At 41.8% G+C, this 60,948-nt stretch overlaps 4 protein-coding genes across 6 annotated transcripts; all 4 read right to left on the bottom strand.

The window, feature by feature from the left end:
- Window positions 1–517: 517 nt before the first annotated feature.
- tbrg4 (transforming growth factor beta regulator 4) lies at window positions 518–7,853 on the bottom strand. The gene is made up of 11 exons (XM_052066089.1): window positions 7,644–7,853; window positions 6,527–7,014; window positions 6,140–6,460; window positions 4,448–4,622; window positions 4,060–4,217; window positions 3,816–3,926; window positions 3,443–3,587; window positions 3,123–3,356; window positions 1,968–2,079; window positions 1,740–1,854; window positions 518–1,066 (listed from the first exon to the last, which is right to left on the bottom strand). The coding sequence occupies exons 2-11, from the start codon at window positions 6,929–6,931 to the stop codon at window positions 965–967; spliced, it is 1,878 nt and encodes a 625-aa protein (XP_051922049.1). The 5' UTR covers window positions 6,932–7,014; window positions 7,644–7,853; the 3' UTR covers window positions 518–964.
- Window positions 7,854–8,360: 507 nt separating this feature from the next.
- slc45a4b (solute carrier family 45 member 4b) lies at window positions 8,361–26,884 on the bottom strand. 3 transcript variants are annotated; one of them, XM_052066077.1, is made up of 18 exons: window positions 26,694–26,884; window positions 24,997–25,296; window positions 24,090–24,355; window positions 19,360–19,548; window positions 19,091–19,270; window positions 18,134–18,792; window positions 17,887–18,042; window positions 16,975–17,223; window positions 16,724–16,843; window positions 16,051–16,150; window positions 15,876–15,956; window positions 15,648–15,778; window positions 14,773–14,841; window positions 12,164–14,339; window positions 11,142–11,276; window positions 10,950–11,068; window positions 9,007–9,144; window positions 8,361–8,923 (listed from the first exon to the last, which is right to left on the bottom strand). In XM_052066077.1, exons 3-14 carry the CDS (start codon window positions 24,316–24,318, stop codon window positions 14,046–14,048), a joined length of 2,457 nt encoding a protein of 818 aa, XP_051922037.1. In that variant the 5' UTR covers window positions 24,319–24,355; window positions 24,997–25,296; window positions 26,694–26,884; the 3' UTR covers window positions 8,361–8,923; window positions 9,007–9,144; window positions 10,950–11,068; window positions 11,142–11,276; window positions 12,164–14,045. The 3 variants fall into 3 exon arrangements, with proteins under 3 accessions (XP_051922037.1, XP_051922039.1, XP_051922038.1); XM_052066079.1 differs by having other exon boundaries at window positions 17,887–18,039; XM_052066078.1 differs by lacking the exon at window positions 26,694–26,884 and adding an exon at window positions 26,456–26,629.
- Window positions 26,885–28,372: 1,488 nt separating this feature from the next.
- Window positions 28,373–35,915, bottom strand: gpr20 (G protein-coupled receptor 20). Its single transcript, XM_052066148.1, has 8 exons — window positions 35,241–35,915; window positions 34,389–34,507; window positions 31,687–32,262; window positions 31,338–31,604; window positions 30,874–31,118; window positions 29,850–29,934; window positions 29,646–29,771; window positions 28,373–28,721 (listed from the first exon to the last, which is right to left on the bottom strand). Exons 3-8 carry the CDS (start codon window positions 31,897–31,899, stop codon window positions 28,536–28,538), a joined length of 1,122 nt encoding a protein of 373 aa, XP_051922108.1. The 5' UTR covers window positions 31,900–32,262; window positions 34,389–34,507; window positions 35,241–35,915; the 3' UTR covers window positions 28,373–28,535.
- Window positions 35,916–36,099: 184 nt separating this feature from the next.
- Window positions 36,100–48,916, bottom strand: LOC127601088 (diacylglycerol O-acyltransferase 1-like). The gene is made up of 17 exons (XM_052066099.1): window positions 48,472–48,916; window positions 47,898–47,985; window positions 45,387–45,427; window positions 44,834–44,919; window positions 43,627–43,679; window positions 43,195–43,300; window positions 40,183–40,311; window positions 39,977–40,045; window positions 39,761–39,864; window positions 39,526–39,564; window positions 39,380–39,421; window positions 39,254–39,298; window positions 39,005–39,117; window positions 38,684–38,749; window positions 37,848–37,935; window positions 37,670–37,732; window positions 36,100–37,257 (listed from the first exon to the last, which is right to left on the bottom strand). The coding sequence occupies exons 1-17, from the start codon at window positions 48,711–48,713 to the stop codon at window positions 37,108–37,110; spliced, it is 1,524 nt and encodes a 507-aa protein (XP_051922059.1). The 5' UTR covers window positions 48,714–48,916; the 3' UTR covers window positions 36,100–37,107.
- Window positions 48,917–60,948: the final 12,032 nt, after the last annotated feature.

Below are 60,948 nucleotides of genomic sequence, written 5' to 3'. Positions count from 1 at the left end.
CATGTTCACCCCGGTGCGTCTGTGGGTTTTCTCCAGGTACTCTGGTTTCCTCCCACATTCCAAAAGTATGCACAGCAGGTGAATGGAATATTGTGTGCAATTGTGAGCACGAGTGGTTGTTCGTCTGTGCGCCCTGCGATTGGCAACCAGTTCGGGGTGTACCCCGCCTACTGCCCGAAGACAGTTGGGATGGGCTCCAGCACACGCCGCGACCCTTGTGAGGATGAGCAGATCAGAAAATGGATGGATGGATGTTCCTTATATAATCCTTCATGACATGAGTCGGCAACATTTGGTGCTATCCAAATAACGATTTTTTGGCCTTGGCATTGGGTTTAGACTGTACAGTATCAACTCCAGATTATTTTTAATGGGCTGGTGGTTCTCAGTCTCACTGGATCAGAACATGTAGAAGAACAGAGCATTTAGAGACTTGTACAGTGTACACAAGAGGCTCGGATTATCATGTGGATTCAAACTTCCTCTGTCTGTCCACATCCCACGACGACAGAAACAATTAGCAATAAAAGATTTTTATTCCATCACATGAAGACTCACACAAATATTTTAAACTATGACCATCAACTGAATGCTTCCTTATCGCAACATCCTGGCCAAATGTTCTGTATCGATTGAGTATTCCTCACAGATGTTGCAACTTGAAACTGACCGTATCAAGATGCGAAGCCCTCCGCTGTTGGGTTTCTGACTCAAGAACGCTTGCTCATTGTTTCCATGGAAACAGGGAAAGCCCCATGCGTTGTCATGGGAACAATAGCCATTATATATGATCTATATTTCTTGTTTTTCGGCGCAACAGCACTCCTCTGCAATGCTGCACTAGTCTGTATGAGCATGCGTCAGTGTGTGTGTGTGTGTGTTTACTGTATTCCCTGTGATCCAATTTGTATATGAAAAGCTTGTGATTTAATTGATTTTGCAATTGTGATCAAGACGAGCCAGTTCACTTGGCCATGTCCTCGGCCACAGCCTTGCCCATCTTGTCCTTTAAATAGGCCAACCTCTGATGCTCCGTCTTCAACTCCAACCACTCGTAATAAGGAACCTAGAACAGCAACGCACAATGACGCAATATTTTTTTATGGCGCCACAGAAAGGGTCCCACTGGAGGGAAAGTACGATGATCATCATAGAACCAAAACTTAACAAGTTGCAATAGAAGACATGTCTTTTTCTGGCGAAAGCCACCAGAAGTTGCCCTCAATAATGATGAAGAATGAAAGTCACCGCAAAGTTCCCTCTTCTCGTTTGCTAGCGCATCAATTGTTAACTCATTCAGTACCAGCCAATTCTTGACCAAGTCTGAAAAGACGTTTAAAAACGTCTTTGGGAGAGAATGACTTAACGGTGGGTACACGGTTAAGGGTAAAGTATGAGCCTTAATGGAGACTTCTTCTTACTTTTTCTTTTCTGATTGATATAAAAATGATGATGATTAGTAGATATAAACACATAACGGGGTAGGACTAGATAAGTTTTTTTTACTTCATCCTACTCCCTTGAACATAATAACTGTGTTGAATGAAGACTGATTTCTTTCTTTTTACTTTTTTATCTACCTTATTTTCTGTCAAATTATTACTGTATATGTTTTATGTTCAATAAACAAACAAACAAACATGATGGTACAGAGATGGGTGCGTCATTTGCCAGCGGCCGATGCCATCGTGTCCGCCATTGTCAGTCTGTCGTCATTTCAAGCCGATCAAATCTCTTACCTCCACGACGATGAAGCCGGCAAGTTGCAAGTGTCGCTTCATCATGGCGAATCGTCCCAGAAGGTCTTTACTCTTGGAGACAAAGTTGGGGAATTCCCACGCTACAAAAGCCATTCTGAAGCACAACGCCAAGAGCACAATGACTTCAGAAAGGAAGGACTACCGGTACAAGAATAAATTGAATGCAAAAGGAGAACCTCTTTTATGCTTTTGTTTTTTCGAACTCACCGTCGTGCCCCTTCAGGTAAAGGGTGCTTTCCGCCTCCATCTGGAAGATGAGGAGCTCTCAGCTGGGATAAGTCAATGGGCTTGTTGTCGCTATCTACTACCACTTCACCCTCTGAAGAGCAAAAAGACAACAGTGGACTTGTAAAACATGAAAGATTCCATCCGGTTCACGCAACATCTTGCTGGAATCCAGCCCAAATCTGCTATGTCCAAATGTGATACATTTAACAACCCCCCCCCTACAGACACACACACAAATCAATGTTATTTTTTTACAAATTACTGACCAATATAAAGTGTTCAAATTCACTTCCTTTCTTTGATGCTGCAATGTTAAAGGCTCAACAACATGCTTTTTTTCCCTTTAAGTGAAATAATTTAAAGCAAATAATTGCTCAAATTGGTAAAACAAGAATTATGTTTTTTTTTGGGGGTTGCGGGGGGGTTAAGGATGAATCCCTCGGTTCTTCATTTTGAGCAAGGGCGTCAAACTAATTTTTGCCACTCTGGTGTGTGCCCACGGAGAGGCGCTACGACAGTGAAACCACAAAATTATGACTTGTACACAACAAACTACCGGTAATTTAGAAATCAGTCAACTACTATATTTTCCTGACCATAAGACACGCATCAAAGTTTTACATTTTCCCCCAAAATGGACACGGATCCTAATAATGCGGGTCGCCTTACGTATGCACCAAGTCCCAAAATCTGTGAATGCTGTTGTATGACGATGACGGGCCCGCTTGACAGACTGAGGTTGTGCCGACGTGATTTAGAGGAAAGGCGGACCTAACTGAAGACAGCATTCTTCAGGGAAGGGTGGGCGTGAAAAAAGACGCAAAAGGCACGCCACCCCACCCCCACTAGGCCCATATGTGCATTGTGCAAAACAACATCCCAAAAATGGCACCTACGAAGAGACACGCTTACGAAGCACAGTTTAAACGGCAATCTATCAGTTACGCCGAGGACCTTGGGAATCGAGGAGCCACGAGAGGATCCAAGATCAACTACTGGTAATCATTGGTGCTTGGTGCTTATGTTGTATGAAAACGGCGCCATCTATCCACCCGGTGACCATGCGTTCAATCAATATAGTGCGCATGCTTTCTAGATGATAAATGTAATCATCCATCTCCACGGCCCTCTTACCAATAGTCCATCCATACACAGTGCTGACCCCGATGCGATGCATGCCATTCCTCCGCTCCAAAGTGCCCAAAGTCTCTCTCAGGCTGCTCTGCAGTGGGGTTATGGGGGAGGTACTAGCCGGGATGGGCAAAGCATCCGTGCAGGATGGGGATGATTCGGGATGCTCCAAGTTCAGTGTGGCGGCGACATGGAGGAGCTTTTGCTTGTAGTTCTCCCCTCGAATTGGACTGCCATCTGCAGAGGGGGGAAGTACAAATGAAACATCGTAAAACGTGACAGAAATGATTTGGTACTGCTCACTTTGGAGATGTGCTTCTCACCTGACAGCCGAGCAACATGTTCCGGCTGGAGGAGCGGGTTGAGATAGTGTGGCCTGGACTGCTGTAGCACGCACAGGGACCATGCAACATCTGTCCGAAGGAAAGGCTCTAGTCCTGAGAGGGAGTCCTCCAGCACGGGATGAACCTGAACACAACACAAAAAAACGGCGTCGAACACAACCTCGCGCAGGATGTACTGTACAGTATCATAATAGAGCGACGTTTTTCATCTTGAGGCAGTTGCAAAACGTATACGTGTAATCAAGGGCTTTCATTCGTAGTTGGCTCACACACATTCAAGTTACTGACGCACTTTATAAGGTTAGCCCTAGAGTAGAGTGGTACCAAATAGGTGCAAGAACATCACAAGTACCTTTTCAAAGAACTCGTCTCCTTTGCTAGGCTGAAAGTTGAGTCTGGCAAACGTCATGAGCATGTTACACAGCTGCAAGGTGCTGTATTTCTCACTGTGTTCCACATAGTGCTGGAGAAAAAAAAAAGTTACAGACAAAAAGAAAGTTAGGACTCAGAAAGAAAGTTATCGTATTCAGGCAGGAGGGAACATCTTAATGACTACAAGAGTTCTGTCTATGAGGTGTGACGTGCAAAGGACTGACCTCCGCAAAGGCCTCAAAGAGGGGGATGTGAAGCCATTTTAGGAAGGCCATTGATTTTGCAAAGCGCGTGACGTCGGCGGAGGTCAGTACAGAGACTCTGGGCATCAACTCGGACGCCATTCGCTGGAACACTTGGGATTGGTGGAAACTCAGCTTGCCTAGAAAAGCACAAAGATGGCTTCGCTGGTGAGTGAGCCACCATTCCTTGCGAGTAGAAAAAGCCAAACTTCTAGATAATAGAATGATTAGACTTTGAAAAATCAAATCCAAGAGTAGTATTAAACACTTGGTCTACTACAAAACCAATAATAAACCCTTTAGTAAATGATTCATTGTTGTACAGGCAGACTTTTTGTATTGGAGCTTTGAACGCCCAGAGTGCAATTACCGTATGCAAAGGCCATATCGAGTATGAGCGGAGTGGTGAATTCTGCCGACGGTCTCTGGAGGAGATGGTAGGACAGAGCCCTGAGGAGAGGCACGGACCTGCGGCCCAGCGCAGCTAAAGACACGCACACTTTGCGAATCTCTTCTGCTGAAAAGACTTCAGCAAGCTCCAAAGCCTTCAAGCGGGACATGGAAGAATGGTTAGCAGGGTAAGTATTGGATTTTTACCATATACAGTGATCCCTTGCCACTTCGCACAGTTTTGCAGCTTCTGTGTTTCACCTTTTTTTTCCTCTCCAATACTCATTTAAAAAATAATGCAGCCATACCGGCACCTACATTGCAGAAAGACGCGCTGTTTCATGTTGATGCGATGAGATACAAGGTTTCCCTGCATGCCTAAATAGCTGCGCTCCAACCCCTTGCCGCCATCAAAGCAATGTGTCCTGGCTGTGTGGGAGCGTGTAAACCCACTCGTCGGAGACGGCACCATCAACAGAGACACATTGATTCCATGGCGGCGGCAGGGGGTTGGTCAGACTTTAAACCTATTTCAACTAAAAAGAAGACAAGATCACTATCATAGCACTACCCATCATCATGTTTTTCTCCAGTTTAATGACTTCAGCTACACTGTCATCACCTCCAGCAGAAGAGACTCAAGTGAACCAAATAACTTTAATGTAGGGGCATTCATTTACTGAACTGCACTTTTAGACCTGCCATCAGGGGGTAGTGTAATACATCATCGCAAGAAGAGAATTAAAAATGACAATAATACAGATTAGATAACTCAGTATTGTAACAACCTTGTTGTGTTTGTCCCTCATGCAACAAATCATTTTACTCTTAAATGCCCCATGCTGCACACAACAGCACTTTCTGTTTAAGCTCGAATACAAATGATAACTTGAGAGATGCCATATCAGTTGGGCTGTGCTGTGACAGGTGGTATCAGAAGTCATTCTACAGCTAATTACAGCAATTCAGTGGCAACTTTTGGGATTTCAAGTCACGTCAAGCACAGTCATACCTCGGTTTTCGACCATAATCCGTTCCAGAAGGCTGTTCGAAAAACAAATTTTTTTCGAAAACCGAAACCGAAACCTCGTACAGCGTTGCATTATGAGCAGACGTGTTCAATAAAGTTTTTTTTTTTGAGAAAACAGCGTGGTTTCAGGTTTCGAACAGCCTTCTTGAATGGATGAAAACTGTACAACTTTATTGTCAAATTTTTTCATTGAAAATTGTATTTCTTCAGAATGTTTTGGGGGTTTGTTTTTTCAACGACACCTCGAGTTATGGCATCTTTTAGAATGGAGACCGTTAGGTAGTTGAGAAAACTTGGTACTTGATAGCTTATTGATTCTGAATGACCATGTGCGGGATTCCTCCCAAATTCCAAAAACATCCCAGCTGAGTGAAATGAAGACGCTAATGTATACAGAAATGTTTCTCTAAATATGCCCAGTGATTGGCTGACAAACAGTCCTGTGTTCACTTGAGCCCAACTCTCCCCCAAATTCAGTTGGAATCATTTTATGTTATGTAATAACAACGGATTAGAACTTTGGTTTCTTGTTTCTAACGCAAGAGAATACGACACATGTAATGCCAGGGTTTACTTTGTGTATTAAAACCACCAAGTTTAGCATTTACAGCAAAAGTGATGACAGAACTCATTTTGTCATACCTTGTCCTCTAGTCTCTCCATTAGGACAGGTGACACGTGTTGTCCTTTGGAAATGAGCGCACTGACTGTTTTGGCATCAGCGATTTCAGTCCAGCGCAGTTCCAGCTGTTTTAGAGCAGCGGTCACAATGGCCACATCCTGCGGTACTTTCCTCCCGGTCCCCCACTCTGCCAGGAAGCCCAGGTTTTTGTAGCTTAACCGGCGGATTCGCCACAGGATCTCCGTTTGGATAGACACCAACACCGAATCCGTAGCGGGAACGCCCATCACCCAGAAAGCCCGCAAGACGGACACAAGAGTGCCGTTCCACACTGTTGATATCTGGAAGATACATAATTGAGTCATTTGTCTTCACGGCTTTGACATCTGGGCACTTGGCTTTCTCACCTGCTGAGTTATAGTAGCCATCAGATCCTGCAATCTTGAGTCCTTGGCATGCTGTTGCTCAAACCTGCCCTGCGTCTTCTGCATCATCCTCGTCCAAGCCAACAGAGTAGAAGCTGCTTGATTACCATTTCCTCCGTGCTGTTCCCAGGCTTGCAGGATGTCCTCAGGCACTGCAGCCTTTTCCACCATCTCATCCAGCTGGGTGCGAGTCGGCGTGTTTGAAAACACATCGTCCTTTGCCAGCACCCGCCTCTCACACATTGACCTCACTGAAGTCCACGACTGGCACCGATTCTTCTGCAGATGAGCCAGGCTGGCCGCTGACATAGGCAAGCAGGCAGCCGCGGTTTGAGGGGAGGCCCTGCATAGCAGGCGGGCATATCTGCCCAAAAAACGAGTGGCCATCGGGCTCCAGAGGCGGGGCCGCAGCAGAAAGATGAGAATGAGCTTCACTTGTCAGTAGACCAGTGCACCATTCCACAGTTGTCCTAAAATGACATTGGACAATATGTTTGAGTTAAAACAATACCGATCAACGGCAAGTTTTAATCAGAGATGGCTTTATGTGTCCCTAATTTAATTAATTGTGTCCCTATTTTGATGCACAAATACGAAATTTTGAATAGAAACGCCGTGGTAGTTTTGATGTAATAAAATAATAAGTTCTTTCAGTACAAATATTAAAGTTAATAAAATAGGGAACGTATTTCGTGTGCATGTTGTCACGAGTTCAGCATATAATTGACAGTAAAATATATTTAACTACACTTCCAAACTACATTAGTTTGTACTCTTTGTACTTAAGTACAGTCAGATCTTCTACTTTTACCTTCGTTTTTTTTTTTTACACAGTTTTATAATTATTTACAGAGTGCGAGTACTACTGGCACCTCTGACACTCACACAGGTCATGCCATCATGATTCCTCAGTATGTCACGAGCATGGTTAGAAAACGGTAGATGGTGAAAGGCAAACACTGATTATTTTCATTAACGATTGGTTGTCTAATAGCCGTGCAGCAAGCGTCAACTGTCCCCATCCAACACGAAGTCTCGCAGACGGGACGGGCAAATTCGGCAGTGGTTGTTGGGCTGCCAAGAAATGTGAAATGCTGACCTTGTCGAGGAGCTTAAAGACGTCTAAATCAGCAGTTTCTTCCCCTCTCACAGGTTTCTTTGCAAACAGCAGCAGGCCGGCATGAGCCGAAGCACAAATTGTTGTCACAAACAATGCGCATCTCACACACAGATAATATTAAATACTTTTGGATGTGGTGCTTCACATGGATATTCAGGAAGTCGCCAGTCGCATGAAATGTACGTCACTAACGTCGCGTAACGTGAGTGACGTCAAAGCAGTGTCTCCGTTTTTTAAATATTTGTTTTTATTTTAAGGAATTACTTCTCAAATATTTTACATTAGGCATTTAACTGAAAAATGAACTTTAAAAAAAGCCGACTATTGGTATTCTTCCGTGCCGCATATTGCTGGTGGAAAAAAACACGGTCGAGACGACCGCCATCTGTAGGATTGGAGCGTCCGCTCGTTTGAGTAGCCGAAACTGCAATTCAGTTAAAAAAAAAAATTGAATTCGTTCCGAGATTTTTCTTCTATAAATATATAACATGTTCTTACTCCAACATAAACACACATAAGCAGAAGAATATGGAGTCTATGATCAAAGTGTATGGACAGAGAAAGTAACAGAATATGCTACATTTGCTTATGAATTGTTTTAATATTTGTTTTCATGATTTATGAGTTGATTATGAAGGTTATGAATTGGCACTCGCAAAAAAAAAACTGAGCATGCATATAAAGTAAACCAACAGTTGCAAAATTCTGTCATTTATTCATCTGTAATTCGATCAGGAAATACCTTGGAATCTTTGAAAGAGGAATTTTTGAAGGAATTAGCACAATATTTGGAAGGAAAAAAAGTGAGTGTTCCAAAAAGCATCGACACATTTTCACTTCAAAAGACCAAATTAGAGTTCTTGTATATTGTACCTTCCATTGACCATTTATAGTCAAACACATTTTGGGGTAGTTTCAACTTTATCATTCAACATATAGAATGGAGCGCTTGAATTGTCATCAGCAAAGGGGACAAAAAAATCTAAGCTGTTGTGTCTGCTGCATCCTCAAATTTCTCACTCATTCCCTTCATTCTACAGTTTGTGTCCTACTCTACTTTCCATATGGCTATTTTAGCATCATGCTGCGAAGATCCACTCAGGACGTAGCGGTCCTCAGCAGAGCAGAGTGTCTTGATGCTGTCTGAATGGGCCTGCAGCTCCTTTGCCACTCTCTGGATGCACCGCCATTAACTGGCCTCTCAGCTGACCATCACAATGACCTCCCACACCGCTCTCTGCACAGCAGCCGGCCCAGATCTTAAGTGTAGGACGAAGAACGTCACTGAAAATAGTTCTCATCGTTACAGTCAGTCAAATGTGACAAAACAAAAAAGGCTCACCTGGTCCTTGACTCGGATCATGCAGCTGACCCCAGAGCAGCCTGTCAGGGAGATCCTCTTGAAAGCAGCTTTATGGCCATCAGCGTGCCACACATAGAGCTCACCGGAGTCTGCCAATCCTGTCCAGAGCTCACCTCGCTGGAACACACACACAGAAGAACACTGGCAAGTCAAAGTTTAACCAGCCTAAGGCAATGTTTCCCTTCCCTTCTCAAGCCAAGGCAATACATTTTAAAATGGAGACATCATGGAGCATGAATGGCAATGTCTGGTGTTTAAAAAAATGTCACAAATGTTTTAGGTACTGTAATGATCATCCATCCATTTTCCGATCCGCTTTATCTTCACAAGGGTCGGGGTGGGTGCTGGAGCTCGAACCCACGACCTCATTTTGCAGAGTTTGATTTACGAGTTAATTTTTATTGCCATTCTCTTTGCAGCGGTTTTGCTCCATATAGTTGACTTCAGTCTCAGGTACTGATTTACTACCTAATGACCCAGCAGAAGAATCAATCGTCACAGATGGCCAACAACATTTTGCATACTGCAATGACACGAATGGCTAATTTATTCAATCTATATCTAAAAAGCACAATAAAACAAAAATTGAGTCATTCTTCACAAATCTAAATGCTGTTTCTTTTATTGATTTGTTTGTTCCTGCTTCTATTAGGAATGTGTGTGCAAGATTGATAGATGTGTGCATTTTATTTCATGAAATCATGACCGTGGATGGTATGATAATCAACTATTTCTCTGCCATGCTTGTGATGTTGTGACAGTCATGATTTTGAATGAAAGTAACGGTAAGAATTAAAATGTTCTTTATATAAAACAGATCAGTCATAGTTTGCATTCAGAACAATCATCCATCCATCTATTCATTTTCCGATCCGCTTTATCCTCACAAGGGTCGCGGGGGAGGGGGGGGGGGTGCTGGAGCCTATCCCAGCCGTCTTCGGGCAGTAGGCGGGGGACACCCTGAACCGGTTGCCAGCCAATCGCATGGCACACAGAGACGAACAAACATCCGCACTCACACTCACACCTAGGGACAATTTTTGGGGTGTTCAATCAGCCTGCCATGCATGTTTTTGGAATGTGGGAGGAAACTGGAGTACCCGGAGAAAACCTACGCAGGCACGAGGAGAACATGTAAACTCCACACAATGATGCCGGAGCTAGAATTGAACCTCTACACTGTGAGGTCAACGCGCTCACCACTCGCCCACCGGGCTGCACCAGAACAATCATTCATTTTCTTTTTTATTTATGCAGTTAATTTAAAAACAAGTCTGTAGTTGGGGAGGGGAGGGGGTCACAAAGTGAAGTGGTGTGGCCTTGGCCACCCATGGCCTTGGTCGCTCCACACAGGAAAACTGTTAACTGAGATTTTTAACCGAAACCTCAAAACTGAGGGCAAAATAACAGTGATAATAATAATTATTATAATAATCAATTATGCTCACAGGGGCGGCCCGGTAGCCAAGTGGTTAGCACGTCGGCTTCACAGTGCAGAGGTACCGGGTTCGATTCCAGCTCCGGCCTCCCTGTGTGGAGTTTGCATGCTCTCCCCGGGCCTGCGTGGGTTTTCTCCGGGTGCTCCGGTTTCCTCCCACATTCCAAAAACATGCGTGGCAGGCTGATTGAACACTCTAAATTGTCCCTAGGTGTGAGTGTGAGTGCGAATGGTTGTTTGTTTCTGTGTGCCCTGCGATTGGCTGGCAACCGATTCAGGGTGTCCCCCGCCTACTGCCCGGAGACGGCTGGGATGGGCTCCAGCACCCCCCGCGACCCTAGTGAGGATCAAGCGGTACGGAAGATGAATGAATGAATTATGCTCACAATTTGAATAAACGATTCACAGTGAATTCAATTTTTCATTTCATTACTCTGACATTAGTGTTTGTTGTACATCTCCAACAAATATGAGGATGGTTCACCTCTGGGATGACAATCAAGTCGGTGAATCTACTTGTTGGGCCTCGAAGGTGCCCCGGCAGCGCCAGCCTTCTTTGTGGCATTCCGCTATTTTTTAGCTCCACAATGGTGTCGCCGCAGCCTATGAAACAAGCCAACACAAATGATTAGGAATCTTTGTCTCATGTGCATACAGGGATGTCATATGCACTTACAGCACCACAGTGTATCGCCATGGATCTGTATTGAGGAGATGCTTGCAGCTAATGTGAAACTGTCGCTTCAACTTCAGGTTGGATGAATCCCACTGCAGTATTGTCCCATCATTGCTGCATGAGTACATGTCAGAACTGGAGGGAAAGAGCATTAACATTGTTGACTCAATAAAGGCTTTTTGATTAAAGCACAATTAACCTGCCATTGCTCTTGCAAGTAGGGTCATTTCTGTTTGTGTTTGTTTTGTTTCAGCTCCACCTGTGGTGAAGGGCGTTTCCCTCTGGCCGGCGCACCTGTTCCCTGTTCTCATTGGCCTTGTATTTAAGGACTCCGAATTCTGGCACTGTTCGCTGCATTATTAACCTCGTTTGCTGTGCATGCTTACGTGTTGTTTTCTAGACCTCTCGATATTGTGAGTTATTCTTACTCCTTTAGTTCATCGTTTTGTAAGCAGAGTAATTGTTTAGTCATTTGATTTTGTTTGCCGTGTAAATTGAACACTTTTTTGGTATTCTTGGTGTTCCATTACCTTGCGTTTGTGTTCATTCCTAATTTTTTCCTGGATTCTTGCGACCGGTGTTTTCTGTTTTGGGCTTTGTCGCTTTGCGTTTTTTATTCATTCGTTCATCTTCCGTACCGCTTGACCCTCACTAGGGTCGCGGGGGATGCTGGAGCCCATCCTAGCCGTCTCCGGGCAGTAGGCGGGGGACACCCTGAATCGGTTCCAGCTCCGGCCTCCCTGTGTGGAGTTTGCGTTTTTTATTTATTTTTTAAATGAACTTTTTTGTTATTGCATTTTGTCTGCGTCTCCATTTCTGGGTTCCTAAACACTATTCGGTTCGTTTCGAACCTGACAAGTAGGCGGAATTTCTTTTGACAAAAATTACGGTATTACAAGAAAAAAAAATGGAGGAAATGTCAAGGACCATTTTCTGCCCACATCAACCGTTTGAGTACTGTTACACACAAAATATTACAAATGACTTTTAATAATGTCAAGTAAGCATCTGGACATGTCTACCTGCTGTGTTGTTCTCCAACATCCAGTGCAAGTCCAGTAACCTCGTACCTGTGCTTGGTTAGCTGTTTGTTGCAGGACAGGTTGTGAGCATTGATAATGTAGATGTTACAGTGTTGACAGGTTTAGTAAAGTCATGCATTTACATACATAAACAGACATACATAAACAGATTACGCACCTAAACTTACATGAACCTACTTCCATGCATGTGCATCTAAGTATAGGTGTAAAAACAATACATACATTTTTATAGGCGGTCTGGTGGAGTTTGCATGTTTGGCCCGTGCCAGTGTGGGTTTTCTCTGGGTGCTCGGGTTTCCTGAATCAAGCATTCAGCTACTAGTTGGAATTAAATACGCAGCCGTCTGTATTATTACTGGCGTGAAGAACTTGCACCATTTCACAAATGTTGTCATCATTTCACTTGCTACCCGTAAGAACTGTAATTGATTTTCACATCCTACGACTGGTGTAGTTACATGACCTTGTACCTAAATACATAATTTGGTTATGCATGTGTTGTATTTTGTTGATTGTATTATCATTTTTAAACATTGTAAAACCCACAGTTAGCCTTGCATGTGAAGTGAGCTTCACAAAGAAAAAGTAATTGACATCCTGGCCTAAACCCCTTATACCGTATATCATTCCAAAAAGTCAAACCAACAAAGGGCTCAATATGTGTGCAGATGGAAGGTGTTGTCAATGAATGACAGGCAACTGTAGGTGGATTTAGCGGTCTCTTCAAAGTATTTGCTTTGGAAACAGTTAGAACCTTGTATAAAAAATTTTTTTAAAAATCTGTACAGCAGCAAAACCACCCCAAACATTGGTGATTAACTTTCAACCCAGAACGGAACAAAATAAGGGTTCAATTCTTAAAAGGTCTTAACATATAGATAAAATTCAAACATTTTCCACACACAGAACTACACAAACTCAAAAACACCCCGTTTCAGGCTTCCATATGACACCAGTAGAATAACAAACCAAAGTCCTTTGGTTACTTAGTTTTGTAAATATTAATCTGCATCATGTCCTGAGGCTTGCCGAGTAAATTGTTGCACAACCCAAATTATAACCAACTGCATTCACTCTCCTGCACTTAAAGGCACTTACAGTAACTCATCGGACTGCATAGTAGAATTACAACTCCTGAATAGCATTGCATATTTCATGGTGTTTATAACCTAGGCTCTTGAGGATGTGAGCGAGGAAATTGAAATGTACCTGTGGTTGAAAACTTGGCGCAACTGGCATAATGTATCATTTCACAATGCAATTCAATGCCAATGTGGTCACAGCATAAGAGAGCACAGTGCTCTCATCACCAAACAAAAATACAGGCTCTAACTAATGGCGCCGAAGCCGCTTATATGAATGTTTACCTTGTGATCACAGTGAATAAAGCACATCAGTCTGTGCGTGTGTAAAGCACATCAGAAAAACCTGCTGATAATTGAAATCTAGAGGTTTGCCATTTCCTTAACCTGACCGGAACACAAATTTACATCTCTCCTTAGCCGACAGCATCGTGATAATCTGTGAAACAGCTGGAAGGCATTACATAATTCTGCAGGATCACCAGCTCAGGAATGAGACAAAGTGCTGTGTGTGACTTCTCATTTTGAGCTTTCCGGAAAACATCTCGTAAAACTTTCTTCCAACCTAGTTTGGTCCATCTAGTCCACTTTAGCCCGTTTGGGCTGAGGTAATAAAGGGACGTGCAGAAAACTCCTCACACAAAGGAGACATATCTGTGCAAATCCAACCCCACAATATTCCTGTGGTTATTATTATTATTTGGTATTTTTTGCCACACATTTCCATCTCTGCCTAGTCTCATCTCATTCCTCCTTCAACATTTAAGAATCGTTTGTGCTCATGCGACTGGGTGCTTCTCAGAATTCTTAAGGCCTTCTCTGTCAGCCAGCTTCTGCAAAGCCAATGTCTCGCCACCATCTTCATGGTGGCCCAGCTCATCTGACAAACAGGGCAACTCCTGATCGCTGGAATCCTTGTCCGAATCCTCGTCAGGATAAATAACGAGGAAACAGGCGGCAAGGAAGCCGAGGAAGGAGCTGCCAGAGGCCACCATCGGAATGACTCGCACGCTGCCGACGGCCTTGATGACCGCTCCCAGCGCTGATGCGACCAGAATCTGGCTTATATAGACCTGGAAATATACAAAGATTATATGGATTTAAGCATCCATTCATTTTCTAGCATTTGTCCTCGTTGGGGTCGTGGGTGAACTGCAGCAGAGCTGTTTTTTGGTGACAGGTGGACTACACCCTGGACAGGTCACCTGGGCGCATATAGATGACGAACCATTCACACTCACAATTACACCTATGGACAATTTAGAGTCTTCAATTAACCACCATGGGAGAAAGATGGAGTACCTGCAAAAAAGTCAATTTTACTCCGCACAAGATTCAAGATTTGCAACCCGGAAACTTAGAACTGTGAGGCAGTTGTGCTAACCACGAGTAAACCGCGTTAGAGCAGGTAGAGCTAATTGATATTTCAAATGATTTTTCACATGCTATAAGTTTTTTTTGTTTCGTTTTGGGAAAAACAAAGATGGGTTGGGTAAATTAACTCACTTGGCATGATAGGATAGCACAGTCAATGCCAAAACCTCTTCTAGAGTTGCCAGGACTGTGGTGGACGAACTGTGGGAACCAAAGATAGCAGAGAATGCAACTTCAATACCAATTCAGTTTTTCAGCTCATTAATTCAGTGGTGCCTTGAGATACAAGTTCTATTCAATTGTGGATCACACACTAACTCGAAATACCTATAAGTTAAATCATCTTTCCCATTGAAATGAATGGAAATGTCATGAATCCATCCGTTCTAGTATCTCTAAAAAAAACTCAACATTTTTATACTTGAATTGAAAGTTCCTCTTTCAATTCAGATGCTCATGCTGGTGCGCAGACAGACTGGTCATTGAGACTTCTCATTTCCTCTCAGCTATCAGTACGGCACAAAAATTTGTTGTAAATGATTAAGCCTGTGTGTATTGTTATAATAACTTGCCTAAATGTTTTGTCGCGAGATATCAGTGACAGAGATATCAGTGACTGAAAGAAGATCAACACCAGCACAGTGTGACTAGAGTTTCCCATTTTATGTTAGCATTCAGGTCGTGGAGGCTGTGGTTGTCACATGGAATTCTCTTTGTATTATGTTTAGTTTGATGGTCACCTAACACTTGACTTTAATAAACAGCTTGAAGCCTCCTTTCGAACAATATTTACTAATTATATCCGCCAAATGTTGTGAAGGGAGTTGAGTCACCTTCCATCATGCAGTGCCAGATGCCAAATTTGAACTTGCAAAGCACAAAAAAAAAAAAAAGAAGAAAGAAACGGCCATTCATTGGTTTGTATTTTGAAAAAGTTGGGTCACTCATACCTCAAGGCACCTTTATACATCAATGTTCATTACTCTGTTTGCAGATTGCATCAGTACCTCTTTAATTTCATGATACTGTCCTAATAAGGCATAAGGACAGTAGGACATGCTCATAGAGATGATGCCCATGCTGCTGATCATTACCATGGCAACGTACACATTTGGAAAGATAGCCATCACCGCGGTTCCTAAGGTTAGAAAGGCACAATAGTAAACAGATACATGAAATATCTAGGAGATTCTAGCGTATTGCTGCTGTTCATTGTGCCATGCATGTATTCTCACCTATTGCAAAACCCAGAGTCCCCATAATGTAGATGACCTTGATGCTCAGGTCAAAGTTATCCAGGTACTTCTGAAGGATAGCTGGTTTAAAAAAAAAAAAAGAGAATGGGGGGTTGTACCGTGAAATGAGTCAGTAAGTCTCTTGAAATGCTCATTTGGACTTGTGCATTTATACCTGAGCAGACAGCAGCAGTTGCCGCATTGACTACAAGCCCCCAACACCCCATTTGGACTCCACTGTTATAATTCAGAAACTCTGTGGAATTGGATGGTGCCTGGGGGGGGGGGGGGGGGGGGATGAGGACATATTCATTGCACAATAGCTTTACATAATCCTATTATGTATTAGAAATACATGCATTTAGAGTAGAGTATTTGAGTGCCACATTTCCATCAAGAAAAAAAAAAAAAGACATCGTCCCCTGCGCTTGTTTCTATTCAACAAGCTGGTCATATATTGAGGTAATATTTTTTTCATTTTTCTCCAAAGCCCAGTTGTTTGAGCACCATTGGCTGAAGCTATTTGCCATCATTTATAAGGCTATCATTATTCTATTAGGTCGAGCAGTTTTCTTTTAGTTTGTTTTTTATCTTAGCTTTTGGAAATTGAAATGAATCTGCATCCTGTGCCTGATGAGTGTTTTGTCAGAGGGACTCACCGGTACACTTGATTATCAAAATATATTTTTTTTCTGATTGAATTGTCTGTTTTTTTAATGAAGGCAAGAGTCTTGCATCAGACCTAATTAGATTGTGCATATGTACCTAAAGCCAAAGCCATTTACACACTGCATCAGAAGAGTAGCAAGAGTGTGTACGTGTCTGTGTGTGTGTGTGTGTGTCCGTACCTTGGGGTCACCATGGAAGATGACTTGTCCCATGAAATCTGTGTAGAAGACGGCTTGAGCTATGTAGGAGAACCATGTGACTAGGTGGCATACACACAGCCTCATCAGTTGCTTTGGCATCTGCGCAGTACATAACCAGAAGAGACCAGGAAGTATTGTCATTTCGCAAAAACAGGACGTTCATACGCAAACAGACCAAATGAATGTGTTTGCGATTTGTGCTTCAAAAAAAGATTGCAATTATCTTTCACCTTCAGCATTGACAACCACAGCAGTCGTACGGTTGTGCCCCTGCTGGGCCTGCCATCGCTGCTGGAACCTTCTGAAGATAGACTGCTTTCAGACAACTGAAACTCCCTGCTGTCTGTATGTAGCTGCAGATCACTCAGATCATTCAGACTGCGGGAAGTGGTGATTGGCGGAGGGCTTGAGGTGGTTGTCCGTCGCAGTCTGTGACGCTGCGATCCCACTCGTCCATAATACGAGAATGTGAAAGAGGGCTGAAGAAAGAGAAAATGAATTTTTTTTTACATGCAGTGTTTTGGTTTTTTTTTAAGTGCAGTATTCCATTATTCATTGCAAGGGTTATGCTCCTATAAGTGAAATCCGTGAAGTAAAGGTTGATTTATTTCATGTTTTTTTCGTTGATTATGTATGGAATTTTTTTTTTGCTTATAGGATGTTTTTTGCTTAAATGCTTCTTTGTCTATAAAAACGTATTTTTTTAATTTAATACGTTTTGTTATGTCCTGTGTGGAGTTTGCATGTTCTCCCCGGGCCTGCGTGGGTTTCCTCCGGGTACTCCAGTTTCCTCCCACATTCCAAAAACATGCATGGCAGGCTGATTGAACGCTCCAATTTATCGCTAGGTGTCAGTGTGAGTACGCATGGTTGTTCGTCTCTGTGTGCCCTGCGATTGATTGGCCGGTTCAGGGTGCCGCCCGTGAGGATCCTTGTGAGGATAAAGCGGTTTGGAAAATGGATGGATGGATGCATGTTGTCATTATTATACTGTATCTTTTTCCATTTAGAGTACTGGATTTTATGGGGTTGGGGGCGTGATAAGCTGACAAAAATAATCAGTGAAACAGAGAAGCCACTTGGTAGCGAGGGAACACAGTATTCATCATTTTTCATACAAGACATTCAAAAACGTGCTTTACTTGTCGGTAGAATGTATGCTTGCGTGGCCGTGGAGAAGCCGTGGCACTGAGGAGCCGAGTGCCGGCTTTGGTGGAGGTATGGTTTTTGTTTGCATTGCAGTGCTCGGTGGGGGACAAGCCAGCATTGACGCCAACACCATTAGCCAGCTTGGTCTGCTTAACGGGAGAGAAACAAAAGCAATAGTCACGAACAAAATGCCTCCCCCCCATTTCAGCAAACATATCAGGAGCGCTACTTATCCTTTACCTTTGATTTAATATTTGAGCCCTCAGAGACAGGACTAACTTCAGGAGGAACATTAATCTGACCATTAAGATCAGGTAAAGCAGAATCTCCAGATTCCACAACTGTGGTTTCATCTGTTAATTTGGGTGGTCCACTAGGATTTAAAACCCCAATACTCTGGTTTGAAGGCTTGAAAACATCTTCTAGACCTTTCTGGATTCCGGGTAAAGCCTGATGTACCTCTGGCAAGAAAAGGTGCACCTGCAGGTCAAGGTCAGGATCCAGCTTGATTTTCATGTCTGGCATGGCTAAGACTGAATCGCTTTTACTCCGCATTCGCTCCATAGCCACAAAGTCCATTAACTTGGCCTCAGAATCTGATCGGTCGTTCTCTCGGCACAGGGGGTCCTCTTCTGCGATGACTTCAAGGAGCGGTGGTGTATGACTAACCAGTCGGTAAGTTGATTGACTGGTAGAATCCCTTCTTCCTGTGATATTAAGTTGCTGGGATGCCACGAATTGCTTCTCGGGGATACTGAACATATGCAGTATGACGGAGATAAAGAAGATGATGGCCGCAAAAAGGAAGAGCACTTGCTGCTGTGACTTAAATGCTTGGCCCAGAGCTGTGCCAGTCCAGTCGAGACCACCTAGCATGTAACCCAAAGCGCCACCTAGTCCTGCAGAGGATACACAAACACACAACAAAATGGCATCATTGTTTGGATGCCAAATCATGTTCTATGTGCCTGTTCCACTAGATTGGACATTGCCATGACTGGACTGCATTCATAACATTCTTATGCCATTTCACAAGCTACCGTTCATAATGTTGATGATACTATTAACCGATGACTCCCTGTAATTCTTGCCTACTTGTCCATGACTCGTTACAGGTCCACAAGTTTAGTGAGTTGAGGATTCATGAGCGTAATCTATTCAGAAGCACAATCTGTGAAGTCATGCTGAAATCGCTACCTGCCGAAAAGGCGTGGATATTTAGGGCCATATCTTGCTCCTCTGTGTCCGCAACATCAAGAAGGTAAGCTCTGATGGGTCCATCGCATGCATCGGCACAGAAGTCCAGCACCACCACTCCCAAAACTGTGAGGATGATGCCCATTGGCTGACTACTGGGACGGTCACCAATGGAAAGGCCTGCAACATATTTGCATTCTTTTTTTTAATCCTTCGGTGTGAGTCATCCGCAGGGAATGGGATTTTTTAGAAATTAACTTTGACCTCACCAATTAAGGATCCGTTTAAGAACAAGGCCATACCGAGCAGTACACCAACACACAAAGCCAGTATGAAAGGCCTCCTCCGACCCCAGCGCAGCGTACAGCGATCGCTGGCCGAGCCCATCACAGGTGTGAGGATGAGACCAAAGATAGGACTGAGGAACCATGTTAGACTGTAATATTGTTCAGGCAGGCCTTGGAAAAACAGACACAAAATAGTCAATTCATTGAATAAATTGCTATTCAAGGGGAGGTCACAGGATACTCAACAGTTCACTTTGACAAAAGAACTTTATAACTTTAATGTCAAATGCACGGCAGAACCAGTCAAGAGTTGTGAGCGTTTGTAAAATGAATTTCCATGAAATGCTTCTTTATAAGGCAGCTTTGTGCTGCCTTTTTGGAACGAATGCTCTTAAATTACACCATTCATATAGTTGTCATGCACTGATTTACATTTCATTTTTCGCTTTGGCAGTGCGCAAACACTTTGTGATGTGTTGGTTTTTTTTTTTTTTTTGGTCTCCCTGTATTTCCTACAACTTGGTTTCTAAATAGCGAAGGGCATACCAGTTGATGCATAAATGACGGTATCTTGCACAGAAATACCAACCAGTCAGCCAAAATGACATTTTCACGTGAACTTGTGCAGCATACACATTTTGTTCCATTAAAAAAAAAAAAAACACACACATTCATGTTAGGGCGGCCCGGTACAGTGGTTAGCACGTCGGCTTCACAGTGCAGAGGTACCGGGTTCGACTCCGGCTCCGGCCTCCCTGTGTGGAGTTTGCATGTTCTTCCCGGGCCTGCGTGGGTTTTCTCCGGGTGCCCCGGTTTCCTCCCACATTCCAAAAACATGCATGGCAGGCTGATTGGATGCTCTAAATTGTCCCTAGGTGTGAGTGTGGGCGTGGATGGTTGTTCGTCTCTGTGTGCCCTGCGATTGGCTGGCAACTGATTCAGGTTGTCCCCCGCCTACTGCCTGAAGACGGCTGGGATAGGCTCCAGCGACCCTAGTGAGGATCAAGCGGTTCGGAAAATGGATGGCTGGACATTCATGTTAGCCTGGTTTGCAAAACAACAGATTTTCCCATGCCCTGTAGAGAAGCAGAGCTTTGTTTTTGTCTCCATTGGATTCCGAGCCAGTCAGCTGGCTAGTTCTCACGGGAAGAACATGTTACCCACCCCGCCGTCCGCTGCCGAGGTCTTCAATACCCTCTTAAGTCAACACAATTGCGGCGGCTGCACTTGCAAAGCATGAAAGGGGGCGAGCAAAGACGGTCATGCAGTTTGTGATACATACATTCAGCTGTTTATATCATATATATAAAATATACATATATATATTTCAATTCTGGGTTTTTCAGTTATTTGACAATATTTTTAATAGCAAAATAAAAAAACTAACTTTTTTTTAAGCAAGGAATATTCTTTCAATCCAAGGTTCAGATGCAACATTGGGCTGCAGCTAATTATTGAAAAGAAATGAAAGCAAACGAGGCATTGTGGACACAACATGGCATCACCCAACACAAGTTCATCTTGCCAAAACTGACGAACCACTTTAAACCGTAAAAATGACCAAGGTGAATTTACTAATAGACAACACGCACAGAAAATAAAAGTTGCTGGAAAGGGAAAGGATGTCACGTTGCGAGGTGAACCCCAAAAAGCAGGCAGGAGAGAGGAGAAGGGTGTATTTGAAGAAGTGTATTGTTAAAATTTAAGTAGCAAACAAAAATCATGGCTGAAACAAACCTGATTGCAGCAAACAAACATGACAGGAGTCCTTTTATACAACTAATTACCAAATGACCCACAGGTGTGCAGCTGGCGGGGAGCCCTACAGTGCCACCTGTTGGTCCCTAAACCGAACAAAGGAGTGACATTCCCCATGACGGTGAAGTGAAAGCGCCATCACTGTTGCTACTGAAATGCAGTCACAGCGCTTGAGAGCGGGAAATGCTAAAATTTAAACAGGCGAGTTCTGTTCATGTTTGCCATGTATCGGGCTTGGCTTTTTAAGCTTCTTTCAGTTGTTTACGAGTTAATAATTTTGTCAACTGTGTTGACTGGTCTGCTGATTCGTCCTCTCTTGACGACTTTCAACAAAATGGAACACAGTGCTTGGCTGCAACCGGCAGAGGTGCTGGTGATTAACTCTTGACGATTTTGCTCTCATAATTCATTTTGACATTAACTATGGTTAGTTGAGACACAAAATATATCGAAGAGTAACAGTCGATTACTTAAGGGCTAATTTTCTCCAAAGTAAAAGACCAATGAAATCCATACTTCTGACCAGTTTACAAATGCATTGTTTACCGCTGGGAAGTTGTATAGCCACACAGTGTTGAAGGCAAATTGCACAACTGTATGATAGGCCCAAGAAAAAGAGGACAAAATGAAAACTAGCTGCATGTGCATTTTCAACGGATGGGAAACAGCACCGCAAAGCCGGATGCTTAGATAACGTAAAAGCCTCCATAACACCCTGAATAGGGTTTTCAAACTAATCTTTCTCTCAATATTGCAAAGGCGGAGAAAGACGGTGAAGCTGAAATGTGCTGTGTTGGACATTCTTGACATACCAGGAAAAAGTGCCTTTGTTCCGTTTGCCATTGACATTGCCGATAGCTATTGCTGGGCATGCAGGTTACGTGACACTATGGTGCAACACATCCGCTATGCCAGTCCAGTTCCCAAACAGTTCTCCCATAATTGCTGCAGGGATTTTTTGTTTTTATTGGTATGCTGAGTGTGGCATTTCTAAAAGCATTCCTGCAATAATTAATCATGCGACAAATGTTTACGCTTGCTGAATTGACAGTGAGGCCAATTTATGACTTTTACAAAGCTACCTGAAATGCAGCGGAAACAGAGGCTCTCACATGAGATGAAGCAAAAGTAAATACAATACCTGCAGTTAAATGACAGGCGGTCAGAGTGCTTGGTTAACATTATAACGAGGGCTCCGATTTTGTTGTAATGGTCAAAAACAATATTGAGACAGTATAAAGATGCTGTCGCGCTGACTTGTTACCGATCACATTCTTTCATGAATCCTAGGCTGAGGCTTTTAGAATGTAGTTGATAACACAAATGTTGGATAAAGACAAGACAATAAAAGTACAGTATAAGACAAGACAAATTCGAGAGGGGAAAAAGACGAAAAACAGGAAACTCTGGTTAAATGCCGCATCAATTTTCCCACTTTAGAGGCTAGTGACGACAATCAGATCACAAGGCAAATGTTGATATAATAATTTGAGCGCACCCTAAATTATATATATATATATATATATAGAGAGAGAGAGAGAAAGAGAAAAAGAGAGAGAGAGAGAGAGAGAGAGAGAGAGAGAAAGAGAGATCAATAAACACACAATGGCAAATGTGCATGGGCGGGGTTGACTGGGAGGATTATTTGAAAGGATACTTGTTTCTAAAAAGACTTGTGTGTGACAGTCCTGAAAATTATCCCAAAATACAAAGCGGGTGGCGGCATGGTGTCGACTGGTTAGCACATCTGCCTCACAGTGCAGATGTTCCTTGTTTGATTTCAGCACTGGCCTTCTTGTGTGGAGTTTACATGTTCTCCCTGTCCATGTCTGCAATAGTTTGCTCCAAGTACTCCGGTTTCCTCCCGCATTCCAAAAACATAAAATGAACACTCTAAATTGTCCCTTGGTATAAAAGTGAGGGTGAATGGTTCTTTGTCGAAGTGTGCCCTGCGATTGGCTGGCAGCCAGTTCAGGATCTTCACCGCCTGCATTCAGAAGACGGCTGGAATGGGTTCCAGCATGCCCGGGGACCGTGAGGATAAGCGGTTCAGATAAATGGGTAGATGGATAACAGAGGGGAATTTTACTACGACACTGACCAGCCACAATATTAAACCACTAATGTAAAATTATAACATATATTATAATATAAGGATCATATTATATATGTTGCCATTATAAAATATAATACAACTAACATCCCCCAATACTCATGGTGTGGCAATTGCATCTTCACACATTTGTGGATTTTTTTTTTCAATTTAAAAAACTATTATTTTCATATTTCCTCCAGGATACAGGTATCTTTCTCCGCAGTTCTCTCATTTTTCGTAGAAAACAGCCAATATTCATCAGCGATTTCTTATGTTAAAAAAAGAAGTGGTTTTTATTTTCACCTCGCCAATGCATTTCAATGGGACGTCAATGCTACCCGCACTTTGACGATTTTGAGGCAAGCCCGGTCTTCTCCTCCGCGAAGAGCAGGGGTCGACTCTTAACTTTCAGTTTTGATTGACACAGTCGGAGTATGTTATGTCCTAAAATGGTCGACTCTCTCATAGGACTAAGTCAGGTCCCCAACATATTAGGTACAGAACATTATGATGCAATTCAGTCATGCGTTGTTATTGACAAGATCAATTATGATGTCACTTATCATCTTTGCTGCTATTATATTGGGTTCCATTGTCACATTGTGTAAGTGGTCACGGGTGCTCATAATGTGTACGTGGGCCTAAAATGTACAGCTTCCAGCCTTAAGCTAAATTCAGCGCAAACCTGACTTTGTACTCAAGTAACTTTAGTACAAACAACTTGACGGTCTCAAAGTGTTAACGTTTGATTTTCAAAACTGGAATCATGAAACTACTTTATTGCCATAGGCCAAGCAATTCATTTAACAAGACTGGCAACTGCAGGGCTTCAAATGAGAGTTTTGACTTGTTTTCTTACCTATCTGCAGCAACACTGGTGTGACCAGGGCAGTTTCCAGAGCATAGCAGAATTCTCGACCAAACATTACTGCTCCGTGCATTACCCAGCGGTGCGTGGGGATCTGCATGCCTCTGCTTTGGCCCGATGCGTCCTCTGCATCCTCTGTCTCACTTTCGCGATCTTCTTCCATCGGCCTCCTCTTGTCATCAAGGTCTGAGGCTGCCAGTTCTCCCATCAATGCTTTCATATGTGCTTCTTTGTCCCGTTATATTGTGGCTGTAGCTCTACGAGAGATACAATCAACATCCATGAGTTCGTTTTCAATTTTCACAAGCAAAGGGAGTGTTTAGTCTTTTGCGTAAACCCCTCTGTAATATTCACATCACTCCTGTCATCAAATTTTCCCCAGTGTGGGACAGATTAAGGATATCTTAAAACCTTGAACTGCCTCGCCACTTCATACAGCAAAGTCGTTTCAAAGCATTCACAACCACCTACTGAGTCCTCTGCAGTGCAGCCCCTGTGCACATCACAGAATTAATGTGCATTTACTTCTCTTTTTGCTGTCCTAACTTTTCCGTTTGAGGGCCGCACACAGCCAAATGCAAGGATGAAAAGGCCACTTCAAAATTCTTTAACCTTTTGAAACACGCTTATCTTTATTCGCTACAGTGCTTTGAAGATGAATTGTGTTATTCCTTGAATCATAAATGGTTCGTTTGTACCTTTGAATATACAGAAGAGGTCAACCACATTCCCTTCTAACTTTGCCCACCTTCACGTTTTTTACCTCGCTTTGCGGCCCATCTCAAATGTCACTTTTAGAATTGTTTTTTTTGGGGGGGGGGGGGGCATGTCGCAGGCCGCTGAAAAATGGATGGCGGGCCACCGCTGGTCTAACACCATGAATAAATTAACCACTTACCTGAAAATGGCCAATGATGAAAATCTTAACCCATCCATCCTGTTTTCTAAAGGATTTGATAACTAAAAAGGATCCTGTCGCTCAGCAGGGAAGCAAGTGTTTCTCAGTAGGATACAAACTGGAAGGGGTGTTATGGGTAGAGGTTTGGAGTTACTTTGTAACTGTGGTTACAGTGACAGCGTGGGGTAGTGGAAGCTTTTGGATTGTGCAAGATTTGAGCGTCCTTGTCAGCGGAGGTTGTCAGCAGCAAAGGCCACTTGGAGCCAAAACGTGTGGCAGTTCCTCGAGAAATACGGCAACCTGCAGAAAAATGGATTTAAATCCAGTATTGCACAGCCCATATGAGATTTGATTTGAGATTATCTTCCACGTGCACAACGTTGCATTTTTCTGCAGCCACACTGACACGTGGGCCATCAAAGGCAAGATTACATATCAGATTTATCCGAATAAACAATCAACCTTTGAGCAAATATGATGCAGTGAAAGAGAATCTCATGTTTAGATCCCCACTAGAAATGACACTCTTGTGTGTGACTGCTCAATGATACAGTTTGTCTGTCTGAGAAAGAAATCAATTCATGCAACTACAGTGTAATAATTTAGCTATCCCAAGACAACTACACAAATATGCCCCTGAGGAGCTTTGAAAATTGGGGTGATGACAAGCAATACGATGATGCGAAGATCTTCTGATGAAGCCACAACATTTCTCATTCTTAGTGTCAACATTTTAAAAGGGCTGGAAATATATAGCTCAACATAATTGGCATAACATAGCATAGTTTTAGAAATAGTTTGAAATGTCCTTGGAAATAAAGCTAACTCAATACGACTTTTAACTGGTTTGCATGATTTGTTTGGCCCAGTTTTGTGATTAGGCATTGAGGCACTTGTTTGTAGTTAACCGAGCCCTTGCCATTTACGTGAGTGAATAACAAACGGTAAAGATTAACAAGTAATTGTCTCAAAATCCGCTGGTAAGCAATGTGACCGCCGTCACGACTACTTGCCTCACTTTGTGCTCTGGATAATCGGTTCGTTTAATATCCTTGTTGAGCAGACGTCTGACACCCACTCGGCAATCATTACTTTTTTTCTGCTACAGTTCTAACCTTAGGTTTTCCTGAGCAACTTATTCGGCAAAAATAAATGCTCCATGAAATATGGCGAACAAATTAAGAGCTCTCCCCCATGAGAAGCAATCACAGCAATCTATCTGACTGTATGCCCAAAGCGATGACACCAAGTCTGAATAAGACATGACTTTGATGATGCACTCTTTGGCAAAAGGCCATTGGCGATTTATTCAAGGCTGAAACTAAAAAAAAAACTTGGCTCAGATGCAGCAATTAAGATTTTACACGCTTGCATCAAGCATTAATGTCGAAAGAGCAATGTATTCGCTGACAGACTCTTCTGTTTACCTGTAAGCACCGTGAAAATGAATGTTTCCCACCTAGGAATGAATGGTATTAGTGGAGATTGCTGAGCCAGTCGGGACATGTTTTTAGAAGGTTGCTCCCCTTCCTTTAATCTCCCGTGTGCATTTAATACGTCATGTGTCAAGTCCAGCTGCGCCAGTTACTACTATTTCATTGCTTGGCTAGCGTTATACTTGAAGCGCTAACGTGCTGTTCAACGGTGACTGCATTTTGCATTTGTAAAGAAATAATAGTAAAGATTCAGAAACAGACCTGAAAATGTTACTCCATAAACAACCCGCTTCTTCGTCGCAAAGCGTCTTCGATACCGCGGACAGCGAAGCTCTCTGTTTGGGCTAGCGAGGTTGGCTAACCTTTGGAACCCTAATAAGTACGCTTTTAACGCGCCACTTGCAACTACAGTACCCCCCCTTCAACCTCACCGGTTTCCACAGTAACAAAGAGAGGCGTGGCCAGGATAGCAACCCACAGGATAGTGGGTTGCGTCATCACACGTGCATTTCCGGAAGGTGACGACAAAATGTAACGTAGCACGAATCAAATGTACATAAATTAATGCAATGCCTTTTTGTTTTCATGAAGAACATTACATTTGTTTTCAATTTGGTATTCTTCGGGCATGAAGCAATTATAACTATTTCTGCTTGAGTCCAATATTTTTGAATGTATATATATATTTTTTCAAATCCCCCCAAGCATTACGTCCTCGGTTTATAAATGCAGAATATGATTGTCGTTATTCTAATTTGCATCTCTTCAATAAAGACGTTGAAAAAATCTACATAAATGATCTGAAAAGACTGGCCATACTATAATGACTGAGGATAAATACAACACTTGTTTTGTATTTAAAGATACCGAAATTTGCAATATTGTTCGTGTTCTTTCATTCTGTTGGAAAATGTTAATGTTTTATGGTATTTTAATTAATATTTAGTGTTACATTGAATCTTTCAAATTTGTAGACAACAAAAAAAGGTAAAAAGATTTTTGTCTTATAGTGTACTTTTATTGTTTATTTGAAGTCTGTTAATAAAATGTCAATTTTTCAATTTTCTGAACCATTTTATCCTCACAGGGTCGCGGGCATGGTGGACCGTCTCAAAGCTGACTCTCTGACAGGTGGTTTATTAAAGTGCTGCGCACTGTACAATACATTAAAAGGTGAACTGAATTGTTCTCCCAGCATTGCTGGCGCCTACAAAGGTTATCATTGTTCCTTGACTTTGTTTTTCTCTTCTGAGGTAATCCAAGCCATAAAAATATTTATACATTCATCCAACTACAAAAAGCTGTAGTCACCACCTCTTTTTTTTTAATTACTGTCTTTCATCCCTTTAAACCAGGCATGTCCAAAGTCCGGCCCGCGGGCCAAATCCGGCCCGCGGTCGAATTTCATCCGGCCCTCGGCCCCTGTCATAAAATCAGTGTACCAAAGCTCGTGCTGGCCCTTCTGTCAAATTTTACAAGTCAAAGCGGCCCCCGAGCCAAAAAGTTTGCCCACCCCTGCTTTAAACTCTTCCATTAAGATGCTTTGTGAATGGCATCATTTGATTGATTTGACCATACAAGTCAGGCGGCCCGGTAGTCCAGTGGTTAGCACGTCGGCCTCACAGTGCAGAGGTACCGGGTTCGATTCCAGCTCCGGCCTCCCTGTGTGGAGTTTGCATGTTCTCCCCGGGCCTGCGTGGGTTTCCTCCGGGTGCTCCGGTTTCCTACCACATTCCAAAAACATGTATGGCAGGCTGATTGAACACTCTAAATTGTCCATAAGTGTGAGTGTGAGCGTGGATGGTTGTTCGTCTCTGTGTGCCCTGTGATTGGCTGGCAACCAATTCAGGGTGTCCCCCCCGCCTGCTGCCCGAAGACAGCTGGGATAGGCTCCAGCACCCCCCGCGACCCTAGTGAGGATCAACAGCTCGGAAGACCATACAAGTCCTTGTGCCGCTTTATTTCCTTCTGCAATGCAAAATGTCAGTCCAGAAGTGAGTCTTCAACATTCCCGTGATTAATTGTGATTGTTATATCAATTCTGTTCATTGATGTCCAATTGGTGTCCGTCCCACAGTTGATGCTGCAAATTCCACAAGTGAGTTACAATTTGTGAATCCTCTGAGTGCTTTTCTGTGGTGATGGGGGAATCATGCTCATCATGATCACATTACTAGGGATGGCCGTGGCAGCCTCCCCTCCTGAGGCCTTGGAACTGTGCTGCATGCTGATGATATCACCGCTGCTTTGCTCTGCCTCTGCACGCCGGAAAATATTCCTCATAGTTGCCTGTGCAGGAAAATAACAGTCTGTTATGACTGAATGACAGAATAAAGAGTGCCTATTTTTTAAACCTGTCCTGTTCAGCTTCATAGTGATGCAAAAAGGTGGATCACACACACACTCATGCCTAGGGACAATTTAGAGTGCCTCATTAACAGTGTATCCGGAGAAAATCCACACTGGCACCCGGAGAACATGCAAACTCCACACAGGAAGGTCGGAGCCGGAATCGAAACCTGCACCTGCGCACTGTGAGACAGATTTGCTAACCACTAGGCCACTGTGCAGCCCTCTATTCTATTCTGTTCTGTTCAAATTTTTTTCTTATCATTCTAATCTTGCTTTTTCCTTATGTCAAAACCTGGCATTTGAACAGGTGTGTAGAATTTTTATATCTACTGTCATAATACTATTTTACAAAAGGTCAGTTGTGAAAATAGTTGATTTTTCAATAGTCATTGTGACAAATACCACTAATTTCAATGATATGTAAAGGAAATATGTTCTATCCCATCAATATAATTTTTTAAATGTCATTCTAGGTCAAGCCATGTTTTGCCGCCATCTTTTTGCCACGGATGCCCGAAGGAGAAACACTTATCGAACGTAATTCCTCAACATCATGACTACAGCATAGGTAATACATACCATGCACTGCTCCGTCCTTTGACCGAGAACTATAAGTTTTTTAGAATGACATATTACTTGCACCTTTGCTGGGGAACTTGGCGCTAGGCTTGCGATCTGTGGTCTGGCACAAGAGTGCGTGTCCTTCAAAATGCGCTCACGTTGAGCGTAGGTCATTGCATTATATTAGTTTACCACTAGATGCCACTAAATTCCATACACTGTGGCGTTCAAGTGCTTTTGATTTTAGGGAATCGTTTTTGTACAGTGCAGTATTGTATATTGAACAAAATGCAATCCTACCTGGAAGTTGTTAGTCACAAAGCAGTATACCACAGGATCCATGCAGCTATTCAGACTGCTGAGTGTGACGGTCAAATGGTAGACGATCTCGTGGTGAGGCATATCAGGGTAGAAATACACCACCACCTATATGCCGGATGCATAACGCAATATCACTGCTTGGCAATTGCAATTGATAAGAGCGTGCCAGCTCTTCCCACCCACCTGTCGTACGTGGAACGGTGTGAAGCATACGGTGAAGATGATTAAGACTGTGGTCAGTAGCTGGACCGCCCTCCTGCGTCTCTTCCTGCACGGATAAACAAGGACTAACGATCTACTCTTGCACTATTCCGCTCACTTTTCTGTAATTTCCTTCGGATATGACTTGGATTGGAAGATCTTATTGCATTGTAAGCTTAGTCTTTAGACAAGGTCCTCCCTCGACTGGTCGATCACAAGCTGTCCGCTTGTAGACAAATGTGTTGGTGTCCAGTTAACCTTAAATTCATGCTTTGGGGAAAGTGGGCGGAATACAGATTGAAACACAGAACCTTTTGGCTATAAGGCAAGACATTCATACAAGTCATACATTGTGCTGACAGTTTCTCTAAGACAACGGAACTGGTGTTTTCAGTCACATCTTACACACTTGAGCTAAGCTTCTCAACAAGAATCACCCTGATGTATCGTTTTTTTTGGTTTTGTTTTGTTTCAGTGGGTTTATACAAATGAATGAGCTGTCTTAGATCTACCGGTAGATATGCATCTACCTAATGGGCACCCCTGATTTAGTCAGATACCTATATCTTCCAGCTGGACATGCAACGGGCATGACACCATTTGCCAGCTCCAACCCAGATTTTAATGCAGTAATGCTGACTATGAGGCCTAAGCACTGGCATGGTACATGCTTTAGAAATGTGATCTGCCCTGCATATTTGTTCTGAAGCTAAATGCCCTTTCTAGATATTTCTTATGTGTGATGTTGACAGCAAAAGTGCCTATCATTGACCTCAATTCTCAAGACCATTTTTAATTGAAAAGTATTTGCTCAGCCACTGTGGCATTGCCATCTACTGGCCTGGCATGTATATTACAGCATTGTTTTAAAAATTTGCAGGGCCGTGTTATCGCTATGTGATTTTCTTTTTAATTAAATGGAAAAAAATGCAAACGCACACTAAATATGCCAACACTTAATAAAAACCAATAAAAAATAACCATTCATTCATAATGTTGGTTGTACCTGCTTTGCTGCATCAAGCGATGATCGGCAAGCGCCCATACAATCCGCAGTGTGAACACAACGATGACGACAAGGGGTAGAAAAAACTCAGTGAGGGTGAGGAAGAGGAGCTTGGAGAGGCAGCAGCCAGTATGTTGGAAAGCCATAGACAGGAAGGAGTAGGTGACCACAATGGCGAACAGCCACACAGAGATACACACACATTTGGCCACACCGGAATTGCGCCACCGGCGAGATGCTTCCACCTGTAAGGACATGAAAATTACAGTCATCAACATCATAAAACATATTTTTGATGTTGATTTAAAAAAATTGCAAGGCAGAGTCAAAATCAGTGAAAAATTTTTTTATAAATATAAAATGTACAAATAGAAATAGTAACTTTCTGTCAAATATCTCATGGTTCAGACTTGACATCATGAAGAGGATGATTCCCCAACGACAAGTATTGCCACCAGACTTGCCTGCACGATGGCGAGGTAGCGGTCGACGCATATGCAGGTGAGGAAAAGGATGCTGCAATACATGTTGACAAAGTAGCTGAAGATGTGTAAGTAAGAGCAGGTGAGGCAAGCTCCTCCACTGTAGTAAAGCAGGATGCGGGTCGGCAGTGAGAGATTGACCAGCAGGTCTGTCACGGCCAGATTGATGGTGTAGATCACAGAGGTGCTCTTCTGCTTGGTGCGGAAACAGAACACGTAAAGAGCCAACGTGTTGAGCACCATGCCCACCTGAAATAGGAGGCGGGCTTGTCATCATGAGAGTGAGCAAATATGCAAAATGCTTCATTGAAAAAAAACAGGAGTCACATACCAGGAAAATGAGAGAGTTTATGATCATGAGCGCTATCCAAAGTCCATAGAAGTCATTGTAAAGTCCCTCGTCCAAGTGAGCTAATTGTTGAAGGTATGCTTCCATGCCACTTGTGTTGCTGACACTGGACACGTCTGCATGGCTGCCGAGGGAAGTGTTGATAATAGCCCAGGATGCCGTGCTGTTTGCACTCTCAGTGCTCATGATGGACATGGATGATGATGATGATGATTATTAAGGTTGCTCCTCACATGGTGGGATGCCTCCGAGTGGCGCCAGGGGGGAACGCCGGCTCTTGGGCCCCCCAGATGCGGCTAAATGCCCACCAGCCGGCGGGGAAGGAGGTGGGGTCTCACCGGAAGGTGAGGCACCCAGCGCTCACCCCACTGGAACGGAAGGGAGTGGGAGTAGCCGCCCCACAACTCTCCTTAAATAATAATCAGGCGAGGGCCCTTCTGAACCTCACGAGGCGCCAGTGTGAGTTGTACCGGGTGTGGGACCCGGCAGGGGAGGCAAGTCCCAAATGGGGGCCGATTGCTCAGGAGGAGGATTAAGGTTGTTGATGGTGGTGAGCACCTGAAGGACGATGACAATCGTGCAAATCACATACATGAGTTCAAAAATACATGCATACAGTATGAGAACGGTTGTCTTACATTCATTTTGCACATGTATCAAACAAAACATAACTGAATGTGTTTGTGGCGTGAATCTTTGTCTGTCACGGCGTCTCGAGATGGGCCCCGCGACCGACTTGTGACCAATGTTATTACAGTTACTGAAAACTAACGAAATAAGTCAAACTAAAACAGAAAGAAACATTTTCCTTAAAGATTGAAACAAAAACAATATCCATCCATCCATTTTCTGAACCGCTTAATCCTCACTAGGGTCGCGGGGGGTGCTGGAGCCTATCCCAGCCGTCTTCGGGCAGTAGGCGGGGGACACCCTGGATCAGTTGCCAGCCAATCGCAGGGCACACAGAGACGAACAACCATCCACGCTCACATTCACACCTAGGGACAATTTAGAGCGTCCAATCAGCCTGCCATGCATGTTTTTGGAATGTGGGAGGAAACCGGAGCACCCGGAGAAAACCCACGCAGGCCCGGGGAGAACATGCAAACTCCACACAGGGAGGCCGGAGCTGGAATCGAACCCGGTACCTCTGCACTGTGAAGCCGACGTGCTAACCACTGGACTACCGGGCCGCACACAAAAACAATAGTTCTTATAAAAAAAATGCTAACTGAAACCGCATTTCTTAATTATGATACGAACTAAAGGTAACTATAATTATAGCAAACATGACCTAGGTTTCGTCAAATCATTTTATATATATTTTATAACATTTGGAGTTGATTTCAAATGTGATTACTGTTCAGTCATACTGGAAAAAGGAACAGTCATTCGGGAATTGTAGTTCACTTGATTGCACAATCCTTTCAATTATTATTATTATTTTTTTTAAAATCTTGCATTTGACAAATTCGCCATGCATGAATAAAAAAACCTACGGTAAAACGAATACTAACTCAACTAAAATGAAGCAACAAAAGAATCTAATGAACCCCTTCTAAAAAATTGTTCCGAGGTGCGAGTATGAGCGTGAATGGTTGTTAGAATATAATATATTATAATATAGCATTTGTTAAAACCTACAATGTGTTTCCACATCTGCTTCATTTTCTGTTTCAGTGAGCATCAAACGGTTTCACTCCACATCTGTTTTGTTATTATTTTATCACTTTTTTGGCATGTTATTTTTGTGATGCTCCCCCTCAAGGAGAATGTTAGAATTTTAAGTAAAACCTTGATTCAACCTTTAATTAAGGGGTGAGGATAGCCACGGTTGGTGGCAGAGACAAATAGTCATTTTTAATTCAATGGGAAAATTGACTTCTACTACAAACAGCTTGGAAGTCAACCAGCATCACAGAACAAACTGTGAGTGAATTTGGAGGTTTGATTGTAATCGATCATTGGAGCTCTTATTTCCCTTGACAGATCATGAAAATACAGTGTAAACATTGCCAGTTTCACTATTAGACACCCTCTCTAAATATACAATCCCATTTTTATTTTTTTTTTGCAAACATGTTTGTGTGGCCTTCTAATGGACTCTACATTTATTTAGCGCATATTTCCAAACAATATATCAATGCAAACTGTCAGCATGTTGCGATAAATACATCATACACAGTGGTGATGCAATGGCTGCAAAGAGACATAGAGAAGAGTCCGGAGCGCTCCCAGGCACATCACAAATAAATTCCAGCAGCGTGAGAGTCTCTATAAACTTGTGCGTGTGTGTGTGTGGGTTGTGTTGTGTGAGCCTCAGAGGGCTATAGCAAGGGAGTGATGCAACAAATATCTACTAAGTCCAGCATCATCTTATTGCATTTTAGAGAGCCCCTCAAGGCAATTGACACCTTTTGTTTCCGCAATAACTTTGATTTAAGTGTCATAACTGCTCTGGTTGCAGGATGGGAATACAACCCTGTAGATTTGCCTCAACGGCGTACATTTCTGTAAAAACTCAAATCATTTTTGTATTTCAAAGGGAGGATTGTACTGTAAGATTAAAAGCAGTAAACAGGTAGTTTATGCTCAGTGCAAGCATCTTTTTTTTTTTCTTTAGGCAACCCAGATCAGGTCTAAAGCGATCATACAAGAATAGAGAGGATCTTCTTTAAACGTACCTTGAGAGAAAACACAATGAGCCCAGCAGGAGACCGAGTCGATCAGATGGGCTCAAATCCTTGATGCAGTGAAGTTTTCCAAGCAGGGCTTTGCAGTCATTGTTTCTGTTCAACTTGCCCTACAAGTTCAGACAAAATATCATCATCATCATCATCTTGTGTCCCTGCAGCTTCTTTCCTACTGCTGCTCCATGCGCAGCTTCCTCTTTATATTCACCAAAGCCTTCTTTTGTGTGCCATCCTGCCTCTCAGTGTCTCAAGTTTGTCTTTCTCCGCCTATTAACGTGCCTCTTAAGTTCCCATCTGCCCCTTCAGTGTCTTCCAACATCCCTCCCTCCCTTTCCCTGACTTTAAATATCCCGTTTGGTCCTCAGACAGGAAGTCCGAGTATTTGTTTACCTTTTGATCAGACAAGCATGTTCATGTGAACTGTATGCTAATATCACAAGTTACGTAAACATATGGGCAAATGGTAAACTAGGTGGGAGCATTTCAGCTTCTTAGTTCTGAGGTTAGAGGTTCAAATCTGGGTTCCTGCCTTGCTTCAGCCAGGGGCGGCAATAGCCAATCCTGGTCACTCCTTGGCCACCCCACATTGAGGGGAAAATGTTGATACCTGTGATCGTCTCGTCATTTCCACCAAACAAAAACAAATTTACACTTAATGGGGATATGAATTTTATTTAAATAAATAAATATATAAAAATACTGTCATAAGAGTAGAACGGTCGATTCTTGCAATCAATGACAATCAAATTACTTTCCCACCATAGCAAGAAAACAACAAAACTTCACATATTTGCCTCACGTGTATAGATTTACAAATACCTTGCATCAAAAGTCTTTTTATACCTCACGCCCAGGCCTCTGCTACATCCCATGTGACAGAATGAGACAGGTTTGTGTCTCCTGATTTCCTGTCGAGAGGATCATCATCACTCACAGCTTGGCAACGTTCCTTGGAAACATCCGGAATAACGGATGTCTGGACAAGGAGCCATGGATCAACCTGTTACTGAGAAACGACACAAAGAAAAGACGCAGGACACAGGCGACAGAAAAGAAGTGAAGGGTGACGCCCCCCCCCCCCACAAAAAAAATTGTGAAAGCAAGTGAATGCAGTCAAAAATTGAGCGGGGGTGTTTATCTGTATTTGAACACATTATGACAGAAATGACAGGAGGATCAGAGAATGATGTGTTTTGTTGCGGGGGGTGTGAGGGTCAACAATGACATTCCACAGTGTGAGTCAAGCAAGGAGAACTGAAAGACTGTTCCTGTCAGGAATTAGCAGATGATGGATGCCAGACGGTAAAGTTTCTGCACCGTTTACGTCTCTGCCTCTGTTCTCATGATGCATGATGTGATGCTTTTGTCAGGGATGAGGGGCTGATAGATGGAGGGGTCTGTCCTTCACTAGGCTCCTTTTGCAGCATGTTGATTTTTTTTTTTTACCCCCAAATTTGATGGAATGTTCAGATGTTGGTGAAAGGACCGCATGCACGCAAAACTGTCTGTTGTCTTTTATATATATATATATATATATATATATATATATATATATATATATATATAAAATGTACATTTATTTATTATTGTACAGGCAACGGCATACATTATATGAATTATTATCTCTTTGCCTCATATAACCCAACTCTCTTTTACAGTACAGCACATGCATATATCTAACAAATCACACATGTACAGACACTTTGTGATTGCTGCAGGCTTTCTATTGAATTCAACGTCAGAGTGAAGAAAAGCAGACTCAGACTTGTCCTCATGTCGTGATGATGATGAGAACACGGAACATTTGTACAAACTTGAGGTTAGCAGCGAATTCAAAAGGGTGGTTCGTTTGGAGGAGGTCTACATCCACGTGTTTGTCAACCCACTATTCAACACAATTTACTGTACATTATTAGAGTCTAATTCTTCATCAAAAACTTGAAATACAAATATGTATTCAAATAAAAGAAACCAAAGAAAGCTGAGTCATTAAAAAAATATCTACTGACACCACAGCAACAGGATTTTTTTTGCACGAACATTATTGAAAATATAACAGGAAATACAAACTACCATAAAACAATCTCACCGCATACTTTTTTTTGCGCTCATTTCACAGTAACATTTTGACAAAACCTGATAATGAGTCCACTATTATGTTTATGAAGGCACTTCAAACATAGTCAGCATGAACATTTTCCATTATTCACTTTTTTTACAAATGCATCACAGGAAAGGAAAAGAACAGGGAAGAACACATGAGGCTGAAGTTTTTTTCAGAAGTCCGTTCTTACGGAAATGTATAGACGGAAGTGCATTAACGGAAATAAAAACGGGTTTCATAGCAAAATATGGTGTTTTGGTGCAGCATGTTCAGTTTCAGGTGTGCAGTAAATGGAAAAACAGTTTTCATTTTCGATGCACCATTTTCAAGTAAGTTAAAGTGAGAACAAATTGCGCAAGGACACTGGCAAACAAAAAAGTCACCTGAAGATAATTTTGACATACCAAGGAAAAGAGAGAAAAAAGAAAATTTCTAAATATTTATCAAGAGTGACATTATAAAAACTCGAAAAGCTCATATTTGCAAAAAAATAGTTGGTCTCCAACATTAAAGTTAATGTAAGGCTTATGGCTGCCATGGCAAAATAGACTCGAGTGTCTGCTTGCATGTTGAAGACTCAGAGAGAGACAAAGAATCAACTTCAGATCAGTGGGTCTCTTGTCGGTAATGCAAGACGTAGTAGTCGTGGACGTACATCAGGATGGCAAAAGGTTGACCAATTATGAGTGAAATCCACACTGCAGCGTTGCCGTAGTTACCACGCAGGTGATGGCCAACAAACCAGGCTAACGGAAGCTAATGAAAAATAAAGACATCAACATTGATGTTTACTAGGAGTGCGAGAGAAGAAATTGTATTGTAATTCCATTCGAGATCAAACATGTGCTGCTATGCTCAAAAGGTGGACAGGGAACCATATTTGGCGATGAAACTTTAAGTTGAAGCCAATGTAACATTTCTCCAAGACAACCAATAAGGAAAGAAAATGGCAAATTATTATTAAACATAATGTCATTTGCTGTTATGAGTACTGCTATGCAAGTATATTTTTATTTTACAATTATGATTATATGCACAACTAAATTCAACATTAAGCAATCATTACTTTTTACTTTTTTTAAACTATTTGTAACAACATCACAAAACAATAGCACAGTTAGAATTTTAATACATACATTCACAGCATTCAGATTCCAAATCACCTTACCTGAGCCATCATGCCCATGAAAGCCCACAGTCGGAACATCTTCAGAGGAACACTCACCAGATACTAACACACAGATAGGGGGTGGGGGCACCAACAGATGGCATTGAACACTTGAAACTTTACATCTGCTTCTACAGGTTTGCATGAGCAGAGGGTTAGTTCATGGGCTCTTCTGTACCTCGTGAAAGAACGCCGACAAGAAGAAGACTGCTGACTGGCTGACTATCTGACTAAAACCTCTCCTCAGCAACGGTTTGTAAAAGTGCCTGCAACATGAACACGTCTTGGAGCTTGACATTTCAAGACATACATTGATGGAATCACAGAGTCACTCTACTTGCCACCGAATATTCCATTGATGTTTCGCTATGGATAATACCAAAACACAGCTATCAAGCAGTAGTCTATATCTGTAGCTAGTGGTGCTTTGATATACAAGTTTAATTCATTTTTGACCATGTTTGTGATGCAAAACACGTATTTCAAATCATCCTTGGCCACCTGGGGGCCCTATAATACAGACATATTGGTACTCGTGGTTTTCTGAGAGGATCTCGAATAACGTATTGATTGATACTTGATCTCTGAATGTGCAATAGGAAGAGACGGTTGCCTGTTTAACGTCAGTGTGTGAACAATATTGAAAAAGGAAGGCAAGAAAAGATCAAAATATGGCGTTTGCAGTAGGTTACTGGATGTACTGTAAATGTTATACTCATTCAAATAAGTCATGGTTAATTACGGTATCTTCAATAACTGACATGAAATACCGCTACTCATTAAAAGCTGCAAAAGACGACTTTGCTTTGGATAACGATGCCGCATTTTCTCTGCTGTTTGTTTTTTCTTTTTTTTCATGTGTTGTACTTGTGACTTGCACTTTCTTTCAAGTCATTTTCCAAACACATCATAGTGTCATGTACAGTCTGCTTGCATCAAACTAAATGCTCCCCTGAGTTTTCTTCAAGGAATTTCACTGTGCCGTCTCCAAGTTTAAGTGTGTGAATAACTCACCGGAGACACCACTTGTGAACGGGGATGTTCCAGTTCTGCCAGAAATATGTCACCGACTCAGAGTTCCTGAAAGATGAGTCGGGGAAAAAAAGGATACTGAGGCTTTACAGAACCTAAATAATGGATCAGTGGGTATGACACTTTCATTAATATGATGGAAAAAAAACTTTATCAGACACTTTTAATACCCTCTGATACCCCCGAGGCTTTTCAAAATGATCAACTGTCACTCACCACATTCACAGCCATGAATTACAGTAACCGGTCCACTGAAAACCTCATGAAAATGAAATATGCAAACGACAACAGCAAAATATTTACCACCAGTCTTTGTAGAACTGTCGGTCTCCGAAGCGCAGAAGCTCTGCTGTGAAGTTCAAAGAAGAGTGGAAGAACCAGTAGAAAAACATCAACCAAAGCAAGTGGTTGGGAACCTATAGAGAGACAGGGATCCATATAAACACGAGAAGGCGGTACCGCATGAAATAATATTTCAAAAATAATAATATCTTGCCATCTGTTATCAGCCCGCTCTATCACCTAGCCCATGTTGATATGTTTTTTACTCACAGCCAATCTTAGAAGTCTCTCAGTCATCCGAGATAGATCCATGTCCTCCAATTCAAGTGAGGAAAGAGAAAAAACTGTTACACATTCAAAACAATTCTGTAACTGCCTGTCATGTTCGATTCTCACCTCCAGCGGCTTCATAGAGCTTTCAATGATGGGAATCATCCACTAGAGGAGAGAGGTAAAAAATGTGTAAGGATATTCTCAAATATGCACCATCATTTCATCTTCAAAAGAGACACTGAAGTGATTTCAGAAAAAAAAACTTGTACCTGTTGAGTTAGACCCACTAACATCTGGATGAGGAAGACCTGGAGGTATACACACACAGTTAAAATGTCAATGTGTTAGTACTCCAACAGTTTGAAAACTATTCCCAAGAACAGTAGAGACTTTAAATTGTTAATTATTTTCCCTCGAATAAGTAATTCATGTCCTAATGTGGATGCTGGCTAATTTGACTTTTAAAAAAACAATCAGTAATAGATGGATTAAATATCTTCTTACCATCTCAAAAAGTCTCCTCAGGAGGAAACTCATGCGGATCTTAGGAGAGCGAGGAAAGTTGAGCTCGTAGCATAGAGTCGGAGCAAAGGCAAAGTAGTAAAGGTCTACAGACACCAAAAGAGAAATTACATGTGACACTTTGATTTTTTTTTCTTTTTTACAGAAGTAATCAATCACAGAAAAAAAATACTGATCACACAAACAAAATAAAAGTACTTCTCATCGTAAGGTTGCCAGGGTAACAAACTTTATGGTCATCTACGTTGAAGTACTTGGATGATGGACCTATGGACAAAACAACAATACATGAAGGTCTGCCACAGATCAATTTCAAACCAGTAATGCTGTGGTAACACATGCTTGCCTATAGATGTCACTGGAAGCACGCGAGCAAAGGCCATTGGCAAGTTTGTGTCACTTACAAGACAGAGACCTAGCCAGTTTCTTGGCCTTCATGGTGCTCAGCTGCCGACACCACATGTTGACGTCCTTGTAGGAGTAGAGCTTTAGGAAGAGAATGGTGTAGGTACCGAGTGCAAAGGCACCTCCAACTGAAAGGGGAGAAAAGGAGGATGGCATGTCAACATCCAATGTGTGAATGGCACAATGATGAGATATTGAAGCAAGAGCGGTAGTTTGCCGGCAGAGGGTCACACTCACACATTTTATCGCACTAATATAATTGAACACGTGCGGTAGGCACACACATGAAGACTGCTGTGCCAGCAGAGTAAGGTGCAGGTCAGAACGCCTGGCGTCAAATCACAGCCGATCCTATTCGGATGCCATCTGTCGCTCTGGCTAACGTAGCCACCAGACAAGCTACCGGTGATCATAGTCGCACACGCAGTGATGACATCAACTTTCCATCCAACACATAAAACTGCCATTAAGTTCACAAACTATTTCTCTGATGTCTCCTTCTCTAAAAACAATTAATACATTAATATAAAAACAACAAAATGTCAATGGGAAACTTTGGAGTTACAGTAAGTCAATTTACTGTATATCTTGTTGCTCTCCAATGTTCAAACTTGTTGCGCTCATGGAATGTTAACAAAAATGTCCACCCTCTCAGCAAGCTGACATATTTTGCTGTTGTCAGGTACATGTATATTGTCTAATCGAAAGTGTGGCAGCTTGATCAAAATTGATTTCGAAGACCATAACATCTTCATACAATGACTCTGAAGTTCAACGGAAAATGAACATTTTGGTGGAGAATTTGGGACGTCTCAAAGGCACCGAAGAGTGACACCCCGAGGATTAAACATTTTCTCATATTTACAATGACGTGCTTTGTCCAAATACTTCAGCGCTGTAGGAAATTGAGGTACTCTACAAAAAAATGGCTGCAATTACAAAAAAAAGAATATATTGCCAAGCTCCCCTTTTCTGGACCATAATATGCTGTAAGTCTTTCCAGAACACAAAGACAAATGGTAATTTAAGGTCAAAAGAAACATAAGAAATATTGAAGCGTATGTGTTCAAGATAGCAATAACTGCGGTTTTGTTCTTCCCTCTTTTATATTGGCCGCTGTGGAGCCAAGTGTGTGTGCATACACAACACACACTTGGTGGTCTTATATACACACACACCTGCCCTCTTGTACTGCCCTTCCGGTGTGAACAGCAGAGCTAGGAGGAGAACAGACAGATGGGCTGACTCCTTTACTCATTCAGCTCCCAGTCAGAGGCGAAGGCAGCGGGGATGACAAAAAGCAGCAGCGACACTTTCTGCCTTTTGTGATGTTTGGACATGAAATTAATCTCAATGCCAAAGTCAACATTTTAGCGTAATGCATGCCATAGAACAACCAAATTATCATGTATTTGCAAGAAACCCATTATCAGCCTCATAATGTGTCTCATAAAATGATCCATGGCTGCACTAGACTGATGACTAAAGGACAGAAGCAATGTCAAGACTCTGTACTCACCATGCTGCATTATGTTAATACAGTAGTGTGAAACTTTTGGGGGTTAGCTGACAACATTGACCTTGATGGGGATTTTATTTACATCGGCCTGTTGATTATGGAGAAGGGTAAAACAACGTCAAAAGCATTAGCAAACAGCCTGAAGAAGGGACTCTGTGCACAGGTTTTCGAGAGGGCTCTCCTTTCCATAGTACACTGCAAGCATGGACATGCACGCACACACACTAAACTACAAATGAATGTTTGCAGTCCAATGCAGTAAGGGAAGCATAGACTTGGAATCTCCTGGAGACAAAAGAACTGTTAAGTAAGGACATTGCAGTTATGACCTCATGAGAAGGCCAAGTCGTCTAGCAGGTGATAATCGAGTAGTCTATCAGCATCTAAACATGGACGTAAACGGACAGGTGGCTTGTAAATGACTTTACAGTGGAGCCTGTTAAGGGATGCTGAGATTTTGTTTTCTCTAGGGGAATAATGGAAATAAGAACTAATTAACATCCAGTGTCCCACAGTAAAACTGTTCTCATCGGCAAACTTTTTTTAAATGCAGAGACAACACTTTAAGTCACATTTTAACATTCCATCATGATCAACAAGTGTGATAAACATTTTTAGAACTGAATGCAATAAATTGTGTTAATTGTCTCATTCCGTGACTGCTGCTTCCCAATGTGTTGAATGTCCAATTTGCCATGACACTACAAGTGTGGCAGAGAAAGCTGAGCAATTGTGTTCCACTTCAGAGGAACCATTTTGAAATGAAAAACTTGAAGTTTGGATTTGAAATATACCTTTTGTGAGAAGCGTCTGAACTTTTCTGAGTATGCTGAAGTCACTCATGATGACGTTTTAGGTGTTGGTGTGACTTTAGGAATGTACTTTTGCATGGGTTGAAAATTGTGCCAGCGTTCATGACATCTTTTCAATTTTCCCAATGGCACTGTGCTCAAAATGTCGTCTTAACATAAAACCTGACCATGTACACTCATTGTTAGTGCACTGGAAAGCCTGGTGTGCGTGCATTAATTCTATAGTTTCCAGTGTGTGTGCCAGTTTCCATCAGACAGAAGACTGTGAACCCCCGATGACCCTTTCCTGCAAAGCATACTCTCTTTATGGCAAGACTAGCCTCCTCCTATACTTGCCTTGTCTTCCTCTGCCAGCTGGATACAATCCAGTCATGACCAACTGGTCCATTAGCACTAACCGACTCCAATTATGACAGGCTTAGAGGAGACGTCTTTTATTGCACAATCAAATGGATCGACTGATTCTTCGAAGGACAAAGATATGAATGCCCTCTTAATCTTTACTGTATTGACATTTTTTTCAATCTCACACATAGCTATGTTGCAGGTGCTCAGTGAGAATAGATGACAAGCTAGTACTCCAGTCAGCTAGCCCAAAGCAATGCTATTGAGTTAGCACCTAATTGAGAGCCATGAGAAATGGCATTTTAAGAACGGTAAAAAAGAATAAAACATTTTACCTGGGGTCGTGGAGGGCACCACAAGTACCACTGCGGCAGGGAATGTGAGCATGACAGTCAAATTAACACTATGGACAAGAAAGCCCGCACGCTCACTGAATGAACCCTAGGAGGAGCAAGAAAGACACACACAGTCAGCGTATTTGGTTGTAATAAATAAGCCACCAAGGTCAAACATATTGTGTTGCCAGTGATGTTACAGGTACCTATATATTGTGCGAATGATTTGATTATTGGAGTATTACAAGTATATGATGACTTTATGATGGTAAAGTTTTAAAAGGCTTTAGTTTTGTAACAGCTAGAGTACGACTGAATGTCCTAAATGTAGATGGTGGAACTAACTTTGTTTTGCTGGCAAATGGGATGCTGAGTCAGTATTAAAGGATGGTTTTAGAAAAATAATCCAAAAACTGGGTTTGTGCGACTTACCTTTGACAACTGTCTCTCTGTATAAAGAGCCACCAGGATAAAGGCATTGGAAACTGTTGAAAACAATGAGTCAATGAATGACAATGTATTTTCTTAGAAAATGTCATTTGTCCATCGTAGCAAGCATAGCATTAAAATAATATAAGTTTCACCTTTACAGAAATCACACAATATATATTATACTCGAGGCAACAACATTATTCCAGCAACAAATTTGGTGTCCAAAGGAATGAGAGCTATGGACTAAATTTTATATCTTTACAAGAAAGTCTATTACAATTTTTACCAGCAAATGGTCTCCCCCCTTAAAGCAAGCACACAAACCCTCTTGGCTTTGGTCTCACAAAGAAATAATAGATCATACTCAGTTTAATAGCAATCCTGCCAAAAGAAATGAGCGAGCACGAACAGACCATACAAATGCCATGCAGGCTTACACAAGTAATACAAGTAATTAATTTCCACTGTTTTGCTTCACTGGAGAGGGTTTATTAAATGTTGACATTTATAATAATAGCTGCTCTTATCACTGGTGTGTGATACATCACAGATCAGGTGTGCATTCCATCGGGTTTTGCGCAAAATCCTGAAATACATGGAGGACTTGCTCTAATGCATTATATTGTCTTCACTCTCATCAAGGATTATTAACCTAACATACATTTAAAAGTATGAAGAGATGAGTTTGAGTATATTCGTTTTTTTTTCTGTGACAAACAGCAATAGTTTGGGAATGGGAGTGATGAGTAGTTGAAAATAGAGTCAGGATGATCAGATGGTATGAGAGCAGCATATGTTGCACAATACCTATGCGGTATATCAGTATATTGGCCAAGTGGGCATCCCTCAGGAGACAAAGTCAGCTGCACCATGCACTGCAGACTTTACCTCACTTTATGTATTTCAAAAAATGTGTGTGTGTGCGTGTGTGTATATGAGCTTCTGTGTGTCTTATACTAAGGCAAGTTAAGTCATTTTCTCATGGTCCGTGGTCGAGTTAATTTTACTGTACATAGAATCTAATATAATGATGGACTCCTTAATTTCACAAATCTAAATTTTCCTTTGTATAATTCTCCATGCTAAAAGAAATTACTGAATTAAGGTTAATATTTTTGAAGACATCAATATGCTGTAAGTGTCATTATCACTGATCATTTTACAATATTTCGGAAAAAAGAAAAAGCTGTATGTGTTTTGCACGTACCAATTACCAGGCACACTGCTGGCCAGCTGTAGGGGTCCTTCAAGAATAAGGAAATCACTTGAATAGGGTCCACCAGAACCCCATATCTATTCAAAAATAATTAGAACACAAGCGTTAAAGAGATTACAAAAAGATGAAGAAAGTGATGAACTGAAATCACACAACTCCGCCCGCTTAGGAGAGCAGTTCCTCTTCAAAAAAAGTTCACCAGTTGAATGAATATTTTTCTTTTAATTATCTTCCTCATAAATTTGGCAAAAGAGAGGGCTCCAGACTGCCCAGAAATAGTCACTTTGCACCTAAAATATGAGCGAATCTCTGTTTATCAGACGTTTAACATCAGCGGTTATTTTTCACTCGAATGACGTTTCAGTAACTTGTAACATTATTGACTGTGGAAAGTGTTAAACCAGTTGACCTTTCCGTGGGAAATACTTAGTGTCACCGTGCACAAAGTTCTTTGACCCAGTAAAATAAATGTCATGAAATAAAAAGATTACTCAATACCAGTTGTATAAAATGCAGATGGGATTTAAAAGCTAAGCATGCTTACCTTAAGAGGTTTTCTAGGAAGAGTCGGGCATTACTAAGTATCTGTAACAAACAAACAAACAAACAAACAAATAAATAAATAAATAAATAAATAAATAGTAACAGGTTACAGTTACAGGTTTTGCTTCTGCAAAATGGCACTTTTCACTTGCTCTCTGTCACTTCTTTCATCACCGGGTTATATTTTCTATTTTCTTCTTCCTTGCCTCAAATTTTTCTTCCACTTTATCCTACTTTTTTCTCATCAGTCTTTTTTTTTTTGACTCTGGCTCACTCTTTCTATTTGTGAATGGATGGTGATATCTCATTACCCCACACAAAGGCTCCATGCCTGGGGATGGGACAGAAGTTCAGTAGGAATGAAGAGAAAACCTCTCGTGATGAACACAACGATCTGTGTTCAAAGGCTGGATTAGTAGCAGGCAGGCTTTGCTGCAGCTGCATCCCTGCTCCTATTCGCTCACATTCAGTCTCTTATCTGAACAGAGAAGACACAATTCTGTTATCTGGGAATTGTGTTAACCTAACATTGTGCCATACCTTGAAATAATCTGGGTTGTGAGTACATAAAGTGCATTTTATCTGGACTGAGGTAGATCTGACCACACTGTCAAACTTACTCAAAGCACATTAAGGGGACTATCGATCAAAAACAAAACACCTTGCCAAGATGTATATTTATAGTGTTCAAGCTGGCAAAAGACCAATTCTGACAATGGATAAGACAAAGTGAGTGATCTTAGATGCAAATGTTTATGAAACTAAAAGCAATCTTTTTTTTAAACTACTGCTACTACTACTCCTGTTACTACTACTACTCAGAGCACAATACATTTGATCTTAACAAATAGCATACAATCCATCCATACATTTTCTGAACCGCTTTATCCTCACAAGGGTTGTTGGAGCCTATCCTGGCTGTCTACGGACAGTAGGCTTGGGACACCCTAAACCAGTTACCAGCCAATCGCAGGGCACACATAGACGAACAACCATCCGCACTCGCACCTAGGGACAATTTGGAATGTTCGATCAGCCTGCCGTGCATGCTTTTGGAATGTGGGAGGAAACCGGAGTACCCGGAGAAAACCCACACAGTCACACAGGGAGAACATGCAAACTCCACACAGGGAGGCCGGAGCTGGAGTCTAACCCGGTACCTCTACACTGTGAGGTCGACACGCTAACCACTGGGCCACTCGAGAGTACTATATTTAAAGTCGTTAACCTCAACATAGTTAGTCAAGTTATTTTTGGATGGCAATGCCTAATTTGTCAATATTTTGTTGCACTATTTTTTTTTCAATCCCTAGCTACAGATTTGGAGACAGCAGTGTGCTGAGGGGGTTTAAGATTAAGATTAAGATTAAGATTAAGATATCCTTTATTTGTCCCACACTTGGGAAATTTACATCTTCCAGCAGCAAGAATGTGGGTAGAAAGAAGAAAGAAGAAAAAACAAACAAACACAGTTCAATTAAGTGCAAAATGGATAAATCGCAGTGCTATTTACAATTGTTTTTCATATCACACACATCACATCATTTAATTATTTTTATTATTATTGTTGTTATTTTTATTCAGCAGCCTGACAGCTGTCGGTAGGAACGAGCGTCGGTATCTCTCCTTTTTACAGCGCGGGTGTAACAGCCTCTGGCTGAAGGAGCAACACAGTGCTGTCAGGGCGGGCTGGAGAGGGTGCGAGGGACTGTCTATCATAGCTTTTAGCTTAGTTAGCATCCTTCTGTTGCCCACCTCCTCTGGCGTGTCAATGGAGCAGCCCAGGACAGAACTGGCCTTCCTGACCAGTCGCTCCAGTCTCTTTCTGTCCCGGGCTGAGATGCTGCCTGACCGGCAGACAATGCCATAATTGAAGGCCGAGGCCACCACCGAGTCATAGAAAGTCATAGAAAGAGCGATTAGAGATTACAGGTATATTTAAATGGTTGTCCTTTGTTTAATATTGAGTATTAACATAGCTTGCAATCAGACATTCCAACAAATGGAACATGATGAACAGCAGCCATGTGTGTGTTTTCTCCAGGTACTGCAGTTTCCTTCCACATTCCAACACCATGCATGTTAGATTTATTCACTCATATATATACAGCATACTGTAGTGCCCTTGTCTTCATTTGGGTCACGGGTGAGCTGGAGCTTATCCCTGCTCACTTTGGGCAGAGGCAAGGAACACCTGGTAATAGCTGGTATCTCACTGAGCGGCAAAGGTTTGCAAGTACCGTATGTGTATGCACATTGTGACTGTTGGTTTTATTCTGTCAGGGTTCAGTTCACCAGATATTACCCAACTGTCTTCATTGATGCAAACAGTTTTTCTTGTCGTCATCCAATTTTGAAAATGTTCAAAATTTCTTTGCAACAAGAGTTGAGGTTGTGTCCCTCCTCTCATTCAAAATAACCAATAACCCCTCATAAAGGCAAGCTATATTGAACATATGTGAATAAATGTATCCATGGCATAATGTGAATATCCTAAAAAGCGTTCTCTTACCAGCATTACCACGCACCAGTTTAGAATGCCTCTGTAGTTACTGAAACCACTGGATGAAGACAGCAGGGACTCTTGTGTCTTGTGACAGCTTGATGGGGTAAGAATAAAAACGACAGTTGAATCTATCAGTTGTCATTTAGGTGTGGTGTTGACTGGAACTATGACGTTGATTGTAAAAAGAAATGTTGGTGCAACTCCTGAACGAACGCTATTCAAACAACAGTTTATTGAAGTCCTTGAATGCCGCATCGCTAAGCCAATCATGTTAACATAGCCATCACCGATTTGCCAAAATGATTTAGTGCACCTGTGCACCTGAAAATGTTAAGTTACTCGTTACCATAGAACTGGTTTACACGCGTTATTTCTTTAAGCACGTTCATCAGAGTTCAACTTTCTCAATTTTTTGGTGTGAAATATTACAAGTGCAGTTCCAGTTACAATGAGGATTTGGGATTCCAGCAAGCAAACGAGCTAACATGAACATATATATGTGTCCGATGCTGGACCAAAAACACCATAACAAACTTTCGGTAAGTTTTTTTTCTTTTTTGAAAAACTCCATATAACTCACCTCAATCTGTCGTTTATGTCATTGTTACGTTTCTTTTTGTCACACTTTGTTGTGGGCCGGGCTGTCTCCCACAGGCGGTCAACTTTGGCTGCCTCGCTGTCCGTTTTTCGGCCAGCGGCCACTGAAAACTGACTCGCCGACATACACTTCTCATTCATCAGCTTTAGACTCGCTCCTCTCCCCGCCGCAAACGTGGCCCTTCTCTTGCGACTGAAGGCCCCGGTCGTGTCCATATGTGCCATGTTCGAGAAAAGCAACACCAAAAGGTTTTAAGGCGCAAGTTCCCTTCGCTCGTTCACTTCACTTCGAGGAGTAGCATGCTTGATTCTGCATGGAGTGGAAGACAAATACAAGTGGGTAGGATACGCTAGCTGTCAAACAAATCCACCCAAAAGTGGAACTTCCTCACTGTCCCAAAACAGGTAGGAGTGACATGACGTCATTGAATATGTGACGCAAGTAGAAGGCAGTACTGTAATCTGACACTGAACCCAATGACTAGTCCTGAGGGGGTATTCATAGTAGACAGACACACTAAGCAGTTTTCCCCGAAACGTTTGGTGAGCCACGTCACCAATTTTCCATTTAAAAAGTATGACTACTGAAATAGTGACCATCTCATCGAAATTTGCCTACAAATGTAAATTTAGTTTACCGGGGGGGGGGGGGGGGGGGGGCATGCCACATCAAATATGGCGGACACGCTCACGTCCAAAGACGTAACCTAATTTCCAGACTACAAAACACACTGATTAAAAGCCACACCATCTGAATTTAACAATCAAAACAAGTTTATATATCCATTGGCTGCTTTGGATTGAGAACAAGCTGCAAATAAATTGGATTGAATTAAGAGTCAAAAACAAGGCATAGAACCTCAAATTCAACTACTGTAGCATGATGAAAGTACGATATATTCTTAATTAATAACTATTTGAATGGAAAAGTTCGAGTTCAATCTCCACTGTCCTCGTTACGATTAAACTGCTTGAAAGAGTTCCTTCAATGAGACCGTCCCTTCTGTCTTTTCTTCTTCAGTACGCTTTTACATGTCAAGAAGGCAAGTGATCACGGGCATTGATTCAGCTTTATCAGTCTTCTCTGTCGAATCGGTTGTCTTTAAGAGTAATGAGGTCTCGGTGCCTGTGGTTGTTGGGATAAGAGATCCAAGATCATAGATCAATTGTAACTTTATAAGTCACATGAAACTCTTCAACTCTAAAGTGCAACTTAGAATATGTTGTTGTTGCCTTCTGATTTGTTCAGATTTTGACACAAATTTTCTGCTTGGAAACATCTATCCATCTATCCATCCATTCATTCATTTTCTAGTCCGCTTATCCTCACGAGGGTCGCGGGCATGCTGGAGTTTATCCCAGTTGTCTTTGAGCAGTACACCCACAACTGATTGCCAGCCGATTGCAGGGCACAAATAGACAACCAACCATTCACAATCACACCTCCGGACAATTTAGAGTGTTCAAATAACCTACCATGCAGGTTTTTGGAATGTGGGAGGAAACCAGAATACTCCGAGAAAACCCATGTCTGCACGGGGAGAACATGCGGACTCCACATAGGAAGGCCAGACCGTGGAATTGAACCCCTCACCTCTGCACTGTGAGGCGGACTTGCTAACCAGTCAATCACCATGCCGCTTCACACTTTTCCACTTTATGAAAAAAGCCAAAAATGCAAAATGCAGTTTAGGAGTTAATCCGTTTGGTCCTCAAAGCATCTGATCCGAAGTCTCACAAGATTTGCTGCAGGCTCAAGTGATAGACTGATGTCTCGGTCCAAAGATTGTTTGATCTTCAAGTTTATGCCAGACTGAGATCAATTTTATTGTTTTTGTTGGCATAGTTCTGTGACGGCATTATATTACGATGACAGAGAAAGTTAAAAAGTTGGGTTTGTAGTCGTACTACTTCCCCAAGTCCTCCTCAGACGAGAAACCACTCTGTTGCGTGCAAGTCTGCTAATGCGCTGTAGATCCAGTTATTTTTGATAACAGCTCGCCATATAAAATTGAGAGAATAAGAGGTTTTAGCAATCCATTATTTATGCCTTACCCTAGGGCCTCAAGACATTTTTTTTCTCCAAAAAGCTGTGCCTCCGAGCAGAACACAATCTAGCTCTCTGCCTTTCGAAAATCTAAGCCTTATTGTATACTTTCATCTTTCATCTCTTGGTTAAGCTTTACTCATGTCATCCCTAACTGATTAAAACTTGTCTGGTTCTAGCTTACGTCTTTCTTGGAAACCTCTCTTCCTCACATTTTGGGACTGTGTGGAGGTATTTAGATTCCTTCAGCTAAATGAGAAATACAGGGCATTCAGCCCTAACCTTGCAACTCCAAAGGACTTGTTTGTGTGCTTTCGATTAGAGCTATTAGCATTTCAGTCAATTCTGCTTTAAGGGTTGAAATATTGACATTTAGCTACTTCAACATCCCAACACTCACTCAAGGTTTGTTGAAAGAGGAGGACAGCAAGCGTGATTAAAAACATAGATATACATTATAAAGCAATAGATGTGCAGACAGGTGATAAATATAGAGAAACGCAAGATGAAGGTGGGGGAGATGATTCTGAAGACGGCGATATCACACTTTCAACCTACTGTATATCTCCATCTCTCTGCCTCCACCTGGGGCGGCAGACGGAGCAGGAGATAGCATTTGCCCTTGCAGGCTGTAATGAAGCAGTGGAAGGATAGATGAGTCACTTGAACACGGGCACAGGAGAAATCCACACTCCAACATCATTCAGGTCAGCTGAGTGATGCTGCATGAACTCGTGTTGGTGTGTGGGTGTGGATCTGAACAAGAGTGTGTGTATGTGTGTGTGTTTGAGTCAGTGCTGGCTGAAGGTTTGGTGTTCGTGTGAGGGGCAACAAAGACAGATGCTGATTATATAGGAGACTTGATGGAGTTATAAAGAGGCTGCAAGATAAGTAGTCTGTGATAAAGGACGATGTGATCCGTGCTGTTACATGCAAAGGCATTTTTGTCTTGAAAAGCAATCAAAGCCTAATAAATGATGTTACTGGGCTGCAGCCAGCTGAGACCATGCTGTTGACTAAATGAACTGAAGATGAAACCAAAATGGGAAGTTAAAGTAGATTCCGTTTTCTGTGGTGGTTCCAACTCGAAATGCTAAGGCTCCATAAAGACAGCAAAATTTGGTGCAGCACTATTTTTGAACTCAAAAGGACTATCCATTGCACACAGAGAGGCATGTGTTCAGCATGTGCTTTGAATCTCAATTCTTTCTGTCGTGGTTTTCCACATTAAGTGTGCCCTGAATGGTCTGTGGGGCTGAGGAACATGATCAAATTCCTCTTAATTTGTTTCACCATGATTATTTATAATGTTGAAGGCCCATATAGCTATGCTAGCAATATATCATGACGGAGAGAACATTGTTGTGCCCTTCCGTTTGATGGCAGAATGCAAACCTGTTATGTCTTTCTTCAAGTCATGTCTGAAAAGGGTTGCTGGAGCCTATCCCAGCTAATTTTGGTTGAAAGGCGGACTACACCCTGAACTCGTCGCCAGAAAGTCGCAGGGCACACCATAGAGACAAACAATCACTCACACCCACATTTCTACTAAAGAAGTAACACAGAGTCAGCTATGAGAACTTGAGCGCAATCTACTCTGACCTCCAGACATGATTCTGCTGAAAACAACATGACACTCAAAACTCATTAAAAATATTTGTTTAAAAACGACAACAAAAAAGCAATCAATCAAGGGACTGTTAATTATGAGCAGGCAAATTTGTACAAAATCCATCCAATTTTTTAAAGCATCATACAAGCGTAAAAAGAAGTAAACCATATCATAGTAAAACCATTTTATCTGTTTTAGTGATAAGCCAGGATATGTATGTATATGTATGGCTCATTTGCTCCCCAAAATATATAATATATATATATATATATATATATATATATATATATATATATATATATATATATATACCCAGTATATATATTTGTTAAAATTATTTTCCCTTGTGAGAACACCAATATTATATACATTGCGTTGACCAGCATATTGTTTAGAGATTTTTTTTTCTCAGGCTGTGTGAGGCAGGGTGCATCACACGGACGGATAGAGACGTCATCATGCTGTTCGTGGGCCTGGCGCCACATCAGCACTTCTACAGTTCAGCCAAGGACTCTTGCACCCTCTGTCTATCCATCTTTCACCCAGGGAAAGGGAGACGGGCAGATGCACTGCCTGTGACTTGGCTCAAATAAGGATGAGAAATGTTAGACGGCAGGTGCCTCACTATTTATGAACAGGAGGGTGCCTACCAACTCATAGATGCAGGATGTGAGCAAAGGTCATGAGAAATTGCTTTTCATTCTTTTTAGACAGATATAATATACCTACCATACTGTGTAAAATATTTACAGTATGTACTACATATAAACACATAGACCGAAGCCCTCCTAGAATAGGCCTTTTGACACCACGGTAGATGGAAATAAATGTTTTGCGCAGTAAGTCCTGCGCAGTTATTAGCAACTGAGATAACATACGGCACTCTGAATCATCGATGCAAAGAGTGAAGTTTGTTCTTTGAGAGGCTTTCGTGACTTCATACAGGGATCCTAGTGTAAAACACGCACTGATAACAAATTTATTCAGGAAAATAAATAAATGAATAACATGAGTTGTCCATAATATTTGCAACGTAAGATGGCTGCCCTCAGTCTTCGGCCGTGAGGGGCCAATTGTTAGTCCAGTCATACTTTATTATTTTAGCATCCTAATATCAACAGCTATTAACGCACTTTTCTAGTTGTATGATCGTTAAGTGCATCACAATTTTACTTCAAATGACCATGTAAATAATTAAGATGATAATTTCATGAGCGATTGTTTTTATTTCCATTACTTCCTATGGGGAAAAAGATCTATGTCCCTGAACTGATTTTATTCAATTTAAGAATTCCCACCCTATTTATCTAATAGCTCAAATACAAAGAAATTTAATCTGATCTAAACTGCAGTTATATTATTTACTATAATATGAGGCCTATATCGGTAATATCATTACTAAAAGTCAAAAGAGAGAGTGGGATAGTGCCATTGTCAGGGAGACGTACCGGTATATGTTAAACTGACCTTGCAAAGTCAGTGCAGACTTTTTAATATCACATATTGATTTTTTTTTTGTTGTTGCTCATTTTAAAAGTTAGTTCGCATGACAGGCCTGGCATGTTCGGGGGCCTGTTTGAGAAAAAGGTCATCATAGTGCCTGAAAACCTATGCCAACGTGAACCTCTTACTGTCATGCACGGTGCGTTTTGACGATAAATGTCCGTGTCACATTGGCTGCAACCACATGCTACACGTTGACAATGTTGTCAGACTGAGTATGAATCAAACCTGTCACATGACATCCCCCCCCCCTATACTCTTGCCTCATTACCTCGCTTGACTCCACTAGCTAAGTTTCAAGTAAAAAGGTGACAAAATATTGAAGTTGAACTCAAAGATTAGCATCTCATGTTGAAAGGCTCCCAGTCATGTCCTCTGGAGACCTACGGCGATTCGAGGAGCAAGTAGAATGGAAGGCCACCTAAAATAGTTTGACTTGCTTCAGAATATTAAAGGGCACATGTGGGAGTTGAACTGAGAGAGAGAGAGAGAAACCGAGAGCAAGGCAGAGAGCCCAGATGGACAAAATTGCATGTGTTTCCACGCACAGGCCTTTACTCTGCGTGTCAAGCCAAGAGTGGGCCCGGGGAAATGTCCTTCACCACTCACTTGGTGAATTTTTGGGATGTAGAAGGTAAATGACTTTGCACTGAGGTCCACGGAGAAGCTTTCTATCCGAGCCCCGTCTTTTACCCACTGTCAAAATAGCCATCGTCGCTAGTCTTTGTCTTCAACACACAACTCGTGAGATAGACTCACTGCTGCTTTGCTTTTTCTTTTGCCTTTTTTTTTTCTTGCGTTATCCTTTTAGTGAAAACAAATTACACTTCTATGACACTAAACACTCACCATCGAGTCACATCACTAGGCCTGGCTCCAGAGTGGGGCCTGGTGATTGGGCAAGAGAAACATATTTCCATATAACGGGATATTATTCATCATGGGGGTTATAAGTTATCATTCGGGTACACCGACTGATCATTGGGATTGGTGCTCATTTCCTTTTTGGAATCGTCCGATCCCTTCAAATAAAACTGATCTTGTCCACAGATCTGATGATCTCCCTCCACAGAGGTCTGAAAAAGTAATCCACTGTCCTCTTCTGCTGTGAGATGACCAAGTCTTTTCTTTTTTTATTTTGAGAACTACTCTCATGTGCAGTTAAAAAAAAACTAGTTTGTCTCGTTTTGCAGCTATTGTTCAGTAGTTTTATAATAAACCAGGGCTGGAACATTGAATGTGTATGCTGTTGGTTATGAAAAACAAAATCGGAATCAGCAGGTCGGACTTTGTAAAGATCAGCCAGAAAATTGCGATCGGTGCTCCCCTCGTTTTAATGAAGCTTGATATGCAGTAAGCACCCACAATGCAATCTGCCGAGGGATCAAATTTAATTCCCATTGAAACATTTATTTTTTAACACCTGGTGAGTTTTAATTTCATCAAATTGTTCAAATAACTTGTGAGGAGGAGATTTTCAAACATAATTTGACTTGACCTTTGCAGCCCAGAGAATGTCGCTTGTTTTTTTTAAATCTCTAACAGTCAGTGTTCAGACTATGACTAAAAATACAAATCGGAATTTTTGTTTTCATTTCAGTGGGTGCTCAAAGAGAAACTGGAAAGAAAAATATGAGCTAGGATTGAGGTTCATAGAGGAGCAGGAAAAAGAGGTGTTGTGTCCTTTAAGCCACAAGGTTATGCAGCATTTTATCAAATCTCCTCTGACATTATCTTCCTCCCGCCTTGTGAAAGCTAAACCTGGTGCAAAAACTGCCATACTGCAGTCTTCAAACATTTGCACATCCTAAGCATTTTGTAGCCCAAATGTCTTTGTATGCACATCTAGAATCAAATCCATTTTGATGGAGGGAAATGTACAAGTTCAGTCTGGCGAGCTCCTGTTGTTTACACTGCGCTCCAGTTTTTAACAGCTTCATAATCAAAAGCTTTCCCCTCGCCCCACTCGGCTTTGTGTTGAACTCGGAGTCTTAATGGAGGAATAAATTGAAGTTTCTGGGATTCAGCATACTATTGTGTTTTATATGCTGCTCATTATTTCACACACAGACACATGTTGGCAGACACATTTTGCAAAGAATGTGTTCGTTGTCTTTACAGGAACTTCAAAGCATTTTGTTTCCATAATTCTGATGTAATGCAGCCCAATCCAGTCAAACTCGGCGGTTTTGTCATTACACTGTACCTGCCGACTCCCGTTAATTAAAGCAGATCTTTGTTGTTGTCTGCCCTCTTTTGCCGGCTGCTACAAAATCACAATTCATTTATTGACAAAGTCCAAGTCGTGCAGATATTGCTGATCATCTGTGTCGCAATATGGTGAAATCAAGTGATGCTGAAGCAAAATCTCACAATTTGAACGTCCCTGCAACTGACCACATTCTTGTGAAATATATGCCTCTGGAGCCCTCCAAAAGTCAGACTATCATGAGGTTGTCACATGAGATTCGTACAAAACTTGCAAGTTTGAAATTTAATTTCATGCAACCACTTGATTAAATTGAGCAAATTCAACACACCATTTCTTTCAGTGTACAATAAAACCCATCAAAAATAATAATTTAAAAAACATTTCAAAAGAGTTGTTGGTAAGAAAAACAATGTTTGTAATATTTCAACATTTTTAAAAGTAAACACAATTTGCATTTTTGGTGTTTTTAGCAAAGAACCTGATGTTAATACACAACATAATTAGCTTTCGCAAGCCACATAAAATGATGCAGTGGACCATATCTGGGCCCCAGGCCTTGAGTTTGACACGAATGCATTAATCGTGTGTGTGTGTGTAACAATAACATTTCCCTTTATATCATTCCTGCTAGCTCTTAAAATGTCAATCAGTATAAGCACCTCCAGTATTTTTATTCTATTTTTTGCAAAAAAGAAATGCAACTTTAAAATAACAACAAAGGATAAACAATAATACCGACATATTAGGTTTCACCTTCAATAAGTTTTTTTTGTTAATGCAATAGAATTTGACAATATTATTCAAAAATGGTCCCTGCAAGAAGAAACTATTCAACAAGTTCACACTGACTAACTGATCCATTGAAGTAAAACTGTGAATAGAATGTCCAGTGCATATTCAATCTGCATTCTATTATATATTCATGCTCTGCATTTTCAACAATATAGAATACATTTGCATATTTATCCATACCAGCATGGACAGAGCAATCCGGTTGAAGCATGTGTTGATGCTGCTGTGTTTGTAGTAATGAAGGCTGAAGATGGTGTTTATTTGGAGCTGCTTAATTAGCAGCAACAGTAATGAAGCCGCATGGGACAGTGTTGATGTCTGAACAGCCAGGACGGGATGATTATTTAGACTGGATTTGTCCAAGAAGCTGTTCTTTTTACTTTGTACACAGACACACACACACACACACACACACACACAAGCCTCCGTTTGTTGATCTGCTGCCAGAAAAGGTACGCGAGCAGACACCTCACCCCATGTGTGAGTTTTATGCACGTGTTTGTTTTTGCTTCAGTATTCAAATATATACGTGTGCGCGTGTGTGTGTGTGTGTGTGTGTGTGTGTGTGTGTGCCTTTTGCAGCTTAAAGCAGAGCTTCCCGAGATTATTTTTTGTTTTGTACGAGGGGCTACTTGATCATAGAGGTTTTGTTGCTAACGGCCTCAAATCTGCAGGAATTAAATTTCTTGATTATTTTCATCCTCTTTAAATTGCCAATTAAACCAGCACCAAAGGGGATTTGTGTCTGCAGTGTTACAGTCAAATCAGACTAAGTAAGGTAAACAGTGGTGCTGAAGAATCTTGATCCAGAGTGACACACAGCAGTCATTTTAATTGCTGTCGAAAGTCACGTGAAGTACACGGGTCAGCTCATTTGAACCCACCGTGTTTGTCAGAAGAGTCACTCTAATCAGCTGTTATTGTAGCAACAGTTCAAACGGTTTACTGTGCTTGTGTTGGCCAAATAATATAGATGCAAGAGCACATTGTTTCGCTAACCTAGGGGCCATAATGGACCCCAAAAACAAATACGTCTGGAGCCGCAAAAAATCAAAAGCCTTATAATGAAGGCGACACAAGATGTATGTATCTATATAAGCTATTATCAAAATGACTAAGTTGGCTACAATGAGCCTTCACGATTAAGTTTTTTTTTCCTCTGCAGTGCTTCTGGAGCACAGAGGTTCCCCAACCTTTTTGACCGAAGATCTACTTATCGATCAACCAACCTCCCGCAATCGATCTGTTCCCGCACATGTGCGCATACGCACACACTTACACACACTTGCCAGAATGAGCAACAGTCATAACGACCGCAAAAATGAACGAGCCACGGGAGGCACTTTTGCAGCGTGTTAACTACCGTAGCTCACATGTACAATGTATTGTTTAAAAATGCTTCTCTCGGCCCTCCAGATTCCCATTTTTTGACAGTACCCTCGGTGCATTGTACATGAAATGCTGGGGGTTTTAAAAATGGTATTTCTTTCTTTATTTTTTACCACCTGTCTGGCATCTAGCCCTGCCAATATAAACGTGTCGCAGTTTATGACACAAATCTTCGTTGACAGACATGTTGACATTTAATATTTAGTCTACACATGTTTGTGTCATATATTTCCCTCCCCCATCTTTTTCCATTTTAAAACATTTTTGCTGCAGGGAGCCACTAGGGCGGCACTAAAGAAGCTTGCGTGGCTCTAGAGACGCAAATTTCTCGACCGCCGGGCCAACCTGTGTATGCATTTTGTTGTCACTCTCTACTGTTGTAGTTTGTCAATTTTTTGTTTTTGTTTTTTTGGATATGGGTCTCTTTGTGTTTGTCGTCGTCCCAAATGTCAATTTTAACACTTTAACAGACACAGGCTGACAACCAGGATGCTGAAACTGTGATAAGATTGACACCACACACTTTTTCATTTGCGTTCCACCCCCTGCCCTACGCACACACACACACACGCACACACACACACACACACACACGTTTTTTTCTTCTTCCCTCCTCCTTTTTCCAAGGTTACCAAACTAGCTTATGGAGCAGAATGATGTTTCTATCTGCTGCTACGATGTCTGTGTACGTACGTACCAAATTTCAAGGTTAGATTTTATTTGTCAAGCTGTGAGCAGGTTCAGGTCATCACCTGAAGGTGGAGATATTGGGCTCTGTTTATTTTTTTTTTTCACTCCGTTTCTCCAACCTGAGGAAACAACCTTAGCTATTGAGGTAAACATTTGTTGCAATGCGGGACATCCAACTTTCGGCAAGGGCTGATATACATTTTATAAGGTGAACACTAACGGTAAAACTTAGTGTTTAGAAATATTTTTTGAATGTGTTATTTCATGGCCCATGGTCTACCCATCCAATTTTTGGCTAAGGAGCTTTGGCAAAATCCTCCGAACAAACAAATACATTCTGGATCGTCTCCCCCCCCAATTTAATGGATTGTTCCTTTGGGGATTATAGAGGAGTTTCTTCGTTTTCACGCAAGCAAAAACATTATCTTTTGGGCATAGGTATTAAAAGGAAACCATTGGGTGGACAAAGCAGAACGAGTGACATAAAAAACGATGATGGAGACTTGGAAATAAAAGTTACAGTGAAGCAACAAATCAATACTTAACTGCTGGGTGTTGACACGGTGGTACCAATTGCTTCCTTCAACTTGCTCCGCCGCTAGACAGATGCACATACAGTACTGTATTTTAAAGAGCATGTCAGCAGTTGTGAAAACATTGAGATGACCAACATTCTGAATCTTAGACAGCATGATTATTTGCCCGCCAATGCTATATAAACGGTGGGAGTAAAATCAGAGATAGAGAGCACAAACCTCCACAAATTTCCTGAAGCCAACGTTGACCAGCCAAGACGGAAGTGCGTTCATCACTTGACAAAGTAGAAGCATTCACGATGAAAGACAAGTCAGACGAGTGAAGTTAATCCTTTGGTTGCTCACTGAACAGAACACTCACAAGATCCGTTGAGGCGTTTAACCTCTTGTTCAATTTTAGAGGAGAATCTTCACAAAAGTGCGCAACAAATACCAGATTCTAAAACCACAGTGGCATTCAGTTTTAGAGGATCTACTGTATATGCAACTTTTCTCGTGTGAAGAAAGGTGTCTGGAAAATAGATTTCTATTACTTGAATTCCTGCCCTGACTCTCACTGTAGCGCTGTCATTGATTTAAAAGGGGAGGCGGGTGGGGATAAGCACATCTTTTTCACTCTTTACATCATTGATAACAGTCATACAGCCTCAGGCAAATACACTTCTTGATGCATATTATTCCTTCAACGTATTGTATAAAGCTCCACTCCAGCACGTATTGGCAGTGCTGCGAGCGGCGTTCAATAGCTCCACAATAGAATTTCTAGCAAATTGGGAAAATTGATTTGCCAGGTAGTGAGAAGGATTTTTCATGATCAATATTAGTCAAAAGCACAACAATTAAAATTAGAGGAGGCATAAGCACCTTGCAGACTTCCTTCCAAGCTAACCGACACACACTGAGTCCTGAAGAACATGCTAAGAGGACAAACCTGTAGGACAGACCGCCCAGTGAACATCTACGGAGTGAACGATGACAGTCTCCACCAATTAAGTCAGTGCTGTCAGCTCACTGCATCACTCTACTGGAGCTCGGGTTGCATTATTGATCTTAAGCCAGTTTATAATTGTCAGCGAACACCGCTGCCTCTCCGTTTTAGTGTGCGTCACAGGCTGCATCACCCTCTTTCTCATTTGCGTTTCCGAGGTGACTTGAAAGCGAAATACCAAGCCCTCCTATTGGAGTTGATGAGCTGGAAAGATGAAGGTTGAAAGCGCACACAGGGCCTTCGCAGGGCGAGTGGGAGAAAAGTGCCCACCTGTAGCACAAGCACTTTGGCATTTGTGTCACGGGCAATATATTTCACACTGGTCTGACACTTGGTCTGCTATTGTTCCTCGAAGTATCTGTTATCCTCTCATACAAATGTGCCAAATTTTCTGTTTAATATTACCAAAAATTATTTTGCATATAGTATGTTGTCATGTCGTGATATTAAAAAAATTAAATACAATAAAATAGTGCATCCAATAAATAGGCTGGGTTATTTTCCATTTGTGCACTCCAGCAACTTTTGGTGGTTAGTTTATTTGTGCAGTTTAATTTGAATGAGGCATGTTTTGGCCAACACCGTTTAAGATGCACACTTATCGTCAGATGAAGGGGAGCGTAACGCATTTGAGTTCCTCCACAAATTGTCTTGATTCACAATGTGTGTGTGCATTAGCTAGTAAGTGCCT

Source organism: Hippocampus zosterae, chromosome 5 (assembly GCF_025434085.1).
Source record: "Hippocampus zosterae strain Florida chromosome 5, ASM2543408v3, whole genome shotgun sequence".
In the NCBI taxonomy this organism is placed as follows: domain Eukaryota; kingdom Metazoa; phylum Chordata; class Actinopteri; order Syngnathiformes; family Syngnathidae; genus Hippocampus; species Hippocampus zosterae.
This window is presented reverse-complemented; position numbering and strand designations above follow the sequence as displayed.

What these genes read in the sequence shown, in the direction of transcription:
- tbrg4 (XM_052066089.1), bottom strand. Translation starts at nt 6,931, where the DNA reads ATGGCCACTCGTTTTTTGGGCAGATATGCCCGCCTGCTATGCAGGGCC. An exon ending in TGGCTACTATAACTCAGCAG is followed by an intron (nt 6,461 to 6,526) that starts GTGAGAAAGCCA and finishes TGTATCTTCCAG; the next exon opens with ATATCAACAGTGTGGAACGG. An exon ending in GAGACGAGTTCTTTGAAAAG is followed by an intron (nt 3,588 to 3,815) that starts GTACTTGTGATG and finishes TGTTGTGTTCAG; the next exon opens with GTTCATCCCGTGCTGGAGGA.
- slc45a4b (XM_052066077.1), bottom strand. Translation starts at nt 24,318, where the DNA reads ATGAAAGCATTGATGGGAGAACTGGCAGCCTCAGACCTTGATGACAAG. An exon ending in ACCAGTGTTGCTGCAGATAG is followed by an intron (nt 19,549 to 24,089) that starts GTAAGAAAACAA and finishes TGTTTTTCCAAG; the next exon opens with GCCTGCCTGAACAATATTAC. An exon ending in GTGCTATCCTATCATGCCAA is followed by an intron (nt 14,340 to 14,772) that starts GTGAGTTAATTT and finishes GTATATTTCCAG; the next exon opens with GTCTATATAAGCCAGATTCT.
- gpr20 (XM_052066148.1), bottom strand. Translation starts at nt 31,899, where the DNA reads ATGTCCATCATGAGCACTGAGAGTGCAAACAGCACGGCATCCTGGGCT. An exon ending in GCTACCTCGCCATCGTGCAG is followed by an intron (nt 31,119 to 31,337) that starts GCAAGTCTGGTG and finishes ATGTCCTTACAG; the next exon opens with GTGGAAGCATCTCGCCGGTG. An exon ending in CGCTTGATGCAGCAAAGCAG is followed by an intron (nt 29,935 to 30,873) that starts GTACAACCAACA and finishes TTATCCGTGCAG; the next exon opens with GAAGAGACGCAGGAGGGCGG.
- LOC127601088 (XM_052066099.1), bottom strand. Translation starts at nt 48,713, where the DNA reads ATGGCACATATGGACACGACCGGGGCCTTCAGTCGCAAGAGAAGGGCC. An exon ending in TGAGGAGACTTTTTGAGATG is followed by an intron (nt 39,565 to 39,760) that starts GTAAGAAGATAT and finishes GTATACCTCCAG; the next exon opens with GTCTTCCTCATCCAGATGTT. An exon ending in TGTCGGCGTTCTTTCACGAG is followed by an intron (nt 37,733 to 37,847) that starts GTACAGAAGAGC and finishes TCTGTGTGTTAG; the next exon opens with TATCTGGTGAGTGTTCCTCT.